We start from the raw sequence: 63257 nt of genomic DNA on the forward strand, positions 1-63257 counted from the left end.
ACCCTAACCCTAACCCTACCCTACCTGTCAATGTCAATGCCACTCCCCCTCTCTCCTCTCATTTTGCCAATCCTCTTGCAATATCGCCACTCCTCCTCTCTCCTCTCATTTCGCCAATCCCCCCCTCGGCTTCTCCACACCCCCCACTACTTCCCCATAGCCAGCAGCTGTAGCAATGCTCTCTACGCTCGCCACGCACGCTCTAGGAGCATAGCTGATGCCCCCCCAGTCCCCTCTTGTTGTTGTAGTTCTCTGATCTGCTGGGTTGCCTATCTATAAATAGCCGGCCTCTCTTTGTCCGTTCCCTTCCTCCCCAGCAGATCAACACCAGTTCTTCTCATCTCCTGTTCTAGTCCTTGTTTCTTGTTTTGCCAATAAAATCTCTTGTCGCCTATCACTCTCGCCCTGTCTTCTCTACTTCGCTTCCGCCTCCGTCCCCGAGATCATAGCAAAAATGAGTCATTCGCCGCCAACTGGAGAACACCCCCATATTGCCTGGAAACAAAAAGTGCCAGGAGTTGATGAATACTAGAGTAGATGAAGGTTCCTAGATGTTTTTGGGGATGTTTTCTGAGACATATCTCACTTTAAGCGAAATCCATCCACTCAGAGTTTCAGAAAATGCATTTTGGCAATATTTTCATAGTAAAAAATCGGAAAAACAGATTTTCCCGGGGCATTGAGTGGAAAACATGCCCCAAGATTTGAAGCACATTACAGTAAGATGCCCCTGAACATTGCTAGCAACTTTATTTGACACTTTTTGGATGGCCAAAAATAACCCATAACCGGGAACAGTCCTGTAACCCTAACCCTAACCCTAACCCTAACCCTAACCCTAACCCTTAGTGAAAAAAAAAAAAGTCAAAAAAAAAAAACTTTAGTGAAAAAAAAAAGTCGAAAAAAAAAGGATTAGTGGAAAAAAAAGTCAGGAAGAAAACAAAGATTAGTGAAAAAAAAAAAGTCAAAAAAAAAAAACTTTAGTGAAAAAAAAAAGTCGAAAAAAAATGGATTAGTGGAAAAAAAAAAGTCAGGAAAAAAACAAGGATTAGTGAAAAAAAAAAGTCGAGAAAAAAAAGGATTAGTGAAAAAAAAAAGGAAGAAAAAAAAAGTTAGGAAAAAAAAAGGGGAGGGTTGCAGAAAAAAACTGAAGAACAGCTCCAGGTTGCCTTTGGCCAGACTTTTATAAAAGGAGAGGGCTGTTCAGATTCCCTCCCTCCAAAAGCACGCACCACCACCACGTTTCAGCACCTACGCCAATACCAACACCAATACCATCACCAACACCAGGGCCAACACCATGCCTTTCACCGCATTCACCAACAACACCCTTTCGCCGTCAAGCCTTACCTCATCCATGTCGAACACCAGCCTTCAGGTCGAAATCTCCCAGACCTCATCCAGCATCGGCAGTTTGGATGTGGAGTTGTCCATTTCTGGTTCAAACGGCTCCAACTTTCATCATCATAGTGATGAGGGGCGTGAGGACATCGAGTTGCCAACTTCTCGCTCAAGCTCTTCAGATGAGGAACACCATCACTCTCCTGCCCCTCAGGATGAGCAGTTTGGGGTCTTTCGCAGTACTGGCTACTTTGATGTGGACTGGATGGCCTTTACGCTCCCTACCACAAAGCTGACCACCCTCTTTGGTGCCTTCACCTTGGTTGAACTGTCTGGAGTGATGCAGCATATCAAGGACAGTGAAGCTTTCGCCGGTTGGATGCGGATCGCTAGCAGACCTTGTGTCATTAGCATTCCATTCAATCCAGAGTCAAAGGCAAGGATTCTTGAGTTACTTCACAATGAACATTCGATCATCGTGAGGGAAAGCACGGATCACTCACGATTGATTGCTGGGCGGCAAAATCTGTTGATGTCTGGGTTCCAGGACATCATTGGTGCTGTGTCACCCTCTGTACGCATTGTGCAGTATGGAATGAAGCAACGCATTCCGACTTTGCCAGCTTATTCCTTTGATCAGGAAGTGAGCAACCATCCCGATGCTGCACTGAACACATGGGACATTGGTCAGACGTTGAACACTCATGGGGTCATTCCTTTGGTTCGCTACAATGGACGTGGAGTTGGCGCCACCTTTCCCATGCTCACCATCCTTGGTGAGGGATTTGGGTCCACCCGCTTTGACATTGCGGGTCACGCCAATGTTTGGGTTACTTGCTACCCAAAGCTTGTTCATGCGCTCAAAGCCTACTCTTCGACTTTGTCTTCGCGAATGCCCCAAACCAAGTCCAGCCTTGGGGATCGCAGTGAGACACTGAGAGGTTTACGTCAATGGCTCAACAGTCACCCGCTCCACATTACTGGCATGCGAGTTGAAGTGCGAGTTCAGTGCGCCAGGTTGGAATCAGCGGAACAGATGGTTTTGAATCTCCATTTGGACCAGATCGAGACCATTTTCCAGCACATGGGCGCAAACTCCTTGAAGCTTGTGCCGGTGGAAGAGTACTACAGTCTCATCAATGGCATCATGGACGCTGCCACCAGAGTTCTATTCAGAGGAGATCGCAATAGACAGACTACTGTGACAGACTGTCAGCGCTTCCGAGATGTTCTCAACTCTTTTGGTTTCAATCCCGGATGGTTCAAAGGCATTGCACCCGTCATTGATCCTGCTCGTGCTTGGTGGGGTCATGGGGATGGGGAAGTGCCTGATGCTGCTCCCATTGGCAATATCCGTGAACTCTTCCATCAGCATCGTGATCAGCTTCAATGTCCCAACTGTGGAGGCTCAGCTTTTCATAGCATTGGCGGTCAGCATCGTTTCCGTCTCCGCTGCGCCAGGTACCCTGAGTGCTGTACGGCTTTTGGACAGAACCAAGTCCGTGACATGCTTGCGGAAGTCCTTTAGTACTGTTGAATGTCGTTGAGAACTTTACACCAAAACCCTTTTCTGAATGTGCGCTTTTCCAATGTACTCTAAATCAATAAATGCAATACTACTTTCCACCATTTTAAATGTTCCATGACAGAGACAGTTTGGCTGAATTTAATAAGTGATCTGGGAAATCTCTAACCCCAACCCTCTCACTCTGCGTACCCTGCAAGCAAGCCCAGGTCACGTGCTCTAACCTGCATGGACAAACTGTAGAACACTGCTTTAACCGGAAAATGTTCAACAGTTTTGGTAAATAACAGACCGCAAGGGTCCTACAAACAGTCTACGATGCACAGCGGAATTCACAAAATGTTTACTGGAGAACACGGCCAAACCCCTTTGCCTGCACATGCGTACTCGTGTCTTTTGTTAGGAGGTCTTGGGGATCACGACTTGAGAATTGAAAAGGGGCCCTGTTCTTCAGCCAAAAGCAAGGTTACACAAGATTTGCTACCACATCAGCTATGCAAACCATAGGCTACAATCAACTTTCATTAAGTGCCCTACACTGGATAGTCAGCCAGATGTTGAGATATCACCACATTTTCCAACTTTTTACCCCCCGTCGCGTGAAAATTTCGTTTTTCTAAGTTTCTGAAGCCGTTTCCGCACGGATTGCCAATCCGAGAGTACTTCAATTAGAGAATATGATATGGGGCCAACTTTTCAATTAGGACGCCAACTCCGGATCGGCACTAGAAAAATCCCAATTTGCACAAGTCCTATAACGTATATATAACATATATGTCCCCTTTATATCAACCCCCCCCCCCCGTACCCGCACCACCGCCCATATGACCCATCACTTGCCCTTGCACACCTAGTCCTCCCCGACTTGCCTAGGTGCGCAATACCCCCCGCCACTACCTCCCTCAGAGTCAAAAATTCGAACTGTAGAACACACCCAAAAGCCAGAAAACTCGAAAATTTCTAAGTCCCTAGGGTTCCAGGCAACCCAATAATAAAACCCAACCCAGGGGGTCTTGTAACCCTAACCCTAACCCTAACCCTAACCCTAACCCTAACCCTAACCCTACCCTGTCAATGTCAATGCCACTCCCCCTCTCTCCTCTCATTTTGCCAATCCTCTTGCAATATCGCCACTCCTCCTCTCTCCTCTCATTTCGCCAATCCCCCCCTCGGCTTCTCCACACCCCCCACTACTTCCCCATAGCCAGCAGCTGTAGCAATGCTCTCTACGCTCGCCACGCACGCTCTAGGAGCATAGCTGATGCCCCCCCAGTCCCCTCTTGTTGTTGTAGTTCTCTGATCTGCTGGGTTGCCTATCTATAAATAGCCGGCCTCTCTTTGTCCGTTCCCTTCCTCCCCAGCAGATCAACACCAGTTCTTCTCATCTCCTGTTCTAGTCCTTGTTTCTTGTTTTGCCAATAAAATCTCTTGTCGCCTATCACTCTCACCCTGTCTTCTCTACTTCGCTTCCGCCTCCGTCCCCGAGATCATAGCAAAAATGAGTCATTCGCCGCCAACTGGAGAACACCCCCATATTGCCTGGAAACAAAAAGTGCCAGGAGTTGATGAATACTAGAGTAGATGAAGGTTCCTAGATGTTTTTGGGGATGTTTTCTGAGACATATCTCACTTTAAGCGAAATCCATCCACTCAGAGTTTCAGAAAATGCATTTTGGCAATATTTTCATAGTAAAAAATCGGAAAAACAGATTTTCCCGGGGCATTGAGTGGAAAACATGCCCCAAGATTTGAAGCACATTACAGTAAGATGCCCCTGAACATTGCTAGCAACTTTATTTGACACTTTTTGGATGGCCAAAAATAACCCATAACCGGGAACAGTCCTGTAACCCTAACCCTAACCCTAACCCTAACCCTAACCCTAACCCTAACCCTAACCCTAACCCTAACCCGAACCCTAACCCTAACCCTAACCCTAACCCTAACCCTAACCCTAACCCTAAGTCCCTAGGGTTCCAGGCAACCCAATAATAAAACCCAACCCAGGGGGTCTTGTAACCCTAACCTAACCCTAACCCTAACCCTAACCCTAACCCTAACCCTAAGGTCTTCAAGCATCGAAAGAAGCTTGGTCTCAAATTCGATGGGTCAATCAGCACAAACGGGTATTCCGCTACCATCCACTTCAAGAAGCCAGGGCTCAAGTACAGCCATCGCGCCCGGAAGCGCAGCAAAGCCCAAATGCAGGAAGAAGTCAAGCAGCTGTATTTTGAGCACCACATCGCCGAACTACGGGAGGCTCCAAACATCGTCAGCATTGATCCGGGCAAGCGTGACCTCTTGTTCTGTCGAGACATCAAGAAGGAGCGGCCATTTTGGTATGTTTCAGTTGATTACTACTGCCCTGCTGTCTCCGCCTGCCAGCCCCCCGTCTCCGCCCCCCAGCCCCCCGTCTCTGCCCCCCAGCCCCCCGTCTCCGCCCCCCAGCCCCCCGTCTCCGCCCACCATCCCCATTGCGGCGACATTCCGTTGCAGCGTTCTCACAATGCACCACCCCATACCAGATACACATCCAATCAACGGGCGGTCGAGACAAAGTCTCGGTACTTTCGAAGAGACATGAGAGAGCGAAAGATCAATGCTGGCATCGCTGAGATGGAATCACATATTCCATCGCACAAGACCATGAACATCAAGGCGGTCTCAGCGTTCATTGTGGATCACATAGATGCGGGTATGATGTATTTTGCGCTGTCTTCAAATTTAGTAATACATGGGCTGACATCCATCCATATCCCAGATCCCGCCCTGGATGAGTTTTACCAGGATGAGATTCACGTCGCTCGCAGGTTCAAGGCGTTCTCACTGCGGCAAATGTCTGAGAGCAAGCTCATTAAGAACATGCGACGCCGGTATTGAAAGAATTTTTTGGTCATCTTGGGTGATTGGAGCGATGCTGGGAAAACGATGCGCTTTCAGGAGTCATCGAAGACCAAGGGGTGAGTGACCATGATTGGTGGTATCTACTATGTATTCTATTATGCTAACTCATCATGGAACAGATTCCGCACACTCTTTGCGAGAAACGGCATTCCATGCTACTTGCTGGATGAGTATCAAACGTCGTCCGTGTGCCCCGACTGCCACGGCCGTGTGAAGAAAAACATCCGACAGCGGCTGTCATCTCGGCCGTGGCAAGTTCAAAGGGGAAGAATGGAATACGTCCATGGATTGGTGGGTTGCCCCAACCCTGAATGTATCAACCAAGACTGGACACCATTTGAGATTCCTGGAAGACGACCACTACGACTACGGATGAGAATGCACAATCGGGACGTCCTGAGCACCAAGAATTTCCTCTCGATTGTGCGTTCGGTGGTGTTTGGCAATGGCCGCAGACCAGACGCATTCTCCCATAACCGGTAGTCTAGATTTCACCCCATCGCATTTTCCGTGGTGGTTATCTGCCATCCACATCATTGTACCTCTGCCTGAGGCGTCGCCGATGAAGGCAACTTGTATGCAAGAATGTCTTCCATGTTTCCTATATAAGAGTGCAAGCTGACAAACGTCGGGAACCAAAGAAAGAAGCATGGCAATGTCTGATGTACATCGGCACCTTGCCGAGCGCAGAGCCAGCTCAGGCAGCATCTACACGATTGAAAAAGTCCTGACAACCCGGCCCCGGTTCATCGCAGATTGTAACCATATTCCCATCCAGACGAAGTAGTATCCCTGACGGCAGTTGAGTTAGCGCCGACTTTGGCAGTGAACATAAACGGAGGGAGACATTTGCTAATAAAGTGCGGTTGAGTGAAGCGGTCTCGATAATAAAGACTTCCAGGTCGTTTTGGGTTTACAGCAGCCATTTGAAGCTCATCGGCGGGGGTCCACGGAATCCTATGCGCCCCAAATGGGTGGTTGACCGTGGGCTGGAGCGCATATAACTTTCCTACTTCGGCGGCTGTTGAAGATCGCTTCTTCGAATAGAGAACATGCTTTGCTACGTTGACCCTTGGCGCAGGATCCCATTCATTTGGTCACACAGGTGGTTTCGCACCGCCGGTAGATTTTGTTGAATTCACAATGAGAATTGCAATCTGTGAAGATATCATGTCAAATCCATGCTGCAATCATGCATTCATCGACACACATACCTCCGACTTCGGATGAAAAATGTTGATACCGTTCCACCTGGCCTTGTCCTCCCCCCAAGACCACCATATACAAGGTCGGGTCCCCATGTAAGCATTTCTCCGTTACCAGCGTAGCCGCCGTCGCCGGTTCTGCTGCGGTTGGAGTATTTGACAACCACACGAAGGATGCCCTGGTGAGGAGATAAACCGCCGTGATGTTGACTTCCATCACATGTCCAGGCTCCGGTGCTGCGAAAGACCGGTGGTGCTGCGAGGACTGATTCCGCGCATCTGGGACTTCATGGCTTCTTCTCGGGTTTTTGAGGATATGTGGGAAACCCAACAATGCGTGAGTTCGAGGAAACGTCTTATCAACAGGCCGAATGTGCTGGAAAGGGCGAGCAGCATCAGCAACTTGCGGTCGTGCAAATGATGTGTCCGCCCTCCATGAAACTGAGTTCTCGAACCCGTTCACAAGCTTCTTGGCGAAAGGGTTGGAGGACTCAGTTCCATGGAAGCAACCGCGACACTGAACTCTCACACATTGCAGAGCAGCCCCGCTGACATTGCCAGTTTCCAAGAGAACCGAACATGACGCCCTCTGGGTTCAGCCGCATGAAACCGTCGTCATACGCCACCCAAAAATCTGGTGGTTCCGTTCATTTGCGGGCTCGGTACATGACCTGCATGATGGGCAACGTCGTTGCGATTGCTAGGCCGGCGTGTCAACGACAAACGTGAATTGGAGACCTCGGGCGCAAAGGCGATTGGCGGTCATGCCCAACACGTTCTTCCAACACAAGCAATAGCACATTGCGGCTCCTACTTCGGAACTGAGCGAATCTGTACTTGTTGCGGGCGTTGGGTGGCTTGTTGCTGGATTCTTACTCTCCTTTCGCGACTACCCTTCTGGCGACCTCTGACAATATATCCCTGTGTTCTTGTGCCGATTCTGGCAACCCCCGCTTTCGTCGCGGTTCATCTGACAAAGCGCTTCCTGGCGACAAAATGTCTTGGGCCCGTCAACCGTCCGTCGTAGTCCACTGCAATCCAGCTTTTGGGATAGCTTTCCCGGCAGTTCGCATTTCCATTCCCTTTCCTGATTCTGAAATCTTCATGAATTTCCCGAGAAAGGTCGGGTCCGACAGTGTCGCGATGCCCGTAAATGCAGGGCGTCTTTCAGCGTCCATCAGCTGTCCTTAACATATCCGATGCAGAAGCCGAGACAGAAGGAAGGAACGAAGGCAGATGTTGAGCGAATTGCGAGTCGTTTGCTATATTGGTATGTCGTCCCTCCATACAACTGCCCTTCTTCCAGACGAGCCCGCTGCTGTTGTTCAATCACCCCAAGCTACCCGACTGTCAATTTTTTGGCATGATTCCTTCCAATCAACGATGGGTTGACCATGAGCTTATGTTTCGACGTCCCCGAAAGCATGCCGAAACCTTGCTTGGTTGGAATCCTACGCCAACTACCTCACCCACTCGGGGTTTGCAATCTTGGCCAGATGGCAGAAGGACAAGCGTCGGAAAGTTGCTGAAAGTTGCGGAAAAATTCGAATATGTGCAGGGCGTTGGAGAGAGCAAAGTAACGATGGGAGGTCGAGGAGAGCGGTGCGCACAAAAAGGCAGAGAAAATCGAGGTATAATGCCTGGAAAGACTGTTGTTGTGAAGCTTCTATTTCACGTCGTTGAACTCCGCCCCGGTATAGTAATGCAGATAGGAGAGCCTCCAAGCGCCCATAAGATGGAAGAATGTGATGCCAAGATATCCTTCGCTCCCTGCTACCGCACTTCTCTTCTCAAACTTCCGTATATTAAACATCTATAGTCCCTCTAAGAAGTTGTTCGTCCCACGGCTGGTTTTCTCTGTCGCTTCCGGAGATCAGTTATCGGCCGGCGCGGCGGCCTGTTTCGCCTTGTACTCCTCGATGGAAGTGGTAAGTTTGTTACGCTTTCCAAGGGTGAAGTTCAGCTTTTCCAAATGGTGCTCCTTCGCAGCGAGCAGTATCTCCAGATTGAAATCCTGCTCAACGAGAGCCGCTGTCCAGGGCAGCACCGCGGCAATTGGCGGCGATATCGGGGATGCCCAGGCGGTATCCTGGCATACACGCACAGGGGACCTAGTTCTTCTCGTTTACGTTGACGGCGTAGTCGAAAAGCTCTCTCAGCATCATGTAGATTTGAATTTGAAAGACCGATTCTGTCCTTGGCGTCACCACCATCCATGGAACACCCATCAGCGCAAGAGATATGTAGAACGCCGCCTTCTCCTATTTGGTAAATGATACTACGTCCAACAGCGTTCCGCATGTATGGGCTTCTGGGAGGAAGAAGGGCGCAAGAAGGGTTTGCGTTGCGCCTCCAGCTCCACGAGTTCGTAGGTGACGAGGAAGTCGTGGAGGGTGCTGCGGAGCGGACGGAGCCGCGTCGTTGCTGGCTTCAGTGGCTTCGTTTCCGTTTTCGCTTTGTTCAGCAATCGGTGCGACAGGTTCGACAACCTGGCCTTCTGCCATGCGGGCCTGCTCGAAGTGGTCCAAGTCTACCAAGCTCATGAACGCGTTCAAAAGCACTTCCCAAAAGGCAAAGGCCTCGCCTAACTCGGAAGACGGGCGCTTTTAAAAAAGGATTCGGAAAAACGTATTAGGGGGTTGGACGCCGTCGGAATGAATGATGACTCTGGATATGAACCATTTCTGGTATTCTCCTGTGCCTTCAGCCGAAAACAGATTGCACGTACCCAACGTCGTCTGCAACTCGATGACATTACCAACGTAGTGTAAAGTGTAAAGCCCATGGAAAGGCCACCGTCTCACCGGGGCCTCGGATCTTGTTGGACTCAATGTCCAGGCGGTGCATGGAATGCACGAGTCGCGGGAGTTGCTGTCGTGCCGGGAGTCGCGCCGGGGACGTCGGCGGGGCTTGTTGACGTCCATCCTGTCGTCGTCGGTGGTGCCCCTCGGATCCGCGGATTGGGGACTGCGGTGGTAGCGCAGTCGACGCGGACGCTGTTGGCAACGTCCTCCGCAGGGCCGCGCGGATTCCTACGTATCTCCACTTTTTCGGCCACTTGTCGAGTGCACCCGGATATCCCCTCGCAGGGTACTTCGCAGATCCCTCGCCGTCGGCATTGACCAGGACCTCCTGCCTCAGGGAGCTGAACTTGTTCCCAAGAGCGCGGAGATCCTCGCCCCCTCTTAACACCAAACCGAGGCACCGACATGCCCGTTCTAGGTTCAAGTTGGCCTGGGCCAAGAGGCGCTGCAATGCCGGGGCAAGAAAGGCCCACTCGACGACGCCCAGCATCTTGGCCGATAAGGCAGCCTCGTCACCGCATCCACCGCCGTGCCGTAGTTGCTCGGCACGGAAGCGCGCTGCCGGGAGGTGATGGCCGCGCAGGAGGCAAACGTTGCCAAGTCTCTTTGGATCTTGTCCATCGCCAGATCGATCCGCGGGGCTGAGGTGCCCAGCGCCGGTCGTGATGGTGGCGGTCGTCACCGTCGTTCCAACGTGCCTCGCCAGTTCTTCCACCACAACGCAATGGAGGGCGGCGCGCGAGAAAAGGCCAAAGTCAGAACCGCAGGGAATGGTCTCAACAAAATTTGCAACATGCGCATGGCTGTTTCGTAGATGAGGGCCGAGTTTGAGAAGGTACGCCAGCTCCGGCGACACTCGTCGGGCCGGGCGGTAGGTGCGGATTTGGTGGTCGATGTGTAACAAAGCACGCGTCGTCCGATTTCTGGAGTCCCCTCCGAATTTGCCTCTTGTGCTTTCGCGGGCATTGGTTTCTATGTCCTGTATATGTTGTTCGAGAAGCATCCAGCCGCAATCTCCATGGTCTAGCTGTGCGTCTCCATCTGAGTGGGACTGCCTCCATGGTTATGAAATTCGACACTCTGAAAGTCCGTCCATCCCGTCCGTCCATAAGAACATCACTCTTCATGGCACTCATAATTCGAGATACCTTGTATGGAGGACATCAACCCCGTCTCAGTGCGATGCTCGCTTTGGTCAAAATACCAACCCGCAGGCGAAAAAGAACAACGATATCGCCAATCAGCGATAGAAACCATCTCGAAATCTCCCCGCCGGCAGCCACCGGAGCGAGAGCAGTCAGGGCCGGAGGCTCGTCGTCCTGCTCACATCCCGGGAGGTTGACCTGCAGGCTTTTCCCTAAAGTAAGTGGACCCCGCATCTCAGTGCATGTGAGATGAGCTCCGTCATTCGGGGATTAGATTTCGATGCAGGCGTTTTCGGTTTGGGCCTTTGGACACGGGATGCACGAGGCATAAGTCCCAGTGAGTGCATCCAATCATTAGAGGCTTGCTCCAGAAGCAAAATCTTATGCTTTCGGTGCATGGCGCAACTCCGTAGTATCATGGGATTTATGGATCTATCGATCTACTGTACATCTAAGGGAGGTTGCTAACGACTGTATCCCCTCGTGTTGGCTAACGGCTAAGTCTATGGCGGATAGCGATTCTATTCGATCTTGTGATACACCTCCACACGATCCAACTTCGCTTCAGTGCTCACATTTTCTTCGACCGTCTTAGAGGGCGGGGCAGGAGAGGAGGAAGAAAATCGGATCACCACCACAGCCTCGATGTCGTTCACGTTGCGCAAAGTCGTTTCTACAGGACGATAACATCCGCCTCATCCAACCAATACATCTCCTGCTCAACCCTCTCGACCAACTCCCGAATCTTCGCAAAGGCCTCCTTGCTACCATCCGTCTGAAACCTCTTCTCGAAGGCCTCAAGCGACGCCCATTCGCTGCGGTTGAGGACTTTGGTGCCGTCCACCGACTACAAAAACATCAGTAATTCTCCCCCCCATATGATTGCATGGGCTGATATGCTTACCGCGTGAAGTTGGATGGAAAGGCAGCCGGCGGGCGGGTTCGCCTTGCCAGTTTGTTTCAACAGCGCCATGAATTCGGGTTGCGTGCCGGGCTTGACTGTGAAGATGTTGATTGCGATGAGACGGCGGGCGGCGGCCGGGAAGGATGTCATGGCTTGCACGTTTTGAGTGGGTGTGAAGGTTCGAGGGGTTTGAGGGTGGTGGCTGCTGAATGATGGATGTGCGAGAGGGGAAGTGTGGCATGACCCTCGTTTTATACAGTACAGGACGTCGCGGGCTGAACATCGGAACGCGTAGGAACATCGGGAACGCGTAGGACGAACGGGAAGCCGCCGCGTGGGAAGGAAGAGTGACAGAACAGCGTGACAGCGACGCGTTCAGCCCCTCGCGCGTGGATCAACAGACAGAAAGACCCCCCAGCCGCAAAACTTTGGAGTCTCAGCAATGAATAGAAAAAAACGGAGAAATGTAAAGTCTCATTTCGCAAGTCCGACCTATGATATGATACATAATGCTACCTACAATGGAAAACGTCGCCCAGTGATTCCACCCCATTACCGCCCAGCAACATGCTTCCTCCACTTCTTGCCCCTCCACCCACTCTTCCCCTCTCCCGATCCCCCCGCATCCTCCTCTCTCGCCTTCTTCACATGCATTCCCAAAACCCCCGCCTGCTCCATCAACAACTTGTCCATCGCCCCCTGTTTCCCCGCCTCGCCTCCGTCGCCACCCTCCAACCTCACACTCTGCAACGTGGTCCCCAACGCCAACTCCTTCAAATACGCGAACGAGAACCCCGCAGTTAGGGCGCCGGCTACCTCCTTCATGGCCTCGTCACTGGGCGGTGTGTCGAATTCACGAGCCGAGAACCACTTCTTGAGGTAGGAGAGTCGTTCAACTTCACCCGGCAATTCAAACGCCCACCGTCTATCGAACCGACTAGGTCGGTCCCGGATCGCGCTATCCAACTCCTCCGGGTGGTTCGTGCTCGCGACCACTACGACGCCGTTATTAGCCGACAACCCGTCTAATTCGTTAAGGAAAGCGGACCGCACATCCGGTTTGACCAAGGCATCCAGGTCCTCAAAGATGACGATACACGGGCGTGCGCGCGCGCGTTTGAACACGGTGCGGATGGCGTAGTCGTCGGGTGCGCAGCTTGCGGTGAAGGTTTTGATGTAGAGGATTGCGATGGTGGGGTGTTGTTGTTTGAAGTGGTTGACCAAAGCTTTGATCAAATGTGTTTTGCCGTTGCCGGGGGGGCCGGTCAATAGCACCCCGCGTTTCCAGGGGATGTTCAAACGCTTGTAGAGTTGTGAGGAGGCGAAAAAGAGTTCGAGGTCGGATTTGATTTCTGCGGCCATGTTGTTGGCGAGGATCAGGTTGTCAAAGGTGGAGGTTTGGATGTCGGTGTACAGACGGCGGTCGGCGGTGAAGCGGCCGTCCTGGAACGACCAGATGCGGTCAGTCATGTTGCGGGAGAAGTCAGTGACGGCGAGGAGGAAGCGTTCGGCGACGCCGTTCTTGGCTGCGATGAAAACGTGTTTTGTGTCGTTGCTGAAGGAGTCGGTGAGGTTGAGAACTACGAGGGTTAGGTGTTCGTCGTTCCAGTCGACGGTGTTCCATCCGATCACTTGGGTGGTGACTGCGTTGCCGGCTGCCGCGGCGCGGTACTTGTGGCTGTCGTCGTCTGCATTGTCATTGCGGCGCCACGGCTCGTCTTCGCTCCACTCCGGCTGTGGGTACGAGCACCTTTCGTAACTGTAGACATCTACAAGTCGGTGAGGTTGAGCACTGGTCGCGAAGCAATGGATGATACTGGATGGTTGAGGGGAGGCATTGCGCTTCGCTCGCAAAAGATCTGACGCTTGCTGAGGCTCGCCAATGACCGTGGTTAGGGGAAGCATTGCGCCTTTGGCGCAATGGGGGCTCGCTCCGCCCGCACTCCCATCGCTCACGTAAGGCGGTCTCCCAGACCGTGCCGCTCGCTTCGCTCGTTGCAGACAGGCACCCACTCTCCCGTCGCTCGCATGCTATAAATTACCTTGCGCGGGTTCAATTATACACTTCCCAGCCGCGGCAAATGCTTCGTAGTCAAAGAGCTCGTCGGGGTTGGGTTCGATGACACGGGTTTTGAGGAGGGTTGAGATGCGCTTGGAGGTTGCGTAAGCGATCTGTGGGAAGGGAAAGGCCAGGACTGTGTCGAAGAAGTCTGAGGGGGGTGGGAAAGCTTTAGCGCACATCGCTTGGGATTTGGAGGCGGGCCGGTTGGGTGGTGGTGGAAAGAAGAGAGGCCTTGAGGTGGCACTCTTCGGCCTTTTAAGCTCCTCAGAACCTAAATCTAGAGTAACTGCAATGCACCGCGGGGAAGCCCAACCCTACGTGCGCAGCGATAGTTCCTTCCACAAACCATGTGTACTTGGCGGGGCAGTGACCCACCGCATTTTCTCTTTCATTTGGTTCACTTCAGCTGGTCCGCATACTGAACAGTACATATGCCAAGGTAGATAGGTGGACATGTCATGGATCGGCGGTCAGCGTTTGTGCTCAAGCCTCACTGCTGCCCCAGGCTCACCAGGGACGCATTGGATCTGGAGGGAGGGCAGGAGGGGTAGGTGGGGAAGACCGAAGAGGCTTCGAAGGATCCACGCGTTTGTGGCCGCTGACGGAGGAGGGGGAGTATCGCAAATGGCTCTCCAAAGCACCTTCAAGGCGTTGAAGGCTCACTCGTTCCACAGCGCTTCACATGAACGACAAACAGAATCGGGAGGGAGAGAGAGAGAGTGGTGGAAGCTCTTTAAAACTCACCTTCTCATCACTAGTCCGACCCTCCGGAAGAACCATCCACCCTATGCCTACTACCGTCAATAGCGAAAAGTTGGCCCCGGCGACCGATGGCTATCAATGCCTACAATGCGTACTAGTACAGGATGCCACATTTGCCACTGGTCGATTCTTTCGAGACGCCGTCTGGATTGACTGGACTGAATGGGAAAAGGACAGACGTGGCTTTTCCTCCCTCCTCCCGAACTCACGGTAAGTTCGGTTTCCCGGACATCGCAAACTCCGCCCATTGTCTCGTTTGTCGATTATCTCCAATCCATCTTCCCTTCGGTGCGAGCGTCTCATTCAAACGTCACCAACAATCCGATTTTTTTCCCACAAGCACCTCCGAGAACGGCTTTACCAAACCACAGAGGTGTGGAAACCGCCGGTTTGCCACGGACACTCAGAGCAATCCCGTCAAATTTGGCCCCAGCCTTGAAATTATTCATGTCGTAACGGCGGTCTAGACTTGCACAAAAAACCAACAGCAAGCCGCAGATATGGAGAACATGGAGTGAACATCGATTATCGATTATGTGATTGCCATCTGCAATCACATCTCAGGCTTTCAACCTTTCTTTCGTTTCTCGAGAATGGATGATATGGGGCCTTCGAAGAGAAGCGGGGCTTGGACATGAGGGAGGCCCTCCCCATAAGAGGGAGCGGGCCTTCCACCGGCAGGTGTACAGCAACCCCCATCCCGCACACTGCTATAATCCTTCGGAGTCAATTCCGCAAAGATGCCCTCCCTTCTTCTCCTGACGCTGATGGTAGCGATCGCGCACGCCGCGGCACAAGTCTCCGTCCTCCCTGGCTACACGTTCGACGGCGGCCGCTTGCACAATGTCCAGATCGAGGTGCTGACCACGGGTGTCGGGTCGAATGTCTGGCTTATTTACAGTGATGGGCAGGTACGGATCATCATAGCATCACATCTCATGTACACATCACAACCCCTCTGACTTGATGCGTTGCAGGGAACATGGCGCCAGCCTCCCCTCCGCATCCCCGCCACCTACTCTCGCCCGGCAACCGACGTCCCCAACCGAGAGATATGGACAATCGACGACGCGCCGTTGGTTGACCCCGCCGCGGGCATCCAGCGATTCTATATCCAGTATAGCGCCGCGAATGGGAAGACTTACTATGGTGAGCTGCGGGGGTGTGGGGGGGTCGGAGCGTTCTGACGTGTGACGACTCTAGGCTGATGTGGGGCTTTCGTTTCATGGGGCGGCGTAGGCAACAACAACGGCGCGAATTACCCCGTCGTTGCCGTGACTGGTCCCCAACCCACCACCACAACCATCCCGCCCTCCCCGCCGACCACCACCACCACCACCGCGACCGCCGCAACCACGACCACCCCCGTCGCCCCACCGACATCAACGGGCGTCTGCGAGCCAGTGACCCCCGCGTGGTCGCCGAATGTCGACTTGATTGATACGAGCGATTTCTACACACAGGATAAGCCGCAGGGCGGATGGTTTGTCACCCCGATCCATGCGACGTTGTTACAGGATGGACAGGTGGGTGTCCCCGCATCCCACTAACAACATATCACCGTTCGCAAAGTGCTAATCGACATTATGCAATGGTGTGTGTGTCTTTTTTTTTAAGATCTATATAGTAGGCTGGAATCGCCGCGACTACATCAACTGCGTCAAACCCCTCGGCACCCGCAAGCACGGCGTCTCCTTCGTCATCCCCGCGTCCGCCATCCTCGCCGCCGCGCGCAATCCTCCCCCACCGAACCGCAACCCCACCCTCACCATCCCGCGGCCGATCCCCGACCAACGGCGCGGCGCGGAAGATACGTTGTACTGCTCGGGGCAGGTGACGATGAAGGATGGACGGGTTTTTGTGGTTGGGGGCGCGAGTTATCGGAATTTGGGAATGAGTGATGAGATGGAGGTTGGGGTTAGTTATGCGAGGGTGTATGATCCGAAGACGGGGGGGTATAGTACGACGCCCGATGCGCCGATTGGGACTATGTGGTGAGTATCGCGGGTGCGGGGGTATCACCGTTCCGAGCTCTGCGAACACGTATTGACCGACATTGCTAATGTGTGTAGGTATCCTACGGCAGCCGCTCTTCCGTCCGGGGATATTCTTGTGACGGGAGGGTTCGCCCGCTGCTGCAACGGCGACTCGGATGCCAACGACAACGCCGCGCTGTACCACCCCACCACCAACGCCTGGTCTAACCTGGGCTACATCCCAAACCACCTCATCACCCCCGGAATCCGCGACTACACCCACATCTTCGTCCTCCCGCGGCCAATCACACTCAACAACCGGCCCCGCCATGTCGCGATGATGGGCGAGCAGGGCACCATCGTGTATTACAACACCGATGTGGACACCCCCAATGATCAGCGGGTCGCGATCCCAACCAACGCCGGGCGACCGAGCGGGGGCGGGTACGACGCGACCGCCTTCCAAAGCCCCACCGGCGCGCTCATCACCCTCGGCGGGGGGTCGCAGCCCTGGACGCTCGACGCGTTCACACCGTCCACGTCCACCTGGACGTCCACGGACGGCACCTTCAGCCGCGACAACCCCACCTCCGTTCTCCTCCCCGACGGCACCGTGCTGTTCGTGAACGGGAAGAACCGCTTCGACGCCTCCCAATCCCCGCCCCCACAGCTCTACAACCCCTTCACCGGCACACTCACCACCCTGCCTGGGTGGTCCAACGACCCACATGTCCGCGCATACCACTCCTGGGCCATCCTATTGCAAGACGGCCGCGTCGCTGTCGGCGGCGGGATCGATCATGGCGGACATGATATTGCGTGCGAACGCGTCGACGTGCGGATCTTCACCCCGCCGTACCTCCAATCCCCGTCGGGGTGCGTCACCCGGCCGGTCATCACCTCCCCGGGCGTCATCGCATTCACGATGCGCCGGGATGCCGACGGGGCGAACCCTGCAACAGCAGTAACATACACCGGCCCACGTCCGCGCACGATCCGTGGGGCGGCCCTGATGGCGTTGGGGAGCTCGACGCACTCGTTTGATCAGAATCAACGATACGTCGCGTTGGATGTGGTCGAGTACGGGAATGGGGCGCTGGGGGTGAGTGTGAGGGCTGGGGAGGCCGCGATCGAGGGGGTGTATAATCTGTTTTTGGTGAGTGAGGCCGGGGTGCCGAGTGTGGGTGTTGGGGCGAGGATTGTTGTTGTTTAGTGGGGCGGCAAGCGGCGTACAGTACAGTACAGTACTTATGGGGATGGGTAGGCAGAGATGGGGGATTGCGTAGCGGGCACCCGTGTGAATGTCCTTTAGAAGTTTAGATACCCGAGCAGCGAGTCAATGCTGGATGCAATGGCTCTCAGCTTGAAGGACGAAGCTTTACATGTGCCCGAGAAACAAGCAGCAGCCAAGCGAATGGCCGGGTGCAGCATCCCAATTCAGAACATCAACCCGCAACCCGTGGCCTCTTCCGCCTTCCAACCGTCCACCATCCCCACGCGAACATCATCAAACCCCAAAACGCCCCTGAACTCCCAAACGACGCCCACTCCATTACTCCATTTCCAAAGGAAGCATCAGCCACAAAAAGAAACCAGGGGGTATATATATATTTTCCTCAAACACCACAAGCGTCCCTCACTACACACCTCCGCGAGGGTGGTGAAACCCCATCATTCCGGCGGGGTCCCCCGGCGGGTAGTGCACGTAGGGCTGCTGGTGCGGGTACGGATACGGGCGGTGATATTCCAGGGTGTGATAGCCGTGGGGCGGGATCGTCACGGGGGCGGTGTATTCATCTCGTCGGTGGTCCTGCCCATCATGTGTCGGGCGGTCCTGTTTCCGGTTGCTGTCCGGGGGCGGGTCCGGGGGCGGGTGCGTGTCGACTCTCGGATCGTGGTATCCCGGTGGCGGGGACGGGCCCGTCCAGGTTCCGGCGCTGGTCAGTGTGCCGTCCGATTGCAGGTGGGTTTGCGGGGGGACTGAGGGGTACGCGGTTGTGTCATGGGACGGGTAGGAGGGGTGCGGGCGGCGGGGGTGTTGATTGGGTGGGTAGTGTTGGAAGTGTGGATGTGTGTATGTAGCGGGCGGGTACATATCCGGTGCAGGCCGATGGGGGTGTACATGCGGTGGCGGCGGATGTGCATGTGGGTGGGTGTGTGTGGGTGGGTGTGTCGAGAGTGTCTGTGGATGTGCGGGATACCCGTAGCTCTCTCGGGGGTATCGCGTGTACCCATCCGCATACATCATCGGCGGGGGGTAAAACGCATGCTGGGTATACCGCGGGTCCTGCTCATACGTCGTCGGGGGAGGGTACGTTGTATAGAACGCCGCCGCAGCGGGTGAGGAGGACGAGGGTGTCGCGGAGGGGTATGCTTGTCGCGACTGTTGTTGCGTCTGATGTTGGTGGTGGGGATACGTCGCTCCGGGCGGTGGTGACCACGACAAACTATGTTGGGGAGGCGGCGGATCGTGGTAGCCATTCTTCCAGTCCGAGTATGGGTATACATGCTCATGATTCGGACGCGCGGCATACTCCATCGGACCTTGGACCGACACCGATCGCGACCCGGAGGAGGAGGAGCGTAGGTCGCCGAGGGGGTGGAGCGGGGCCGGCGCGGTTGTTATCGTGGCCGTTTTGGCATCATCCCGCCCCTGTGCAGTCGTCGCGCTCGCCCCCCGGGGGTTCCCATTCGCATGTGTTGGCCCCGACACCGGCCTTGCCGACACCGTGGACGAGACCGACGACGCAGAGTTCCCACCCCTGTGCGCCGGGCGCGGCGGCATCCTCAACCTCGGCGGCGGGGGCGGGGCCCTCCCCCCGTTCCGTGCGTGCGCCGAGCGTTGGCAGATCAGGTAGGTGATCAGGACGTTCGGGGCTTGGGATTTGAGGTGCGTGTCGGATTTCTGTACGGGTATGTCGCGCAGGGTTAGGCTCGGTTATGATGTGGGCCCCTTTGCATCGAGCTTAGAGAAGCGGATGCATGACCGGTGTGATGTGCAGGGGGGGAGGGGTAAGGATCCACGGCGGGGGGATGCTAACACGTACCACTTGACCATAAAGCGACTCATACCGCCACACAAACGCATCAAACGCCTTCAGGCGCGCCCGGAGTTCGGGGCGGAGACGGGGGAGGCTGCTCACTCCCGTCGACTACATCAAAATGTGAGCCAAGAGGTGGTTATGGCGGGGTGTAAGAGGCAAGATTGGGGGGGGGGGGGGGGGTCAGTTCAGTTACTCACCACACGGCGCGGCCCTTTGACCCCTCTCGAGTCGGGTTCACCACGACCGGGGGTATATGCGACCGAGTCCCGCGATTCGTCTACATGCGGGACAGCCGACGACTGCGATGGGGACGGTGACGCCGCCCGCCGCGCCCGCTGCGCCGGTCGTGGATCTTTCAGGGAGGTGCGGCGTTTCGGGTGCGGGTGCGGGTGCGGGGGTGGGGTTGTTGTCGGGGGTGGGTATGCGGATGTCTGTGGTGAGCAACAGAAAAAGAGAGTTATCATCATAGGTGGGTGTGCGCGTCCACGCATGAGGAGAGAGAGTCTTTTACCTCCGCACGGCTATTCCCCGGTGGTGGTGATGGCGGTCGTTGTGATGGTAGTGAGCGTGCTGTCGAGGCCGCCGATCGCAAGACCTGGCCCGCATCCTTCCTCGCCTGTCGTGGATCCCCTAGCCGTTGTCGCTGCTGTTGTTGCTTGGTGGTGCTAGGGTGTGGAACGGCAGCGGCGGTGACATCCTCAAAAACCCTCCTCAACACCTCCCCACACTCCGAATCCGTCGCGGCGCGGGGGGTCGGTTTCAAAAGTGGTGGGTAGGTCGGTTGTGTGCGCGTGGATGATGTTGATGTCGAGTGGTGTCGGGGTGACCGTCGGGGGGGCGATATGGGTGGGATTTGGGGCAGAGATGTGATGATGGTGTGTGAGGTTCGTGAGGTTTGTGAGGAACTGGATGCGGTTTGGGCCTGCGGGGAAAGGTGAGGACGGCAGGGTATATGAGTGCCGGATGTGTACAGCGGATTCTCCCGAGCGTTTGACACTTACATCTCTTCCCACCTTCTCAACCCGGCGACCGTCTACCTCCACCCCTTCCGCAGCCTTCGCGACCACGCGCTTCCTCCCGGCCTTCTCCACATCGGTCGATGGCTGCCGGCGCGGCTGCGGTTGCACAACCACCACCGGCGGCTTCGCTTTGACCGCTTCAGACACCACACCGGCGGTGCTGGGACGGCCGCGCGTCTCCGCATGCCGTAACTCCAAGAGGGAGGTCGCGACCGCGGCGAGGGTTTCTAATGTTGCGTGGGTGTACGCTGCGGGGGTTGATGTCGTTGGGTACGTGGTCGAATGCGTGTAGAGTGTCGGCTGCTCGGTCGCGGCAGAGGTCGAGACCTCCCCATTCGATGTGCGCCGCCCGGCTACTACTGCGTGTTCGTCCCGTGGGCGTTTTGTCGGTTTGTCGGGAGGCGTGGGGTGGCTGAATTCATTGGGCCGGTTTGAGTCCATGGGATGATGGCGAGGGGAACGGTACATGTCTCTCGCTTTCGCTGTCGGTGGTCAATGAATTCGGGGATGCTCTAGTTGAGACGAAAGGAGGGATGTCCCCCGACGGCTCTCGCGCTGTCAAATTGTGTGGTGTGCAAGGGGAGTGAGTGGTGTTGTAGCTTTCCCGTCTCTACCACATGTGCCGAATGCAGGTTTGCGGAGTCGTACCTGCCGTTCGAATGCAGACCGGTGGCGAGGGATTGAGGGATGTCGTTGGATGTTGTGGAAGCGCCTGGACAGGGTTTTGGGTCCAGCTAGGTAGGGAGGGTGCCGGAGTGCTGTATCTACTGCGAAATCCAATCCACAAGGTGCAGAGGGAAGGAGGAAGCGGGGATGAGTGGCGAACGTCAGCGGAGATGACATGCCATTTGCAGCCGCATTCAAAAGACGCACACATCCACGCAACACAACACATCAACACCGCCCATCCCTTTTTTCCTGGACCCTCTTTCACACATTGGATTTCTGAAAGGAAACCCGCACACATCCAGATCGCACGGGCGGCTTAACCGGCACGAACCGTTAAGCGTACGCCTGTTTCCGCCTGGGTAGGGTACCGTCGAGCCAAGTCCTCCCGCAACCATGAATAGGTAGGTGGCTACGCACCCTTGTTGAGCCGGGGTCGTCAGCTACAATGGGAGGGCGGACAATGGGCCTGACAGGGTTGCGGGTTGACGGAATCCGGCGGTGGTAGGCCCAGGGCGGGGGGTGTGTGGACGGGTGGGTTTAGCCGTAACTTACTTTTTTTTAACTGGGCGGCTCGGCTTCTCTTCACGCCGGCGCGAGAGCGAGCGAGAGAGCCAGAGCGAGGGAGAGAGTGAGCCAGAGCGGGTGGGTATGCGCAGTGTGGGGGGGGAATGAATGGGAAAAGAAGAGCTATGATATGGTAACAGAGTAACAGAGCGAGAACAGAGATAGCGAGTTGAGAGAGCGAGAGTGGGTGAGATGGGAGGGTGAGTTGACGGCGCGGCTCTGTTTCTGCCGTCACGCTTACCAGAGTGAGCAGTAGGAGCACTAGTAGTACCAGTCGCTGTTCCCCAGGCCCCAGCCGGTGCGCCCCGCGGGAGACACTCTCTCTCTCTCTCTCGCGCGCGCAAGAGACGGGGCCCTGGGAACAGGATCGCCCTCTTTCAACCCCTTGCGTTCGTGCACTCTTTCGTGACGGGGGTGAGCCGCGCGGTATACCGGGTGCCAGGCGCCCTGGGCGCGTCGGTGCGGCGGATGGGCGGGCGGATGGGATGCAAATCAGGCAATGTTATGAGTGCCGCTATGTCCCCCGTTTTCTCAATCTTTCGATGAGCCAACCGATAGATCGATGGCGCCCCCGATGGATGATGGCGCGGGGGAAATGAGACAATGACAAACGCTCCCCCCAGACTGGGCTCTGGGCCGAATAGAATTAAGAGAGAGCAACCAAGATTGCGCCGCGGCCCATTTCTTCCTTTCGGGCACCACTCCCGCGGTCTCGGGCAGTCTGGCTCCGACCCACTCCCATGTCCCCGATCCACACCGGGATTGCGGGATGGCCCATGGAAACGGCACATCCCCAACGCCAGTCCGTACACTGCTACATCTTTTGGTGTCCCGACGCCCCCCTTCGTTCCCTGGTGGTGTGTGGAGAGGGAGGATTCTCATGGATGCATCATCCTCACATAAGTGTGGTGTGCATGCACACGCCATCTATTATCTGCTCAGTTCTGCAGTCGGCGGCCACCGGTAATCCGCCCCGAAACGTCCGCCCGGGACTGCATTTCTTTGATCTATCCTCCTGATCAGCATTGTCGTCGCGCTACTCTCTTCTCTCCTCCTCCTCCTCCTTCTGCAACCGTCTCTTCAGCTCGACTCATGCTCGCCTGTGATCCTCTACCCAGCCAGCCAGTCTCTCTCCATCTAACCTGCATCCCAACCCTTCATCTAGGGCAACTCCCTAACCTCCGCAGTCCCCAACGGCGGCAACGTCCGATGATCCCACGCACTGATCCCCTCAAACGCCGTCTGCAAGATCTTGAACAATGGGGCAAACCGTCAGCTCAATCAACCCCATCTGCATCCTCAGCACATCTCACACCACCCTGTATTTCATCCCCCCCCCCCCCCCCCACAACTCACAACTCACCTGCAATGTATCCCCATGCCCGACAAAAACACACACCTCCCCCTCCCCCGCATCCTCATCCGCCTGCATCACAAACGCCACCGCTCTCCGCCGCACGTCCTCAGGCGACTCGACACCCGTCTGGGCATCACACACACGCGCGGCGTCGTGCGCCCACACATCATTGTAGTGGGCCACCGAGGTGTGGTTATAATCGCCAAAGGCTCGTTCGCGGAGGGCCGGGGTGGACGTGACTGTTACGGGGAAGGGAACGAGTTCGGACGCGAGGTGGTGGGCCGTTTGGAGGGTGCGGAGGAAGTCGGAGGTGTGGATTGTGAGAGCCGTGACCGGGGTGGCCGATTGGGTCAGCAGCGTCTTGAGGGCGCGGCCTGCCTGGGGACGTTCACAATAGTGTCAAGACACTTATTTCTTCGTGAGAGTTGGACCTTGCTGGCTGCACAGTTAACCCACTTCAAGGGCCTGCTCAACCCCGACCTCGCTTAATCCAAAGTCATGGCATCCGACAGCTGGGTCCGATACGATCAGTCCCTGAACGTTCGCGATGCTCTGGCCGTGCCGGACGATGAAGCATCTTAGCTTTCGCATGGGAATGGCGGGGGGGGGGGGGGGGGTTTGGTCAGTGAGTTAGGAAACCATCGATGCGTTGTGGTGTAAGGGCGGAGGGGGATGACGATGCTTACCTGTGCTTCAGCCGTGGCGGCTGCTGTCGCTGGCCGTCTGCGCCCGTGGGCTGTTGGGACATTGTTGCCTTGCTGTCCGTCTCGTACATACTTTTCCAAAGTTGACAATTTACAGTATGTATGTGAGAAGTGTGGAGAGACGCGCGCGCAATCGCAGAGGCTTCCCTTGTTTGCAGTCAAGACAGCGCTCCGTTGGGAAGGGGCGAAGGTTGGTTGGTTGGGATGTTGTTGACTGCTGGATGTGGCGGGCAAGGAATACGGCAACAGACACCTCGGCGATACGTCAACCACCAGCCTTTGGGGCCATACAGCCAGGCTCCGATTCCTCCTCCACACGTGCCATTGGACAACAACCTATGGGCTCAGAACAACTTACCCGTGCCAAAGGTCTCGTATCATACTCAACCCGGTACTTCCCGCGCTGCGTGAAGCCGGGTCCTCACAGGTGAAAGAGAGTGCCGCCGGAGCGCCCTCGGCGCGACTGCGGGCGAGTATGATACGAGACCTTGGCACGAGTATGGGCTCAGCACCAGCAGCGACGCCGCTTCATCAGTTTTCGCAAGCAGCCAGCGCTGCTTTGGGAACCGAGCGCCCAGCAGCAACAATGGCCCAACCCTTATACCTCTTTCCCCGCGCTCAACTACGTGCAGCAGCCGGCTCCGCCAGGAACGCAGCAAGGGATTATGGGCATGAGTGGTCCTCCAGGGGCTCACCAATACGCTGGCCTCTCGGGGGCTCCACAGAACATGTTCCAGCAGGCCAGTGCCTTGCATTCGCCCCCTCGCACGCCCCGCAACGCCTCCGACAACTATACCCCTCGCCCGGGATGACTGGGCATACCCCACGTGCACGTACATCAACTACAGGACCCGAGGTCAATGCCACAGATGCGAACGACCTAGATGGCGTACGGCGGGTGCCAAGCTCGAGCACTGAAGCTCCGCCGCCAAGTCATCGAAAAGCGGCGGGAAAATTGAAGAAATGTCTATCGAACTACAGAGTTTCGCTGCATTGAAGAACCTCGAGGAAGTCGGCGCGCCATGTAGGGTTGAGCGCGAGAAGAAGGTGGTGGCGACGCTGGATGCGCCGCTCGATTCGCGTCGGCTTATTTATGGCACCGATGATGTATAAGAATTTGTGGAGGACGAGCCCTGGTGGGGGGGCCGAGCTCCCGACGACTCGCGGCGATTGACGGCTGTCGCGGAGCCAGCCTGTCCTCCTGCAGCGGCAGCTTGAGGCGCAAGTTCATTTCCTGAAGCCGTGGATCCGTGAACGGCGCCGTTCGTGGGGACGCTCGATTGGTGGGCGCGGTTGTGCGCTTGAACTGGCTGCTGTTGCACCACGAAGAAGGACTTCCGCGGCATTGTGACCGGTTGGCCACGGATGAAGGTTGTGACGGGCTTGCGGGCGATGGCTGGGGCGATGCCGGATGAAGATACCATCTTGACATTCACAGGGCATCTGCGATGAGTACATACCACCAGAGCTGGCAGGCTTCGAGCTTTGAGCGGCGGCAGTGTTGGCAGCAGGGTTGTAAGTGTCCGCAGCCTTGACCTTGTCGGCGTCAATGTTGCGGGACGTCGTATCAGCAGCCGAGTTGTAAGCGTCCCCAGCCTTCACCTGGGCATGGGTCGCACCGTTGGAAGCGGTGTTGGCAGCCGAGTCGATCGTGCTACGGGAGCATCCGCGGCGTTGTGGTAAGACTGTTGCGCCTGAACCCGCATCACCCGCCTCGTCAGCTCTCACAATTGGTGGAACACTTGACATCACGTTCCTCAAATCCGCCACCATCGCCGATCCCAGCAAGAAGAAGACGTACACCATCCCCTTCTTCGGAGAGCACCACTCGTCATTGGGCGCACTACTCTTCTCTCTCTTCTTGTTGCGAGGTCTATTCGTGCAGCCCACGCTGGAACGTATCCTCGCCACTGGAGATCTCAGCCTGCGGCAAGAGGTGTTGGACTGGCCAGTGGTGTGTCAGCTGGATCGAGCGAAGGGCGATTGGGTGAACGAGCAGCCCTTCTACACTGGAACCATGGCTCGGACAATCACGCGGGCGGCAATGCTGTCGGGCCTCGACTCGCGAAACTTCACACCTAAAAGCTTTCGGATGGGGTTCATACAGGAGGCAAACATGAGGATGAATCGGGGGGATGTCCAGCGATTAGTGAACCATGAAAGGGACTCCCGCGTGACTGATCTCATGGATGATTCTGCGGATGACGACCTTGACACTGATCTCATGGATGTTGACGAGCATATGCCGCTAGATGTGGAGACGGTTCTCAAGCTTGCGAGGTGTGTGTCTCCCATGTTCACCCTCGCATTGACCACCCGCTAATCAACGGTGATCACTATCCTCCATCTTCTCTCTTGTATCCAGTCGCAATCACCGTTACCATTACAGATCGATTCGGGAACATATCAAACGGCTCAAGACAGTCATTGCTAAGAACATCATTTGCTACAAGAACAACAACAGTGAGGCTGAGCAGCTAATGGACGTGGGATTCCAGTACATTCGAGAACTGAGATCTGGTAAGCTTTCAATAGTAGGACACGCGCGGTCTCTCTCCCTCCCTCGGTTTCCCTCAAACGCAAAGGGCGGTGGACTTTGCCCTCTTGCCGACCTTGCGACCGACGCTTTCAGGCTGAGGCCGACCGAGCCGACCGACTGAGGGTCAGCCTTCTCGTCCCTAACCATATTTCCATATCACCATATTTCAGGAAGCAAGAATTTCTCAGCGCGGGTCACAGAAAGCAAGCCATGCTTTCTCATCCGCAACATCGTACTGCAATGCCGCCCCTCTTCCGCCGTTTGAACCCCCCAACCAGGGAGCGCGGGTTGGGCGCCACCGCCGACTGGTTTCTGGAGAGGTGCACGGCGCGGATCCGGTACTACAGCAAATCAATGCAGAACTTCAGATGGCAGAGGGAGACGGAAAGCGCCAGCTTCAAAATGAAGAGGGATAACAGGATGAGGCAGAACCGCAACCGGGCCAAGAAGCTCCATGGCCAAAACCCGGTTTACCCCGCCGCCTCATCCTCCTCCTCCGCTAGCGCCGCAAGTCCCGCCAACTCCCCAGTCGCCGCCGCCCCGTCTGCACCTGGTACCCTAGAGAACTACCTCAAACGGTGCTCCCAACCTCCTCGACCGCCTCCTCGACCGCCAGAAGCGAGCCAAACTCGGCCACCAACCTGACAGGCGGTTCCCTTGGGGTCCCCTACGACATTGGGCCACTGTCGCGCCGCTGCCTGACATGGAGCATATGTGCTGGGATGGACGATCGAGTAAGCCTGTGCTTTCCCAAACGGACCGATTTTCCCACGATCATATTTTCCCACGACTGACTCCACTAACAAACCGAATCGTCTGCCACCCCACAGCCGACATGGTACTTCCGCTGGGCGTCGAGAACCACCAGAACCCACGGAAGGATGCGTCCAAGAGTGACAGCAATGGGCAGCATGTTAGCGAACGAGTCTTGAGCACCGTGATTGCAGCAAGGCCGATGAAGCGCCCGAATCCATTCCTGAAGCACAACGAGCTAAAGGCCCTGCATAGGTACTTCACATACTCCCTCTGTGTCCGAATCAATGGCTTACCCATTGGTTTTCTCTCATCCCTTGCAGGAGCCGACGAGCACTCGTACAAGGAGCTGACGTCGCGCCCGGAACCACCCGAGCTTACATGGACACCATCAATCTGTGGATTATGTACATCACAACCACACGAGACGTTTCGGCCACACGGATACTACGAACCCCATCCGGCCTCATCAGACTCGTTCACTTTGGACGCTGAAATCGGCGAAACTTGGGTAGAAATGCGCAGGGACGGTGCATTTCCTCGGGCATCCCGAGCGAGCTAGTTTGCGTCGTATATACTGTGCAAACTCTCGATGTATTGTTAGTACCGGTCAGTTCCGCCTGTTGGTCCCGATTCCCAGTATGAGGTCGAAAGTCCACATCATATGAAGAACAGGATGGCTGATTGGCTCTGTTTGGGCGAGTCTGTTTTCGGTCTCATGTCAGGTGTCATAGAGTAATAGATAGCGCTCCCAGATCGAAAGGACAATAATAACAGACGAGATGCGTTGGACACGCCTCGACGGGGCAAACTGATGTAGAAAAACGCGAAAAACGCAAAAATGAAACGACAACAGCAGGATTTGAACCTGCGCTCCCAGAGGGAAATGCCTTTCAACTTATAGCAGGGCACCGCGTTAACCACTCCGCCATGTTGTCTTTCTTGGGTGAAGAATTCTAAATTACGTTGTGTCCATTTCATTGTCTGATTCTTCACATAGGGTTCATCCCTGATTTCTTGAACCATTTCGCCTCTGATCATTGATAATCATGATCAAATATCCGGCATGGCTGTCGTTAGCGATGGCTGGCTGCGGTTGACAAAAAGAGCGCATCACCAGTAGCCCTCCAACGTAGTGTCACAGTGACAGCCTGTCAGAGAAGCCGGAGGTGGACAGGTGAACGCATACTTAGGAAACGCAATGCAGATTGACAATGACTAGGCAATCTGATGATTACTATGCTGAACTGTTCTCCAGCCCCGTGCCCTTCCGGCGGAGCGGTGTCCTTCCTTCCCTTTCCCCTCTCCCCTTGGCGGAGTGGTTGAGGCAGCTTTCTTGCCAGGAAGCGTAAAACAATCATCCCTTATCCCATGTGAACGCAGGGCTTACTTTCATACATGGATTGACCAACTCATTCTTTACCATGCTACACTGTTCTCTGGCTCCCCTTCCTTTATGGCGGGTGTCCGACTGATCTGCTCCGTCAAGTACAGAGGAACGCACGGACACCGGGTTAACTGAGCTGCACGATGATGCCGTGGGACTAGTATTTGGGGTACCGTTGGATTTTTCCCTTTGTGATTAAAAGTAGTGTCGGCGGGGCTTTGAACGTAAATAGAATATGACGAAGAAAAATTTGTCGACAAGTTGACGATTCGCGAGCACGGACTCGTTGCATTTGGGACGGCGGAGCATGCTGGAGGTCTGCGCTCATCCCCAGCGACCTCGCTCCCTGCTCTGCTGCATGTTGCTCACTCGGCGGAACAGCGAAAGAAGTAGGAGAAGGGAAGATCTCAATTCACATATATGAAATACACCGAGGGAATGGCGCGCTAGGTTGGGAAACGGGGCCAGCCAGAAAGCCGAGTCTGACTAGTCTTCTTCATGAACGCATCCGGCCTGGACGTCCTTATTGGTGCCCACGGTCGCGGCTAACGCTAGCGAGGGAGCACGCGGCCGTTGGCACGAGTGATCTCCGTAGTGAAAAGACCTTCTGTTATTTCCCGTTGCCTGCTTCGTCTGCGCCTCGCTGAAACTGCCTGCCAGCAACGCGCGAGGCGAAGAAAACGGCTACGAATTCAGAGCAGGAAGTGCGCAGTAATTGCAGGCGACGTAGAAGAGCTCGAATGAGATACTTACTAGCCACGGAGGAAACCGCACACAAAATAAGGTCCGCCGCGTCTTCCATGTTTGGATGCACGGTTGGTTGAAAAGTTGGAGGTTAGATAGTTGGATAAGTTTGAGAAAGTTTGTGGGAAGTACGGAAAACGAAGCGCCCCCATTTCGCATATGCAAAAAAATGACCGCCCGTCAGAGAAGGCGAGCGTCGGAGGTCGCGACCACGGTTCGCGTCAGCGGTCGTACCGCACGACGCATAGACCGTGGTGAGACGCGCAGTGTTCAGTGTTCACCGTCACCCTGCTAGCCCTGCTGTATGATACAGTATTTTATTGGCTGGACAGTTCCGAATGATGGCAAGTCATATCGATATAGATCTTGCGATATCTATGACGATGTGGAAAGCCGCATCATGACTTCACCCGGTCTGCGAAAAAAAACCCGTTGAACCCAACTATGAAGTCCATCGTCTAAACTTAAAGTATGGAATATGGGATTCCCGCTCTCACTCTGCACCAGTGTGACTCCGGCACTTGACCCGCGTACGAACAGTGCAGTACTTTGCCCCACGTATCCTCGAGATTCCCCCATGAATAAAGAAAGACACAAGGAGTGGGGACGATGGGGGAAGTGGGGCATATAAAGGCATCATACGGAGCCTGCCCCCCGACATCCCCAGAAAAACATCCACCAACCCACTTTTTGTCTTCTCAGCCGTATAAAAATCTAAAGATGGCCACCACCGATAAAATCACCGTTCTCCTCAATTGGGCCGCCAACGCGTACCACATCCCTCTCTACCTCGCCCAGAAGAAGGGATACTTTGCCGACGAGGGCATCAAGGTGGCTCTGCTGGAGCCTAGTGATCCCAGCGATGTTACCGGTATGGACTTCTGATGGTTTTCTTGGATCAGTGTGTTTTGGATGCATAGCCGGTGTTCATTGCTCATCGTCCTTGATGCATAGAAATCATCGGCAGCGGAAAGATCGATATGGGGTGCAAGGCGATGATCCATACCATTGCGGCTAAGGCTCGCGGGTTTAACGTTACTTCCATCGGCACGCTTTTGGATGTACGTCGAATCTTCGATGAATATATAGTGGGTCGGCTCCGCAACCCATGCGAGTAGATGTCTAATCCATGCATCCCTTCCCTTTTATAGGAACCTTTCACAGGCGTCATCTACCTCAAGTCTCGCGGAGGAGTGACCGAGGATTTCAAGTCCCTGAAGGGCAAACGTATCGGCTACGTTGGGTAGGATCTCCCCCTTTCATTTCGATGTCCTTCCCTGTCTCATATATCTCCAAAAAAAAGCGAATTTGGCAAGATCATCATCGACGAATTGACCTCCCACCACGGCATGGCCCCCGCGGATTACACCGCTGTGAGAGTCGGCATGAACGTAGCGGACGCCATCAAGCGCGGGGTGATTGACGCGGGGGTCGGGTTGGAAAACATTCAGATGGTCGAATTGGAGGAATGGAGCGTTGCGCAGGGCAGGTCCAAGGACGATGTCGCCATGTTGAGGATCGATGAGCTGGCCGAGCTTGGCTGTTGCTGCTTCTGGTATGTTGCGCTGGAAGGTGGAAACTCACGCGAGGGGCATTCCCGATTGACTTCCTTACGATACGATCAGCTCGGTGCTGTACATCGCCAACGACACCTTCCTGCAAAACAACGGCCCCCAAGTCAGCGCCTTCATGCGCGCCGTGAAGCGTGCCACCGACGACGTCCGTCTGCGCCCGGAAGAGTCGTGGGCTGAGTACATCACCATGAAGCCCAATTTGGGCGACGAGGTCAACAAGAAGATGTTTGACCGCTCGCTCGTGTACTTTTCCGCCAGCTTGAAGGTGAGTTAAAAAACATGTCCAAGTGTTCGTGATCCCCCAACGGTGCTTTACACTTTTGCACATGACCCTTCTCACACACACATTTTCTCACCCACACATCAGAACGTCCAACGCGACTGGAACAAAGTAACCAACTACAGCAAACGTCTCGGCGTCGTCGACGCATCCTTCAAGCAGAACATGACCAACGAGTACATTCCGGCCTCCGCCGAGCTTCTACAGGCTACCAAGGAGGAGGCTCGCATCGATGCTGCTAATGCGGCTGCGGAGGCGTGCATGAGCTGTGAGGGTGCTAAGCAGCCGCGTGTGGAGGTTGTGTCGCGTTAGAGTGGGACTGGAAGTAGGAGGGGAAAATACGGCGTAGCGAGAATGATGAGCGTTTGAGAGAGAAGAAATGAGGAAGGCACCGAAGGCCGTTGCCATGTATACCCCATTTTTTCCCATACCCCTCGCAATTGGCAGTTTACCCTAAATGAAAGCATTACATCGAAGTAGGTATACAGTGTGCCATTGCACACGAAGGCTTTCATCCGTACAGATATGTGAATATGGAGTTAGGTAAAATCCAGAAGTCCTTCAGGACCAAGTCGCGGGAGCCTGTTCGTGAAGATTCACCGTCCCTCACAATCTTGCACGTCACCCACAAGATGCTGGGGCATCGCACTCCGCCCACACGACCCCTCCCGTCCGTTCCGACTCTCCATCACAGGAAGGAAACCGTAACGCAGGTCGTTGCCGCCAACGGTCCATCAACATCACATCGGCCGGTGCCGTCGCACAATCACACCGTCCAACGCGTCAGTCGCTCCACCACCCCATCGACGCTGCGTATCCTCCCCTATGAGACACTTGGACGGCTGTATTTGCGTTATTTGGAGCAGGTGGGGGAGGATGAGGATGAGGAGGATGCTTCTGCCGGGATACGGAAAAGCGTTGCACAACGCCCATTGGTGGATCAGGGCGATGACAGCGCGTGGGAGGATGAAGTGGACACCAGCGGTGGGACTGTATGGGAAAGTAGCGCAACGGGTAGTGATGGCCCCACCTTGAGCTTCGGGCTTCCTCGGATTCTAGATACGAAGGGACGGTTTTTGGTCTTTGATGGGGTGGAGTTGACTGTGGGTGGGAGGGGTTCGGTGCGGAGGACGCCGAGGAAGAGGAGAAGACGACGGGTGATGGACAGATCTAGAGGGATTGGGGATCTGGAGGCATCGTTAGGAAAGGTTCCCATCGGCACCTTGGCAGAACTAGACGTCGGACGGACAAGGACAAATGATTCCCAGCAGCACTTACGGGAGGTAGTCAACAGGCCGACGGGGTCGGAAGCAAATGGCACGGTTCGATCCATCAAAGACCCGGTCAGATTCACCATCCCGGCCGCCAAAGCCCTCCAATGCCGCATGCGGCACCGCAATGGTACACTCACCCGCCCACCCGTACCGCACCGTAGTATCTCCCACGGCATCTACAGCTCCGCCCGAACCATCCACCGCTCCTTCTCGAGAAAACCCCGGCCAACTCTCCCCCAACTGCATATCTGCACAATCCCCCACTCCATCCCCTTCCCCGCCCGTGTCCTCCACCTCATCTTCGCCTACCTTCCCTCCCCGCATGCCTTCGCCTCAACCTGCCGGGCCTCGCACCAAGCCTCGCGCGCGCCTCAGGCCCGGGGTATGTTCTTCCTGTATCGGTACGGCGCGATCGACGCGATTGCTCATGCCTTACTCGGACCGTACCATCGCGGCACGTACATGGCGGTGTTGGAGTGGTTATTGCGCGCCGGGGCCGTGCTCCCGCGGTGGATTGTGCAGATGGCGGCGATTGATCGGGATGTGAGGAGAGTGGAGAATCAAAAGAAGATTACGCCGGCTGCTGGGACGGCGGGTGATTCTGTCCGTACCCCTCGCAGAGAAGGACGACGACGGGAACGGATTAAGCGGCGCATTACGGCCGCGAGACGCCCGACCGCTGCTCCGTCCCTCGACCCAGCGACCGCGCATAGACCGCGCTGGACGACGGCGTGGACGGCAGGAACGTTGAACCGGATTTTGAAAACGGGGCGGAGGATGTATGGCCCGGATGCGATACATAGCCGTGATTGGGACGCGGTGGCGGACATTGTGTCTGCCATCAAAGCTAGTCAGAGCGGGGCTGGCCATGCGCTCGATGATGCGGGGGTGCGGATGCTTGTGGATGTGCTGAGGAGGTATTTCGATGAGTATCATTACTCCCCGTTCAAGGTTTATGATATCGAGGTGGAACCTTCCCCGCCGCCGCCACCAATACCTTTCCCTCGCCATCGCAATCGCAAACAATACACCTCCAACCCACCCCCACCCCCACCTCCAAACGACCATCTCCTCACCGACATCTTCGAACCCCGCGACACCCCCACCTCCAAACGCCGCCGCAAGGCCAACCGCAATAACCAGCACCACCACTACCACCCCGCCTCCCTCCGCTCTCTCACTTCCCTTGCCTCCTCCCCACCAACCCTCCCCCACTCCTCACCACCCACTCTCCCCCACCCGCCAACCCTCTCCTCCACCACCTCCTCCCAGTCAACCTCAACATCATCATCAACCCTCCCGCCCATCCCGCTGCATAACCTCCATCCTGCCGCGGATAGGGCGTTGATGAGCCGGTTTATGGATGAGGTGAATGTTTGGGTTGGGAGGTGGGATGTGGAGGCGTGGCTTGGGCATTGCAACGCTGTAGCGTAAAGTAGTTCAGATGCGTACGGAGCACTTCCATACCACGGCGTAAGCGAGCGCAGGCGCTCAGGAAGGATATTACGGCGTGAACTGGTCCGTTCTGTTCTACTTTTGGTGTTAATCATACGTGTGTGTTAATTGTACGTCAAGGAGTCGTGCGTGCTGTAATCCGAAGAACACGGGCGCGAGTGGGCATGAAGTTATGAAAACACGGTAACTCCACTGACACAAAGGACCGCATAGAAAACTGAAAAATATTGTTTCAGTGTACAATTTGTGGTGTGTGTTGGGGGAGGGGAGGATGACAGCCAAAAACGAGGAAAAAGAGTTGTGTGTGAAAGGAGGGGGGAATTGGAGATTGATTTAACGGCCACCGGGATGCCACAGTAGGGGAATAAAGAGCACCGCAACACGATGCCGCTGTTTCAAAGGCCATTTCACCATAAGACGTGGCAGTGAAGAACGTTGCAGGTCATGTGAGGTTTTGGTGTCGTGATAGGGAGTGGTGATGGTTGTGATGCGGCTATTAATGGTGGGCCAAAAAAGATGTAAGGAAACCACATTCGACGCCCCTCAAGGGTCAGCGAAAGGTGGGACATAAAGTAATCGCGTGCTGAAAGATGCCGGCGAGATCCGGGACGGGATGTGTTTGATCGGTGTGTTTTCGGATGGGGTCTGTGTGATGATGCGAGGCGAGCAGCATATGTCGGACGGGTGCTCACTTTGGTAGGTCGGAATTTGTTGAGACCTGGTTGGATAGTGCGAGGAGATGGAGGGAGGATGCTGGGAGCTTTGATGGTTTCATTCTGTGGAGTGCACGGAAAAGTGAGGGATTTGTGAGTACGAGGATTGAAGCGTGAGCTGTCGCTGCAGTTATGCGTTTTTGCGCCACTAGCCGTTGCAGTTCCGGAACATAGTTTTTCGATATCATCCAAACTTACTTGGTCAACAACAACCCCACCATTTCCTGATCCTGCATCACCGACGCCGTATCAAGCGGCAATATCTCCTGCACCTCGACCCCGCTCGTCATCTGCCCCGGTAACGAGAAAACCGAAGTCTGCGAGTCCGAGCTGCCCTGGGTCGGCAGCAGCGTCGGACTCGGATTCGTCTCTACCCCCCGGCCAGAAGCGTTGGAATTGCGTCGTTTCATCCGAGGTAAGCTGCCTCCTGGAGTACCTGGAGTGCCGTAGAATCCCCCTCCTGCAGTGCCCAATGGGATGGCGTTCAGGGCGCTTCCGCTTCCGCTGTTGAGCGTCCCGCTGTTGCCAGCGGCTAGAAGCCGGCCGGAAACTCCGCGGTTTTTGATGACGATGTGTTTGAGTTTGCGGAGAAGGAGGTAGTCCTGGACGGCTAGGCCGAGCGAGGGGTTGGCGCCGTTGTCGAGAAGGATATTGACGACGGAAATTGATCCCTTGCCGACGGCTAGGTGGAGTGGTGTGATTCCGTACCAGTCACTGTTGACTTTCACGCGATGGTTCTGTAAGCGTGTGAGAAGGGGTGGGAAGCCATGAGCATGAAAACGCTTCTCAACTGGTGCGAAATTTCCCGATGCAAAGCAACCGCACCTGGCACATGTGAAACACCACCGTATGCATTCTCAGCGCCACAGCCAGCATGAAATACGATGGGGCCCTGAAATTAGCCCCACTCGACTGATACATCGGCGCATTGACGTCTGGCGGAAATCCTTTATCCAGCATCATCATGCACACCGGTTCCAGACCGTTGACCATAGCTTTCACGAAAATGCGATTGACCAGCGCTGGATGCGTTTTCTGTATCGACGCCGCGGCGATGTTATTGATGATCATACAGGAAGCGGATACTCGAAGGTCGTGGACCGCCATTTGTAAAAGATGGAGATCCTCTTTTTTAACCGCAAATGAGGAATGTCAGAAAGAGTGACAGGTCCATCTACGCAAAGGACGAATCCACGGACCCACCTATCTTCGACCGCTTGCTCTTGCCGCCTTTTAGTAGGGAACTGAATTTCAATCCGCTTTTTGTTTCCTTTTCCTTCTCCTTGTCTCTGCCATCATCTTTATTCCCCCTCACCACTACATGCCGGAATGAGTCAATGATTTCAGATTCGCCCGGGCAACTCCTTTCGGAACATAAAAGCATCATCTCTCTGGAAGTACGTACCCCCTAATAGCTTTTCCTTCATGCCCCCACTCCTTGCCGCCGTTTTTGCCTTTGCCTTTTCCATTATCTCAGCCTTCCGCCTCCTCTCCAACGCAATCAGCGTAACTCGCTGCCGCCGTGCTTTCGCGTCGGTCATCAGAAACTCGTCGTACGGAAACGACGGTGCACTGGGTTGCACAGGTCTATTCCTGCCCCAACCAGGCGGGCCGCTCGTACTTCTCCTCGTACTGGCTGCTGTACTTCCAGAGCGCCCACGTCTCCTGGAGGCAATGGTGGGGCTCCCTAGGGGACTCGAAGTGACGGGACTACTGGGAACTGAGGACTTGTTGTCCGCAATCGTATCCCCAGAAGCAGGGCTGGCGCTTGCGGGATGGGTTTGACCTGAGGATTGTGCCAAAAGAGCGGCAGCTACATCAACTTTAAGTGGCGACGGTGGAGAGGAAAGAGACCGCAGCCTTCCCGTGAGAAATCCTTTGCCGAACTTTCTCCCCACTGAGGCATTCTTGTTCAAGCTGCTATCGTCCGCCATCGTGGGAAGATTGCACGGCTAGCCCCGCGTCTGTCCCCTGCGAAGCCAAGGAATGGGGATAGGTGTCCCCAAGGTGCTGGGTACAGGTGGCGGTTTGAAGTCTTCCAGGGTGCGGGGAGACGGCGTTCGTGATGGGTAATGAAATCCTGTTGGTTAACGCTGTTCGTGGGAAAGAGTTGGAATTCGCGCAAATTCAAGCGGAACAGTCTAATGAAGTGCGCCGACCGTTTGTGAGCTGAGCAGCTGCATATGATGCTTCGAAGGACGTCCTCGTCGAAAGCCGACGTCGTTCGCACGGCGTTGTGCTGTTGCAATTTGGAGCAATTAGTGTGTGGCCACCGAGTTGGAGTGAGGTGCGGGTTTATGTCACGGCAATCGTTCCAGTCGCGTTTGCCCCCCTTTTTCCTTCGCCGTCCTTCTCCCGCTGGGGTGTCGATGCTTTGACAGACAGTTAAGCTGCTTTTTCTCAACTGCTGTGCAGCTATACAATCGATGGCCTCGATGGCCTTGAGTTTATAAATGTGAAGTAGCTGACTCTTCGCAAAGAAGTGCTTCTATACTATGCGAATCACCGCCCCCACATTATCAAGGATTTCAAAAAGGTGCAAGGTGGGATCTTTGGATTGGTAAGTCTTCCTAGCGGTCAAAGGCGGTTCGCTCGCGATGTAAACAAGCCTTGCAGGCGCATTCATATGCAACACAGTGTCATCAGAACGTGGCACTGCTCGCTCACAATGGCCTTAAATGCTTCGGGTGGGGAATCTCCCGTCCTTGGAGGTCGTATTCTTATGCTGGATAAGAACAAGACTGGAGCGCAATCATTAGAACTGGTGTGGGCACGAGCTCTCGGTTCACGTCAGCAATGGGAAGGTACGCATCCCTCCCGTTCGATTTCCGCAGATGGCGGCGAAGGTGTTCACACAATAAATTCCCAGTTCACTACATGACATTCTTCCAACAATTCACCCATCTAAATTTCAATTCACGCAATCATGCATAGGGCGAGTGTCTAAAATTGTCTTCGAACAGAAATCATGTTCCAACGCTATACTTGAACCCAAGGATGCATGTTATAAAGCAACTACGCTGAAGTTGCAGCGCTGTCATCTTCGCATTGCTGTAAGTACACTATCGCATTCCAGAGTGCGAAATACGAAATCAAAGGAAGCGCTTGTTTCCCAAACTGCCATGGTTGGGTGCCGTATGCGCTGCTGTTTGTAAGTTTTGCCGAGTGAAAGGAACTTAATGGTCACTTACATTTATGCTAAGGGTGCGTAAATAAAGAGCGGAGTTTTTGCTATTCGCATTACGTAAGCACGGGCGCGTTGATTTTGACGGGAGCGAGCTTTGAAAGGGGACAAAACGAGGACAACGAGACTCCCTTCTTGTTCCCCACCGTAAAACTAGCGGATGGTGATTCCACCTACCCGCAAAAACACACACAGCTACATCTCAGGCAATCAATCTACCTGCCTGCCTGCCTGCCTCGCAGCAGTAGCATTGCACCCGCAGGTTCGGCGTGCATACTACTCCCGACGCAACGGCCACCACTCTCGCTGTCATCGCATCTCGGCCGATTCAGCCTAGCATCTGCGCACATCCACAGCCCACGAGTTACTATCGGCCACCACTATTTAATCCGCCCTAAGCGGCGTTGAGCGACTCATTCGATTGCTCCCACCACTAGCATCGCAGCCATGACGGCCGAAATCAGCGGCACTCGTGGCTCCCTTGCCAACCTATACCGGTCAAGCGAGCGCCTATTCGCCCAACAACATGACACGACCACCCTCGATCCCAAAAAACGTGCAGCGGCACAAAACGCAATCGAGAAGAAACGCGCGTCCCTCGACGCCCGCCACCGCTATCTACTGGAGAAATTCGCCGCTATCATCGACGAAAAACCCGCTACTCTTGAAAACAGTCTGCTTTTGGGCACTAAAGTCGACCTGCTTAACGACTTTTTTGCCGAAGGCGGAAGTAAACGCGTGCTGTTCTTCTGGCAGAATGGCTCCGGCACGGAAACCACCCCGGCTCGGGCACCACCGGGTGTCACTGGCGCTGCACTCAACCCCGCATCCCGCACACCCCAACTTATCGTCACCAGCGGGAACCGTGAGGTTCTCACCGGCACCGGGTGTTTCTTCCTCCGCACATCCACTAAGGCGATCACACCCGCCAACATGTTCACCGACATTTCGTTCGGGATCTTGACGCCGGCGCTCTTGCCATCCCTCACAACGACCGTCCGGCACGTGCTCCTCCCTGCACTAAAGGCGCAAGAAAATTGGGGTGTGCTCACTCCGCAAAATATGTCGGCGCCTGCGGCTGATAAGGATGAGAGCATCAAGGCTTTCATGGAAGTACTTGAGAAATTTGTGAATGATCTTGACGTTGCGATGCTGAATCTGGGAGACAGTGTGCACCTGCATGAATGTACGGTCGATCTGGATGCGTACAAGAAGCCCAATGATTACGCTAATGCCGCACATAACCCGGAGGTCATCTCGTCTTTGGAGGGTGAGTTTACAATAATCCCAAAGTTCATGGCCAATGGCTATATTTACTCATCTCTCTTCCTCTACAGCCCTCGTGACAGAATGGCTCAAACAAATCGACGCAGTCCTCGCCGAATCCGAGCAAATGCGCAAGGAGGCCGATGATATTGGGCCTAACGCCGAGCTGGCGCATTGGAAAGCTCGAATGGTGAAATTCAACAGCATCACTGACCAGCTCCGCAGTCCCGTCTGCAAGAAGGTCGTTGGTATTTTGCATGCGTGCAAAATGAGCAAAGGGTTGTTGAAGAGCTGGAAGGAGGTTGGGGATCGCGTTACGGATGCTGCTAATGAGAGCAAGGTAGGTTTTCTTGTTGGCCAATCTTTCTACCTCCATTTGCTGTTGTTGCCTTCTTCATCACACTCACCCTCTAACTCCCTTATCTGACATTCAGGACAACGTCAAATACCTTTACACCCTGGACCGCTTCTGCGAGCCACTCTACCGCTCGGACCCGATCTCCATGATCCCCGCCATCCCGGGTCTGATCAACGCCATCAAGATGATCTACTCCATTTCGCGCTACTACAACACCTCCGAGCGCATGACCAGCCTGTTCGTCAAGATCACCAACCAGATGATCACGAGCTGCAAGGAGTACATCTACCGTGATGGCACGAAGCTGTGGGACCAGGACCGCAAGGTGCTGGTACAGAAGCTGGGCGATTGTTGTCGGTTGAATGAGGCTTATCAGAGGGTTTTCCATGAGATTAAGGTATAGTTTCTGTCTTCTTTGTACAAACCTTGCCAGAATTCATATTGACTTTCATTCACCGCAATCAGCGCAAACTATCCGAAACACCCTCCGAGAAACAATTCGACTTCTCGGAAATGTACATTTTCGGCAAATTCGACGCCTTCTGCAAACGCATCCAGAAGGTCACCGACATGTTCTCCATCATCGAAAAGTTCTCGCTGCTGGAACATCTTGGTGTCGAGGGCATGGACGGGATCATTAAGCGCTTTTCCAATGTGCTGATTCAGTTGCAGAGGAAGGGATATGATATTTTGGATCATAGGAAGATGGTACGTCGTCTACCGGTTTTGATGTCGATGTTGTAGAATTGGGCGCTGATGACATATCTTTCGTATTGTGATGTATAGGAGTACGACACCGACTACAACACCTTCAAGAAGCAAATATCGGACCTCGAGTCCACGCTCCAACAATTCATCGACGCCTCCTTCGAGCGGATCAACAACACCGAAGCCGCGCTCTCCCTCCTCTCCAAGTTCTCCCAGATCAAAGACATGGCGCTCAACCTCGAGTCCAAATACAACCAAGTCTTTGCCCACTACACGCGCCGGGACCTCGAAGGCGTGCGCAAGCTGTACACTAAGCAAAAAGAGAACCCACCGATCCCGCGGAACACTCCACCGGTCAGCGGGGCCATCGAGTGGGCGCGGCAGCTCTACCGTCGCATCGAATCGCCCATGCGGCAGTTTAAGGAAAATACCTCCGTGCTTGAATCCGCGGACGCCAAGAAGCATATCCGTAATTACAACAAGCTCGCGCGCGCGCTGATCGAGTTCGAGTTGTTGTGGTACCGGTCGTGGTACAATGTCGTCGATGAGGCCAAGACCGGGTTGCAGGCGACGTTGCTGGTTGCGGACGCCGATGGGAACCTGTATGTCAATTTCGACCCGCAGATCTTGCAGCTGATCAAGGAGACGAAGCATATGCAGCGGTTGGGGCTCGAGGTGCCGGAGTCTATCCGTAATGTGTGTCTGAAGGAGATGTACTACAAGGGCCTGTACAGCGGGCTCGTGTCGATCCTGCAGACGAAGAAGAGGGTGCTGGACAAGGTCTCGAATGTCTTGCGCAGGGCATTGGTCCCGCATATTGAGGAGCTGGATAGATGTCTGCAGCCCGGGTTAACAGCGTACACGTGGACGTCACTGAACCTGGACGAGTATCTCGGCAAAAACAACGCCCAGCTGGGCAAGCTGGAAGAATTAGTCGATAAAGTGTTGGACATCATCGAAGTGCGCATCGACCATGGCGTCAAGCGCATCGCGGAACTCTCCATCTGCGAAGTACCCTCGGAGAACGAGCAATGGACGGTCGACACCTTCCTCGAGAAGACGGAGGAGCGTTGCGGTGTCGTTGTTGGTTTGATCAACAACCGCTCAAATCTGATCGAGAGCGCTACCCGCGACATCATCGACGAGCTGACCAAAGGCGTCACTACACCCATCGGCCCCGAGTTGAAACTTGCACATGAGGCGGTGTATTTCTACTTCAATTACCAGAACATCGAGGCCCTCGTGCAGTGCACCAAGGGCTCGCTTGATTTGCTTCGATCACGGTTAGGGACATACACCGGAATTCAGTTCAACCGGAGCGTGCATCAGAAGCCGTTCTTTCGCGCCGAGTTGGTTCTCAACATCCCTAATGTCGTCTTGCAACCCAAGCTCGAGGACATCCAAACGGCGATCAACAAAGCCGGCGGCATGATTGTGGAAATTGCCAAGAAGCTGACGTTGAACTGGAAGACGTTCCTTTCGCCGACAGACGGGTATGAGCACACCACGCCTCGCTCGCCGGAGGACACGGCCCAGGTCGCCAACAACAAGGATGTGTTCAAGGCGCTGACGACGCTAAGCTCGACTGTCAACTCGATGCGGAAGGAAATCGAGACGCACCGCGAGGCATCGGGCAAGTACGATTTCCTATGGAAAGACGACAAAACCGAGACGATCCAGAACTTCCTCAACTCTAACCCAACCATCTCCGATTTCGAATCCGAGATCAACCGGTACGAAGGGATCGAGAAGGAGATCAACGAGATCCCCAATTCCACGCAAATCGGTTTGCTCCTCGTCTCGTCCGAACCACTGAAACTGGCGCTGCTAGCTGAGACCAAGGAGTGGAAACAGCAGTATGGTCTGAACCTGAACCGGAAGGTCAAGACGGACATGGAGCAGCTCATGGAGTACATGGAAAACAAGACCATGCGGCTTAGTCGGAAGATCTCCGACATCGACGATCTGCGCATGGCCGTGCAGACCCTCAGCGAGATCCGGGAGACGGAGGTCGACATCGACATGCGGGTCGCGCCGATCGAGGAAGCCTACCTGCTGCTCACGAAGCACAACGTGACTGTGTCGAAGGAGGAGACGGAGATGGTTGATTCGCTGCGATACAGCTGGAAGAAGCTGAAGCAGCTCGTAATTGATGTGCAAGCCCATCTGTCCAAGATCCAGCCGGTGTTCAGGGCCGATCTGATCAGCGCGGTGCAGAAGTTCACGCAGGACGTTAACGACTTTACCAACGAATACACGCTGAATGGGCCAATGGTCAACTCCATCGCGCCCAAGACGGCAACAGAGCGGCTGAACGTGTTCCAACGCTCGTTCGACGAGCTCAATCGGAAGTGGGAGACGTACTCCGCGGGCGAGGAGCTGTTTTCTCTGCCCGTGACACCGTTCCCGACCCTGGTGCGCATCAAGAAGGAGCTGCGCCTGCTGCAGAACCTGTACGGACTGTACAACGATGTGTTGGAGAAGCGGCAGCACTACAACGAGACGCTGTGGAGCGAGCTGAAACTGGAAGTCATCAACGACGACATGAACGAGTTCCAGAACAAGATCAAGAAGCTGCCGAAGGCGCTGAAGGATTGGGACGCGTTCTTGGAGTTGAAGAAGACGGTGGATAACTTGACCGCTATTGTGCCGCTGCTGGAGATGATGAGCAATAAGGCCATGCAAAGGCGGCACTGGGATCGCATCCAGGGAGTGACGAGCACGACATTCGAGTTGGATCCTGAGCAGTTTTACCTCAAAAACTTGCTCGACGCGCCGCTGAACGAGAACCGGGAAGACATTGAGGATATCTGCACGGCCGCGGTCAAAGAGGCGGACATCGAGGTCAAGCTGAAGCAGGTAGTCACGGAATGGGAGGACAAGGCCTTCATTCTGGCGCAGTTCAAGAACCGTGGAAATTTGATTCTGAAGCCGGCTGCGACGTCGGAGATCATCTCGCAGATGGAAGACGGGCTGATGACGCTTGCTTCGCTGATGAGTAACCGGTACAACGCCCCGTTCAAGCCGGTCATCCAAACCTGGGTGCACAACCTATCCACGGCGTCCGAAGTTATCGAGAACTGGCTCGCGGTGCAAAATCTGTGGATCTACCTCGAAGCCGTATTCGTCGGGGGAGACATCGCCAAGCAGATGCCCAAGGAAGCGAAGCGGTTCAGCAACATCGACAAGAGCTGGGTGAAGATCATGGGATTGGCAAACGAGCATCCCAACGTGATCCAATGCTGCGTGTTGGACGAGACAATCGCCAACTTGCTGCCGCACCTGACTGAGCAGCTCGAGCTGTGTCAGAAGTCGCTTTCTGGATATCTTGAATCCAAACGCGCCATCTTCCCGCGTTTCTTCTTCGTTTCTGACCCTGCGCTCCTGGAAATCCTCGGTCAGGCGAGTGACTCGCATACCATCCAAGCGCACCTCAAAAGCGTCTTCGAGAACATTGACAAGGTCCAGTTCCACGAGAAGGATTACGACAAGATCTTGGCGTTGGAGAGTTCCGAGGGAGAGCGCGTGCCGCTCAGCCGGCCGATGCTGGCGGCTGGAAACGTTGAGATGTGGCTCGGAACGCTACTGAAGAGCATGCAGACTACAATCAACGATATTATTCGGGAGGCTGCTACACGTGTCAACGATGTGCCACTACAAAAGTTTATGGATGAGTACCCCGCGCAAATCGGGTTGCTGTGTTGTCAGATCCAATGGACACAGATGTGCGAGGAGGCTCTGCAAGCGTCGAAGACCGATAAGAAGAAGATGGCAGCCACCAACCAGAAGATCACCGAGATTCTCAACACGTTGATCGAAGTGACCACTCGTGATCTCTCAAAGATGGACCGTACAAAGTACGAAACACTCATCACCATCCAAGTCCACCATCGAGATGTGTTCGAGAAGCTCTTCAAGTCGCACGTCAAGTCTGCCGAAGACTTCGAGTGGCTCAAGCAGGCGCGGTTCTACTGGCAAGAAACCAAAGATTGCTGTGTAGCATCCATTACCAATTTCGACTTCAAGTACCAGTGCGAGTACCTCGGATGTACCGATCGTCTTGTCATCACACCATTGACGGATCGTTGTTATATCACGCTAGCGCAAGCTATCGGAATGTCTCTTGGAGGTTCGCCCGCTGGACCCGCCGGAACGGGCAAGACCGAGTCCGTCAAGGATTTGGGCAAAAACTTGGGCAAGTGGGTCGTCGTCTTCAACTGCTCCGACCAAATGGACTACCGTGGTCTCGGGAGGATCTTCAAAGGTCTCGCGCAAAGTGGATGTTGGGGATGTTTCGACGAGTTCAATCGTATTGAGCTGCCCGTGTTGTCCGTCGCCGCTCAGCAAATCGGATGCGTGTTCTCCGCGCGTAAAGAGCGCAAAACATCGTTCATTTTCACGGACGGTGACACGGTCGAACTGAACCCCGAAGTCGGAATGTTCATCACCATGAACCCTGGTTACGCCGGGCGTGTCGAGCTGCCCGAGAACCTGAAGGTGCATTTCCGATACGTCGCTATGATGGTGCCTGATCGACAGATCATCATGCGTGTCAAGCTCGCCGGATGCGGTTTCCTCAACAACATCGTGCTGGCCAAAAAGTTCTTCGTGCTGTACCGGCTTTGCGAGGAGCAGCTATCGAAACAAGTTCACTACGATTTCGGTTTGCGGAACATTCTGTCCGTCTTGCGTACGTGCGGTGCCGCCAAGCGTGGCAACCCCGAGGATTCCGAGAACTTGATTATCATGCGAGTATTGCGTGATATGAACTTGTCCAAGCTCGTTGACGAAGATGAGGCCTTGTTCTTGAGTTTGGTCAACGACTTGTTCCCTGGATTGACCGCCAAGAAGGCGACTTACCCGAGCATGGAGAACGCTATTGATCAACAGCTTCAGGATGCGCACCTCATCAACCACCCGCCATGGACGTTGAAGGTCATTCAGCTATATGAGACGGCTCGTGTGCGTCACGGCATCATGGTCTTGGGTCCGACGGGCACGGGCAAGACCAAGTGTATCAACGCTCTACTCAAAGCCATGACGGCCTGCGGAGATCCCCACAAGGAGTTGCGTATGAACCCCAAGGCCATCACAGATTACCAAATGTTTGGTCGGTTAGACGTCGCCACCAACGACTGGACGGACGGTATTTTCTCATCGCTATGGCGTAAGACGCTGAAAAAGAAAGGCGAGACGATCTGGATCGTGCTCGATGGACCTGTCGATGCCGTGTGGATTGAGAATTTGAACTCTGTATTGGACGATAACAAATGTCTGACTCTCGCCAACGGAGACCGTATTCCCATGTCGGCAGCGTGTAAGCTGACCTTCGAGGTGCACAGTTTGCGAAACGCTTCCCCCGCTACTGTTTCGCGCTGTGGTATGATCTACATCGGTGTTACGGCACTCACCTGGGATATTGTGCTGCAATCGTGGTTCAAGTCTCGGCCAGCATCGGAAGTTTCTGTTCTTGAGCCGCTCTTTACATCTACGTTCGGACCGTGTAGTCAGTATCTGAACGTGGAACTACACCCCAAGATGCTGATCGCGAAAGTGTCGTTCGTTGCGAACTGCACCACCCTTTTGCAAGGGCTAATTCCAAAGGTGGAGGCCAACAAATCCCAGATCGCCGCCGACCATCTCGAGCGCTTGTATGTCTTCTGCATGTTCTGGTCATTGGGAGCTCTACTGGAACTCGATGAGCGGAAGAAGCTGCAAAGCTTTATGCTGACCAACTGCCCCGAGCTGAAGTACCCTCCACTCGACCCGAACACACTGGATACCTTCTACGAGTACTTCGTGGACGAGGCTGGTCAGTGGTGTCACTGGAAGGAGCGGGTGCCGGGATGGTTGTACCCACAGGACCATACCCCGGAGTTCTCGTCGATCATCATCCCCACGGTCGACAACGTGCGTACGGAGTTCCTCATCGACACAGTATCCAAGCAGGGCAAGTCCGTACTGCTTATCGGAGAGCCCGGTACCGCCAAGACGGTCACCATCCGCAAATACCTGCAGAAGCTCAACCCGGACACGCACATGTCGAAGAACCTCTCGTTTTCATCTGCCACGACACCCATGATCTTCCAACGCACGATCGAAAGTTACCTCGACAAGCGCATGGGTTCGACGTACGGTCCCCCAGCCGGAAAGAAGATGCTGCTGTTTATCGACGACGTTAACATGCCTGAGATCAACGAATGGGGAGACCAAGTCACGGGCGAGATTGTGCGGCAGTTGATGGAGTACCAGGGTTTCTACTCGCTTGATCGCCCAGGGGACTGGACCGCGATCGTGGATCTGCAGTTCTTGGGCGCGATGATGCATCCGGGAGGAGGAAGAAACGATATCCCCAGTCGGTTGAAGCGCCAGTTCTTGGTGATTAACTGCACGATTCCGTCCGACACGTCCGTGGACAAGATTTTCGGCACGATGCTGGAGGGTCACTTCAGCGCCGCGCGGCAGTTTTCTGAGGAGGTCATCGCCATGATCCCGCGCATCCCTGCACTTACCCGCCGATTGTGGCAGCTCACGAAAGCTAAAATGCTGCCCACGCCTGCCAAATTCCACTACATCTTCAACTTGCGTGATCTGTCGCGCATCGTGGAGGGCATGCTCAACTCGAAAGCCGAAGTGGTCAACACCCAAAAGTTGTTGCTTCATCTGTGGGAACACGAGTGTTCGCGCGTGTTGCCCGATCGTTTCGTCACGGGCGAGGATATTGATTGGTTCAGTAAGACCCTTACCAACCTTGTCACCAAGGAGATGGGCGACGAGTTCGGAACCGCACTAGCAACCAAATCGTACTGGGTTGATTTCCTCCGCGAGCCGCCAGAAAGCGACGACCCGGACGTCGAGATCGATCTGGACGCCTGCAAGCTGTACGAGAAGATCCCATCGTTCGAAGTCTTGCGCGAGCGGATCCAGGAGTACATGAAGCAGTACAACGAGACCATCCGTGGATCCAAGATGGATCTCGTACTGTTCGAGGACGCGATGAAGCACATCGTGCGTATCTCGCGTATCATCCGCACGCCGCGCGGAAACGCGCTGTTGGTCGGTGTAGGAGGATCCGGCAAGCAGTCCCTCACGAAACTGGCGGCGTTCATTGCAAAGTCTCAAGTTTTCCAAATCGCCATTTCGAAGAACTACGGTATCCAGAACTTAATGGAAGACTTCAAGTTCATGTACAAGCTCGCTGGCGCGCAGGGCAAATCTGTGACGTTCATCTTTACGGATAACGAGGTCAAGGAAGAAGCCTTCCTGGGATACATCAACAACATCCTGACGTCCGGAGAAATCACCAACTTGTTCCCCAAGGACGAGATCATTGGAATCACGGGCGATTTGCGTGTGCCGATGAAGAAGGCCCGGCCAGCCGTCCCGGACACTTTGGAAAATCTATGGCAGTTCTTCATCGACCGCGTGAAAGCCAACCTGCACGTCGTGTTATGTTTCTCACCCGTGGGCGACAAGTTCCGTAACCGATCGCTCAAATTCCCCGGTCTGGTTTCCGGGTGCACGATGGACTGGTTCACGCGATGGCCTGCAGAGGCATTGCGAGCCGTGGCCGACAAGTTCCTGGGCGAGGTGGACATCGTCAGCACGGAGCAGGTCAAGAAGGACGTGGTGTATCACATGGCGTTTGTGCACGATCTCGTCGCGGAGGCTTGCAACAATTACTTTACGCAGTTCCGCCGCAGGACACATGTCACGCCCAAATCGTACCTGTCCTTCCTCGACTCGTACAAAAAACTGTACACGGCAAAGAGGACGGAAGTCGGTGGATTAGCAGACCGTATGAACCTCGGTCTCGCCAAGCTTCTCGAAGCGTCCAAGTCCGTCGCACAGCTGCAAGAGGAGCTGGTGGTAAAGGAGAAAGACCTCGCGGTAGCGTCGAAAGCCGCCGACACCGTGCTCGCGGAAGTGACCAGCAGTACAGTCGCCGCCGAGAAAGTCAAGGACGCGGTGCTGAAAGTCAAGACCAAATCCGAGGGCATCGCCAACGCCATCCGGGCCGATAAAGAGTACGCCGAGTCCCAGCTAGAGGCCGCCAAGCCCGCGCTGGAGGAAGCCAACAACGCCTTGAACTCCATCCAGCCGGCGCATATCTCGACCGTGCGTAAACTGGCAAAACCACCGCATTTGGTCATGCGGATCATGGACGGTGTGCTGCTCCTCCAGAAGCGGCGCGTCGACCCCGTGCAGCAGGACCCGGACCGTCCGTGCGCGAAGCCGTCGTGGAGTGAAGCCTTGAAACTGATGTCGCAGTCCGACTTTTTGTCCTCGCTCGTGAACTTTGGGAAAGATGAGATCAACGAGGAGACCACGGAGCTGCTCGAGCCGCTGCTGGACATGCCGGATTTCAACTTGGAGGGAGCCAAGAAGGTGTCCGCCGATGTCGCCGGTCTCACATCGTGGGTGAAAGCGATGGCGTTCTACTTTGGCGTCAACAAGAAAGTCATCCCCTTGAAGGCCAACCTGATCGTGCAAGAGTTCAAGCTCAACCTCGCCATGGCGGACTTGAACCAAGCGCAAGCGCAGTTGGACGAGAAACAGGCGGAGTTGGACGTGTTCAAGGAGAAATACAACCAGGCCGTGGGCACGAAACAGGCATTGCAGGCCGACGCCGACAACTGCAAGCGGAAGATGAACGCCGCTACTGCGTTGATCAGCGGACTGAAAGGCGAGAAAAACCGATGGACCATCCAGAGTAAAGAGTTTGGCGAACGCATCGGACGACTCGTCGGCGATATCATCCTCGCCACCGCATTCCTGTCCTACTGTGGTCCCTTCAACCAAACCTTCCGCGCGCAACTGCTCAACGACTGGACAAAGGAACTTACCAAACGCAAGATCCCGCACAGTGAGGATCTGGACATCATCAGCTTGCTGGTCGAGCCGACGATGATTGGCGAATGGAACATCCAGGGCTTGCCCACGGACGAGCTGTCAACGCAGAACGGTATCGTGGTCGTCAAGGGGTCGCGATACCCGCTCCTCATCGACCCGCAGAACCAGGCCAAAGTGTGGATCAAGAACAAGGAAGAAAAGAACAAACTCCTCGTCACATCCCTCACCAACAAATACTTCCGATCGCACATCGAGGACGCGGTGTCTCAGGGCCGGCCGCTGTTGATCGAGGATGTCGAAGAGGCGCTGGACCCTACGCTTGACAACATCCTTGAGAAGAACTTGATGAAAGCCGGTCGGTCCTTCAAGGTGGCGTTCGGAGACAAGGAGCTGGATTGGAGCGACGGGTTCTACCTGTACATCACAACCAAGCTGCCGAACCCGAACTGGTCGCCTGAGCTGTACGCGAAATGTTCCGTGATTGATTTCACGGTCACGCATAAGGGGTTGGAGGAACAGCTGCTGGGTCGTGTGATTATGCGCGAGAAGCAGGAGCTGGAGACGGAACGGGCGAAGCTGATGGAGGACGTCAACTCCAACAAGCGGAAGATGAAGCAGCTCGAAGACAACTTGCTCGAGCGGCTTACGTCCACGCAAGGGTCGCTGGTCGACGACGAGTCGCTGATCGAGGTGCTGGCGGTGACAAAGACGACAGCGGAGGAGGTGAACGAGAAGCTGGTCGTCGCGGCCGAGACGCAAAAGAAGATCGGAACCGCGCGTGAGGAGTACCGCCCCGTCGCCTCCCGGGGGTCCATCATCTACTTCCTGATCGCCGAGATGAGCATGGTGAACGTCATGTACCAAACCTCGCTCAAGCAATTCCTGCAGCTCTTCGACGAGAGTATGGAAAAGTCCGCACCGTCGCCGATCCCGTCCAAACGCATCCAGAACATCATCGAGTACTGCACCTTCCGCGCGTTCAGCTACATCGCGCGCGGCCTATACGAGATCCACAAAGTCTTGTTCGTGCTGCTGCTAGCCATCAAGATCGACATCAGCATGAACAAGCTGTCGCACGACGAGTTCCGGTGCTTGATCAAAGGAGGCGCCGCGCTAGATATCAACGCGGTGGTCAAGAAGCCGTTCAACTGGATCCCGGACATGACCTGGCTGAACCTGGTCGCGCTGTCCAAGATGCCCGGGTTCAACGATCTACTGAACCAGATCGGGAAGAACGAGAAGGCATGGCGGTCGTGGTATGAGAAGGACTCGCCGGAGAACGAGTTGCTGCCGAGTGGGTACCACAACACGCTGGATGCGTTCCGTCGTCTGCTGCTCGTCCGATCGTGGTGTCTCGACAGGACCATCATGATCGCCAAACAGTACATTGCGGAATCGATGTCGCAGCGCTTCGCCGAGTCGCAGATTCTCGACCTCGACGCCCTGCTGAACGAGTCCGATAACCGCACGCCCATGATCTGTCTCCTCTCCACGGGATCCGACCCGTCCGCGGATATCGAGAACCTGTCCAAGAAGTACAAAATCGACATCAAAGCGATCTCGATGGGACAAGGGCAAGAAGTGCACGCGCGCAAACTGCTCTCGGCGTTCATGACCAACGGCGGGTGGGCGTTGCTGCAGAACTGTCACCTGGGTATCCCGTTCATGGACGAGCTGCTAAGCCTGATCCTCGAGACGGAGAACGTGCACGACAAGTTCCGATTATGGATCACGACGGACGTCAGCGCCAAGTTCCCAATCACGTTCCTGCAGATGTCGATCAAGTTCACCAACGAGCCGCCGCAGGGTGTCAAGGCCGGGTTGAAGCGCACGTACGCGTGGTATACGCAGGATATGCTGGACATGTCGCCACGGCCGCAGTACAAGCCGCTGCTGTATGGCTTGGCGTTCTTGCATTCGATTGTGCAGGAGCGGAGGAAGTTTGGACCGCTCGGGTGGAACATCCCGTATGAGTTCAATCAGAGTGATTTGGCGGCTAGTGTGCAATTTGTGCAGAATCATGTGGATGAGTTGGCTCCGAAGGCGCCGATATCGTGGACGACGGCACGATACATGTTCTGTGAAGTGCACTATGGTGGGCGAGTCACGGATGATTTCGATCGGTGAGTACCCTGTGTGCGTTTGCATGACTTTATCTTCTTTCATAGACCGGTTTACTGATTCATCTACTCCAATCAGCCGCCTCCTAACAACCTACGGAAAAGTCTGGTTCGGCGACCACATGTTCGCCGACACCTTCGCGTTCTTCAAAGGCTACACCATCCCGCACCTCAAATCCGTCGAAGAGTACCGCTCCTCAATCGAAAACCTGCCGCTCCTCGACACGCCCGACGTCTTCGGCCTGCACCCGAACGCGGACATCTCCTCACAGACCAAAGAATCGCAACAAATGCTCGACACCATCATGTCGATCCAGCCCAAGGACAGCGGCGGCGGGTCGGGCGAGACGCGTGAGGAGGTCGTGAAGAGGATCGCGAACGATCTGCTGAGCAAATTAGCGGAAGATTTCGATAAGAACAAGACGAAAGCGTGTATCGCGAAGCAAGGCGGGCCTAAACCGCTGAATATCTTCCTCGGACAGGAGGTTGACCGGATGCAGAACGTGATTTCCGCGGTGCGGTCGACGTTGAGTGATTTGAAGCTCGCGATTGACGGAACGATTATCGTTTCGGCACAACTGCAGGAGGCGCTGGACGCGCTGTACGATGCAAGGGTCCCGACGGCGTGGATCAAGATCTCGTGGCAGGGGTCGACGCTAGGATTGTGGTACTCCGAACTGCTGACACGGATCGCGCAGTTCCAGACGTGGTTGTACGATGGGCGGCCGCTGGTGTTTTGGCTGTCGGGGTTCTTTAACCCGCAGGGGTTCCTGACGGCGATCCGGCAGGAGATTACGCGGTTGCATAATGGGTGGGCGCTGGATAATGTCAAGCTGGCGCCCGAGGTGATGAAGCAGATGAAGGAGGATATTGCGGCGCCGCCGGCCGAAGGCGTGTATATCCACGGATTGTTCATTGAGGGTGCCGCGTGGGACCGCAAGAATATCCGGTTGACTGAGTCGCAGCCAAAGGTTATTTACCAAGCGATGCCGGTTGTCCACGTCTCGGCGACCAACTCGACGGATGAAGGCGACCCGAGGATGTACCGATGCCCGGTGTACAGGAGACCAAGAAGGACGGACCAGAACTACGTCTTTGATATCGAGCTGAAGACGACGCAGAACCCAGACTATTGGATCATGCGGGGAGTGGCTTTGTTGTGTGCCACTAGTTAGTGGGGCGCGGAGAAACGAGCGGAATGGACCTCGATTCTAAAACATCTTTATACGAATTTTTTTTGGGAATCATGTAAAACGCACGCTTGGGAACATTGCTGAGGTTGTGATTTAATAGGAGAGTTGTGTGATATCATGTTGTAAATATACGATCTTTCGAATGAGAAAATACTTCTCACAATACCTCGCCTGCAGCACGTATATAACATCTCAGGGATATGCCTGGCGAGGCTCGCTAGGCTCTGCCGATACTTTCAAGGGCTCGTCCTGACTACTCTAATCATGTGGCATTGAACAAATGCCGTTGTCCCTAAATGCGTTGAAACGCTCGGTCGCCGCGCATCAGGAGGGCACGCACGACGCCATGCTTCGCGAAAGTGATGTCCAAGTAGATGAGAATGTTGAAGGACAACATCGCGCAGCATTCATCCCCGCCCACATCTGGAAGCAATCGTCTCCGACTCCCGTTCCAGCTTCTGCAACAGACTCTGTGACGATTCCACGATCTGCGAGTTGTTTCCACAGAAAAGGGTCAGAAGCCCAAGAGAGGTCTAGTATCCCATGATGCGATGCATACCTTCGAATACGCCACTTCGGTCTCCTATAGGGCATGGAAAAAGAGACTCCGCGTCAGGTTTCCGTCTCCATCTGCCTCTGCAAGCGATTTCCCTTCTTCATACATGTATAAGCCGATCATACTCCTCACTCAACGCATATTTCTGCAAAAGAGATGTCCATCGATGAGCCCACGCAAAACGCCAGCGGTGCATGACTCCTGCCGTCGTCGTTTCCCTCACCCTCGTCAACGACTGCATCGTCCTTTCAAGCTGCGCGCCCAATTCATGTATTTGCTGATCCAGGTCATCTTTCCGACTTTCCTCCTTGACTATCTCGCTACCTGCATTATTGTATTCGTCAGTACATGGTTTGGAACACGCATTGCCTCAGGCAGACTCTGTCTGGAGCGGGTTTTCACGAACCTATCTGTTCCCGCGCTTCCCTTAACCTCTCCAGCTCTGTCAATGGTGTCAGGAATAGGGACAAGGAAACCCGTTGTGGTCAATTGGTGCGCAAATGGAGATCTGCGACATAGAAGAGGACCCTCAAAACCAGAGAGCGTTCCTCTGCAAGCAAAGTCACAAAGCGCCCTCACTGACGCAGAAAGCCGCAAAGCACCTCTCTCCACACGTCACCCACACACATACTTATGACCAGCTCGTTGTTGAAAGCCTGTAAGTTTGAGGGCGATATCCTGGATGCCATCATGGTTGAGTGTTGTAGCGGGTCAATAGTGTGTGTGGTTCCTATGTCCTGAGAGAGTGTCGGCGGGGAAGACGGGAGACGGGACGGGCGCGTTCTCGTTGTCCGAAGGGCAGGAAGGCCATCCCGTCGCGTCGAAGGCGTTTTGCTGGAAGTTCTCTCCTGAACTTGGCATGACTGCGAGTACACGGGTGGTACTGCGAGCAGCCTACCTTATACTGTACAATCCAAAACACTTCCGTCTTCGCTTCATCTTCCTATGTCCGAGCCAGCACTCCTTCACGGGCTTCTCTAAGCTCTAATGTTTGCCACACTTCCTTGTCTAGATACAACTTCGCATCGGAGACCGACATACCATAACCCTACCAGCCCATCTTCTTCTCAAAAGCGAAGCGGAACCCCCCGCAGCCCCACCATCCCATCTCCTTAAAAACCTCACCAAAGCCTGCCTAAGCCGACCCCAAACTCTCAAGTGCCGCAATCAACCTCTGATAATCAAACCCCTCCGGCTCCCTATGGAACCGCTCCACCAACCCCCTCACCTCCTCCCCCCCCGTCACATAGTACATCTGCATCTGATACACCAAATTCTGCGCCTCGGGGAGTGTCAAAACCGTGCGGTCCGGGTCGCCGAGCTCGCCGACCATGAGCACGACGTCCTTGGTGGGGGACAGGTCGGTGTAGTGGGTGAGGATGAGGTGCGGGCGTGCGTTTTCGCGGTGGGTTTTGTATTCTGGAAGGGGGGGGGGGGGCGGGGGGGTTAGGAGAGAGTGGTGAGTGGGGAGTGGGGGGGAAGTGAGGGAGGCCGCTTACCGAGAAGGGGGGTGAAGAAGACTTGGTGCCCAGAGAATTGGAGCATGAAGAATTCGTAGCCTTGGTTTCGTGGGAGGGGGAGTATGAACTGGGAACCAAACATACACCCCGTCAGTTCCCTCACATCACCGACACTATCCCACCTCAACACCAACATACCAACGGAAACTCCCTTCCCCTCTTCATCAACTTCTCATAAAAGCCCCCAGTCATACTCCCACTCAAACACTTGCGTGCAGCATGGAACTTGTTCCAAATATCGCCAATGACCTTCCCGTCCTCCTGCGCCAGTTTCTCAATGTTGACGATCTGGTCGAGGGTTTTGACGTGCGGTGGGAGGTCGCCTTTTCGTTTTGCTGGTGCTGCTGTTGTAGGTTTAGATTTTTTGGTGGGCGGTTGTGATGGGGATGGGGGCGGGGTTGGGGGAGATTTGCGCTTTTGGAGGAGTTCGTCGACGGTGGCGGCTCCTTCGCTGTAAGAATAACCGTCAGTAACGTTGTTGTGATATGAAAGCTGACGGGGGGATCTTCGAAGGACGTACCTCTCGGCAACCCGCTTGAGTTTCTCGGCATACTTCTTCCGGTACACAGTCGCCGGGTCGTCAGGTTGCGCGACCGCCGATAGCAGTCCATTCCAGAGGTTTTGGAAGGTTGACGTTGCTGGGGCCGTGCGTGGTGGCCAGAGTCCGATGTCTGGTTGGGTTCAAGGAGTGAGCCATGGGCGGTTTAGGGGGATAGTTCAGGCAGGAAGTGCATATACCTGGAGCGACGGAAGCGAATGGCCTCGAAGGCACTGCTCGGAAGGCACACCTCCGGTAGAGGCATGTGGTCGCTTTGGCAGGGAGGCTGCGTTGTATGGCCCTCATTCTGTTCTGTGTGCTCGTCATTCAACGTCGAAAAGCGCCTTGTTGGGAGAATCGTCTACGGAGTTGGAGTCTGAGTTGGAGTTCCCAGGCAACTGCGCGCACAGAAGACCTCGCGTCCCTCGCCATCAACAAGGCATTCGCATCCTTCGCCATAGACCACCCTACTGTGCGTCCTACTCTAGAGAAAGACCACCTACGCAAAAACCCATTCGACCTACGAGGCTAGAGCCAAACCGCCTACACGCCACTACACCAAGTAATCCCGCTAAGCGAAAATCTATACAACCTAAAACAAAACAAGACGCTTACCCTAAAAATAAGAATAAAAAATCCAACCATATGTCTAGTATGTACATGGTACATGATACAGGCCACTCACAGAAACGCTACGTACTGCTACATGCGCCTGGTCTTATAGCCTCAGTGATTCCTTATGCGTTAGAACACTCTGACTCCGCGGCCCTAGCTCATGATACTGCCTTATTTCCATCCCTACCCTTACTTGAAATACCCGCTTGTAACCTCTGTAACCTCCTCCACATTTCCCCCTCCTCCTGATCCTTCTCCAACCCCACCACCGCCACCACTACCCCTACCACCACCACCCCTCGCCTTAAGCGGCCCAAAAAAATCACTAATCCGCATATTACTCCGATAATCAAATCCCAAAAAGTCCGGCGGCCCCGCATCCACCTCATTCACGTCATGCGGCTCCACAATCACCGTCAGCGTCTGCTCGTGCAGGCGGTAGGATGTATATTGCGTCGATGCTGCGTCCTAATCAATCAAGAACACCCCCAAATCAACCCTCCTTCCCTTCACCCCACCATTGCCCATATTTCTTCATACTAACCTTACTCAGGACCGAATATCGCACCTCCCCCGCCCTTAAGCAATAAGCCATCTGGAACACCCCAGGGGATCGATACACGTCCGCCAGGCCTTGCTCGCGTTCTTTCCTGGCCAGGGCTTCGACGGCCAGTTTTTTGGGGAGGACGCGCGTGAGTGCTGCGAGGAGTTCGTGGAAGATGGCGTCGTCGAACCAGGGGAGGTGGCGGGCGCGGATGTAGAGGTGCAGAGGGAGCAGGGTGTGCGGTGGGAGGAGGATGTAGCTGCGGGAGAGGTGAGTTTTGTTAGGAAGATGGACTGAGATGACTGGGTGCATTACCGGACGTTGCGCGTTGAGAAGGGGTGGGTTTTCTTCACTGCCGGCGCCTCTGGAATATGCTCCTCCTCCTGGGGTAATGTTGTTGTCTCTGCGTGCTGGTTGGGAGAGTGAGAGTCGGTATGTGCCTGGTCGAACACAACAGCAGCGGGTGCGACGGCAGTCTCCTTCGGCTCCCCGATGTTGTTCCTCCCGTCCTCTTCGTCCTCCTCGCCGCCGGAGTCGTAGAAGTAGGCTTGCTTCTTCGGCGGCATCGAGTGGGGAGGTTGTTCTGGGGACAGGGGGGGGGGGGGTTAGTACAGTATATATGGAGTGGTTGAAGCCGCAAGGGAAAGCCTCGCTCTCGCAGTTGAGCCCCCACGCGCAAGGCAGCGACAGAGCAGCAGAACTCAATCAGCCCGTCCGTCCGTCCCATCGTCCGCAGGCGGCGTCCGTGGTCCCTCTCCCAGGTCTGCCGTCGTAGCCGCCTCTCCCATCCCCGCTGCGCGCCCCATGCCCCTCCCCCACAGCCAGCAAGACTCCCGCCGCCGCTCACCCTCCCGCCGCAGCATGACCTCCACAAGCTCATCACCATCCTCTTCATCAATGCCACAACCCCGCCTGCTCCTCCTCCTCCTCCTCGCCATAACAACTTACCTCCTCCTCACAACAGTCGGCCCCCCCGCGCTAACGCTATTCATCACCCTCCCGCCCTACTTCCGCTTCCTCCTGCTGATCGACCTCGGGCTATGGTGCTGGGCGACAAATGTCCACGGACTCATCCTCAGCGGAATACACGTTGGGAAACTGCTCGACGACGGGAGTCATCACGATCACGAGCATCGGGATGTGAATCCAAGGGCGATGTATGGCCTCGCCGGCGTGTTTACGGGTGTGACGTTGGCGAGTTTGTGGTGTTTTAGGGTGCTGGAAAGTGGGAGGGGTGAGGAGGCGGCTGAGATCGTGCCCGCGTGCACGTATGTGATGCTGGTGGGGATGGTGGTTATGCCGGGGGGCTGGGGGTGGGGGGAGGAGAGGGAAAGGTTTTTGCGGTACGTTGGCGAGCGATACAGAGGAGAAGGCGAGCGACAGCGAGTCCACTGGAATACGGGGCGCTCGCGAGGACGAACGCAGGACGTGCGAGCGAAGCGAGTTCGGCGCCTCAGGCGCATCTAGGCGAGCGAAGCGAGCCCCTGTCTTCAACCGTGAGCGACACAGCGAACAATCGTCCTTTCTGAGCGAGCAAAAAGAAGCGCCCGAGGAATTGTTTTGATTGAACCATAAATCTCAACAGATCATTGAAACGCACAGTCTTGGGAACGCTTTCAACCCCCGTCCCCTTCTGCGACGTCATCCTCGCGGATATCCTGACCTCGTTCTCGCGCTCGATGGGGGATCTGAAGATCGTGTTTACGGATCTCGTCACTGATGAATCTGCTGCTGTTGCCGTCGTACATCGTACCACGGTCGGGGTGGGAGATTTCGTGCAGCCGTTTCTGATCTGGTATGTTTGTGTCGTTTCTATCCATGCTCTCGGACATACCCTTTTTGCGCCTGTGCATATTTCGGTTTACTGAAATATTCTACTTCTCCCCTCCACCCGCAGCATCCCACACCTCCTCCGCCTCCGCCAATGTCTCGCCGAATACACCCAGACGCCGCTTCACCACTCGTCCCACTTGTCCCACACATCCACTCAAACCTCCTCTCCATCAAGCATCCGTGCCCGCCACCTCGCCAACGCAGCCAAATACGTCTCCGCGATACCGGTCATTGTCGCGGGGTTTACGATCAATTGGATTGAGGGTCAGGTTCATGGCGGTGGTGGGGATAGTGCGGATGGAGGGGCGGCGGAGGGGAGGGGGAGGAAGGAGAAGTTGGATTGGGCTGTGGGTGTTTGGTAAGTTCCATCGTTTTGGTTGTCGGGGCGGCTATCATCCTTGAAATGTGGGTTGTTCCTTCATCCCAGACATGGAACCCCCCTCCCCATGAAAAACTTATAGGTTCATTACACCTAACATTGTCTTGCAATAGGATCCTCTTCGCAACCCTCAACTCCCTCTTCACACTCTACTGGGACATCATCATGGACTGGCACCTTGGGAACCTTGGGAACCTCTCCACCCCTGTTTCCTCTTCCCCCTCCTCCCGCCGCAAATCCACCCACCGCCTCCTCCGGCCAACGCTCCACTTCCCCTCCCCGTACCTCTACTACGCCGCGATCGCCATCGACGCCGTCCTGCGGTTCTCGTGGATCGTGCGGATCGCGCTCCTCCGCAAAGTCGTCGACGCGAGCGTCCTCGACCCGAGCGCGGGGGGTGGTGGTGATGTAAGCAGCGGGGGGGATACGGACCGAACGGCCAAAGAAACACTGGTAGCGATCGACATATGTCTGAAAGTGTTGGAGATCTTGCGGCGGTGGGTGTGGGTGTTTTTCAGGGTGGAGAGGGAGTGGGTTGTTCGCGGCGGGGATCGCAAGGCTGGGAAGGCGGTGGCCGGTGGGGTCAGTGGGGTAAGTCTGTGTTGTGGTTTACTGGTGATGGATGATGGTGATTGACCGGGGCTGTTTTATTAGGACGCTTTGTCGCCGCTTATGGGCACGCCGACCCCCACCTCCGCCATCGGTACGCAGGGACAGTGGGGGGAGTTTGAGTTGCATGAACGGGGTGGCGACGGCGATGCGGGGGATTAGATTTATCTTATATCGCAGGGCGATGTATAAGGCATCATTTCACCCGACTTTGATGTACTGGGAAACCATAGCTGAGCGTTCTTTTTTGGAGATGGATATGTTTTGTAATTTATCGGGGAATGCGTTTCTTTACCACGGGTAGATATGGAATGGTGGGGCGGGATGCGCACGGTGGGCTATGACGGGAAACGGGGGCAGAAAAAGGGAGGGCGGGGGCCACGTATACTGTATGGAGAGAGACCCACAACATCAACCAATACGCCGCAGAATAACGCCGCGACCAGTGTAAAACGCGTGTTCCTTTTAAACCTTCCCTCTCCAAAAAGCGAGGCCCATCCATTTCATTGTGGTTGGAAAGCCTCCACCACCAAGCACGTGGTGACGGTCCCCCACCTCTACATCAAACTCTTATTCAGCCCCTCCTCACCCATCCTCAACACCCCGCCCTCGCCCGTGATCGCCGTCCACGCCTCCTCCACAGCCGCCTGCACTTTCACCAGGTGCGCTCTGAGGATCCGGCTGAGCGGGAGTTGTGTGCGTGTCACCGCTACCGCGGCGTTTGATCCTGTTGGGGGGGTGGGTTGTTGGTAGGGGTGATAAATCCGTTTGCGCGCATGCCGTTTAGGGCGCCGTGACGGTGCGGGGGTGGTGGGGGGACCCGGGAAATGCAAATGCAATCCAAGTCGCTCCCCGACATCCCCGTTCAGCCGCACACTCTCCAACACCCCGCCCACGTCGCCTACGAGCGTCGGGAACCCGCGGGCGATGTTGACTAGGACGGGGATGGCTGATGTTGCGCGCGGGTCGATGGGTGGAAGCGGGATGTCGGTGGGGGTGGGGTCGGTTTTGATGCGGGTTATGAAGGTGGCGAGGGGGTGCAGGATGTGGGTTAGGGTCGGGAGGATGAGGGTTTTTGTGAGCGTTAGGCTAGTATACGGGCAAGTCAAGTGAATTAGGGAATATGTGGATATGGGAATATGAGTCAATCAGGAACGCCTTTACCGGGCCCTACCAAACTCACCTTGTCTCAATCGGATACTTCTCCCCCAACCACCCCGCAAGCTGTATCGCAAACAGCTGCCGCGCCAAATCTGGTTGTCGTGCGGTGGTCACGCTGGTGGCCGTCTCAGCGGAGGCGGCGCGGATGAAGTCCGGTATAAAGTCGAAACAGACATCTGTTTCCAAAAACAAGGAACAGACATTAGGGGACCCACGTCGAACGTGTGCAAAACAACGAAAGGGTTCACAGCACCCCAAGCAGGGATACATACGCATACTCTCAACCCCCCGCACCAAATCCCTCACCCACGCCTGGTCATACATCTGCCAATGCACCAGCCGGACATACGTCACGTCGTGGATGAACAGTTGGTGGATGAAGGCCATGACCGGTCGTTGCAGCGTCTCTATCCGCGCTTCCACGTCCGTGTCCGCTGCATCCCCGCTATCGGAATTCGTCAGGTGCCCACGGATCCCGCCACACACCTCCACCAGCATCTGCACGACAGCGCTCTCCTGCAACTTGACCAGCGTATCCAGATGCGCGGGGGTAAACACGGTTCCCGGGTTCGTTCTCCCGTTGGTGCTCGTTGGGGAATTCGAAGCGTCGGCGAACGATTTCAGACCCCGCGTCCGCGCCGCCCCGACGACCCACTCGACGGTCCTCGCCAACACCGCACCCGTCGTCTCGCCCCACCACGCGCGGCGGTCCACCTTGAAAAGCAGCAGCGGGTCGGTGGTGAGGTCGTGTTCTGTGTACTGCCGTGGGCGGATGTTGTGTGGTTTCAAATCGTTGGTTGAGTTTGGGATGGCTTTTGAGGGCAGGAGCGCGTTAACGGTCGCGACACACGCGGGCCCGGGCTCGGCGGCGAAGAAGGCGTTCCAGACGCGCTGGAGGGATGCTACGACTCTCGGGTCCTTAACCCATGTTTCTGGGTGATTCGCCACGTCGGTGGCGGCTAACAGCCGCGGCAAAAGAGTGTGAATGAGGACCTTACCCCACGCCACGACGTCGGGGGTCTGTAACGCGTCCACGATATCCATGAGTTCACACAGCGCGTCGGTGTTTTCCGCTCGTATGAGGGCGTCCACAAGGTCGGTGTTGATCACGACGGGTGTTGGGACGGCGCCCGCGACACTGCGACCCAGTTCCGCCATCCGTACGCCCACCGGCGGCACCGCGTCATGGACATCCTCAGCGTGGATGAGACCCGTGACGGTGAGCAGTTCGGGGCGTTGGGCGGCGAGTAGGCCCGCGAGCTGGGAGTGCAAGACTGGAGATTTCAGCTGTTCTGAGTGTTGCAGGATGCGGAGGTGCGGGAGGTTGGGGAGGTTGTATTCTGTGGGGAAGAACGGGGATGTCAGTTGCGTAGTACATGCCACGACAGACAGGTTGTGGGCCATAGATAGTCCGACTTACCGATGAGGGGGTCCGGATTCCCTCCAAACCCGGCAGCAGCACGCGCCCGCGCCTCCCTGCGCATCTTCTCGTACAGCAACACATACAGCAACGCAACGACATGGCGTAACTGGACCTTGACATCCACGCCAGCGAACAGCTTCCGTAACTCCATCTCGGGTATGGGGGTTATGATCCCCGGATGGCTCGCTATGCTGTTCACACGACCCAAAAAAAGGATGACATATCTCAGCCGGGTACGGGCATCCGTGAAAAATATATGAGCCACCGACACCCACCTCTCAACATAGATCTCCACAATCCCCGGCACAAGCGGATGCACGCCACCGTCTCCCTCCTCACACGCCTGAACCCTGCCTAGAACCCACGCCGCGACATCCACGCCTGTTCTCACAAACACCCCCGCCTTCAGGAGATGGTACACCACCGTCACGCTCAACTCATCCAACCCATCCCCCGGTCCTCTGTTCGGTTCCCTCCTCGGCACAACCAACGCGCGTCGCGCAAGCCGCTCCTCCGGAACCATATGCTGCGCGCGCAACTGCGTGAACGCCTCCCGCGGCATCGTCACGGGGATCCCGAGCGAGGTGAGCAGCAGGCGCGAGATTTCGGGTAGTTGGCCCGTGTGCAGGAAGACGACGACCATGAGGGAAAGCGAGGAGGTCGGTAGGGAGATGAGGTGGTAGAGGGTTTTGGTGAAGATTGTCTACGAGAGAAACCCAAACAAAAAAACCCCATGTTGGATTCACCAAGAGAGATGAGGGGTTGAAGAGAGAGAGTAGAAAAACTTACATGTGAGATCCGCATAAACTGATCAGCAGCAACCAACAGAAACCCCAAACACAGCTTTGCGCACGACTCCTCATCCGTCGCGTGCACGACCGCCACGATCAGCTCGACGTCTTCCGGGGTGATTTTGGTCCCGCACATGCCCACGAGGCCGCACAGGGCGCGGAGACGGATGCAGATGTCTTTTGATGGGAGGGTTGCGTGACTAGCCTGTTTTGTGAATGTGTTTGTGAGGAGACGACGAGGAAACGAGAAGATGCGGGGGGGAAAGGGTGGAACATACGAGGGATGAGAAGATGGACCGCGATAGCCTAGCGAGCTGCGTCACGAGGGCGGGATTGTCGCGCTGTGCTATGGGGAGGAACGGAGGGTGGGTTGGGTGGTGGGAGAACGTTGCGTTCAGGTACGCGAGCTACGGGGCATCAAATCAATACCAAAAAAAAAGTAAGAAGCGACTCCGGTATACGTAATACCCGAGGGTATCCCCACCTCATCCCGACAATAATCCAGCGTCAACTGCAGACACACCGCTGGCAGCACACGTCGGGTCGTCAGCAGCGCGCGGATCGAGCTGGCGTGGTGGGGTGCGAGACGCGCCAGGGCGAGGAGGCTGTCGCTGTGTGCATCCAACACACGTTAGATCGATCAGCATCCCGCATTCAACTGCCCGTACGAAAGGGGTACGATTTCTCACCTAGCGGGCGACGAGAGTCTCGCGACTTTGGCGCCGTTCAATACGTCGAGTATCGAATGCACGATCTGCGATACACGGGCCCCTTCGTCAACAATACTTCCTATCGGTACACCTGACGGATGCGCTCCTCCCGTACCTTCATGTATAACCCCGGCGCATTCCCCACAAGCCACCCAACATGCTTCGCCGGCGACGGGAAATGGAGCAACGCGC

General features: G+C 55.4%; 18 protein-coding genes and 1 non-coding gene across 19 annotated transcripts in view; 6 read left to right on the top strand and 13 right to left on the bottom strand.

Annotated features, from left to right (window-relative positions):
- Positions 1-5787: 5787 nt before the first annotated feature.
- Positions 5788-6238, top strand: EV422DRAFT_612416 (uncharacterized protein; the record flags this gene model as incomplete). Its single annotated transcript, XM_053073896.1, has 2 exons — positions 5788-5826; positions 5890-6238. Coding segments are annotated over exons 1-2 (381 nt in total), but the record flags the coding sequence as incomplete, so codon positions are not given.
- A 2610-nt stretch (positions 6239-8848) lies between these two features.
- On the bottom strand, positions 8849-9518 carry EV422DRAFT_510462 (uncharacterized protein; the record flags this gene model as incomplete). The annotated part of the gene is made up of 3 exons (XM_053068930.1): positions 8849-9064; positions 9105-9236; positions 9258-9518. 3 exons carry the CDS (start codon positions 9516-9518, stop codon positions 8849-8851), a joined length of 609 nt encoding a protein of 202 aa, XP_052920534.1.
- Positions 9519-9594: 76 nt separating this feature from the next.
- EV422DRAFT_548895 (uncharacterized protein) lies at positions 9595-10787 on the bottom strand. Its single transcript, XM_053071690.1, has one exon. The coding sequence runs from the start codon at positions 10780-10782 to the stop codon at positions 9730-9732; it is 1053 nt and encodes a 350-aa protein (XP_052920535.1). The 5' UTR covers positions 10783-10787; the 3' UTR covers positions 9595-9729.
- Positions 10788-11597: 810 nt separating this feature from the next.
- EV422DRAFT_572638 (uncharacterized protein) lies at positions 11598-11978 on the bottom strand (the record flags this gene model as incomplete). The annotated part of the gene is made up of 2 exons (XM_053073152.1): positions 11598-11771; positions 11829-11978. The coding sequence occupies 2 exons, from the start codon at positions 11976-11978 to the stop codon at positions 11598-11600; spliced, it is 324 nt and encodes a 107-aa protein (XP_052920536.1).
- Positions 11979-12380: 402 nt separating this feature from the next.
- Positions 12381-14069, bottom strand: EV422DRAFT_572639 (P-loop containing nucleoside triphosphate hydrolase protein; the record flags this gene model as incomplete). Its single annotated transcript, XM_053073153.1, has 2 exons — positions 12381-13597; positions 13871-14069. 2 exons carry the CDS (start codon positions 14067-14069, stop codon positions 12381-12383), a joined length of 1416 nt encoding a protein of 471 aa, XP_052920537.1.
- A 1323-nt stretch (positions 14070-15392) lies between these two features.
- On the top strand, positions 15393-17841 carry EV422DRAFT_572640 (uncharacterized protein; the record flags this gene model as incomplete). The annotated part of the gene is made up of 5 exons (XM_053073154.1): positions 15393-15563; positions 15630-15801; positions 15892-16178; positions 16270-16646; positions 16725-17841. The coding sequence occupies 5 exons, from the start codon at positions 15393-15395 to the stop codon at positions 17839-17841; spliced, it is 2124 nt and encodes a 707-aa protein (XP_052920538.1).
- On the bottom strand, positions 17813-21355 carry EV422DRAFT_370234 (uncharacterized protein). Its single transcript, XM_053066722.1, has 5 exons — positions 20674-21355; positions 20184-20594; positions 19870-20103; positions 19676-19780; positions 17813-19533 (listed from the first exon to the last, which is right to left on the bottom strand). Exons 1-5 carry the CDS (start codon positions 21157-21159, stop codon positions 18268-18270), a joined length of 2502 nt encoding a protein of 833 aa, XP_052920539.1. The 5' UTR covers positions 21160-21355; the 3' UTR covers positions 17813-18267.
- Positions 21356-22968: 1613 nt separating this feature from the next.
- On the bottom strand, positions 22969-24258 carry EV422DRAFT_370374 (histidine phosphatase superfamily). The gene is made up of 4 exons (XM_053066723.1): positions 23968-24258; positions 23738-23858; positions 23288-23659; positions 22969-23175 (listed from the first exon to the last, which is right to left on the bottom strand). Exons 1-4 carry the CDS (start codon positions 24054-24056, stop codon positions 23086-23088), a joined length of 672 nt encoding a protein of 223 aa, XP_052920540.1. The 5' UTR covers positions 24057-24258; the 3' UTR covers positions 22969-23085.
- Positions 24259-25076: 818 nt separating this feature from the next.
- Positions 25077-25791, bottom strand: EV422DRAFT_572643 (uncharacterized protein; the record flags this gene model as incomplete). The annotated part of the gene is made up of 2 exons (XM_053073155.1): positions 25077-25381; positions 25446-25791. The coding sequence occupies 2 exons, from the start codon at positions 25789-25791 to the stop codon at positions 25077-25079; spliced, it is 651 nt and encodes a 216-aa protein (XP_052920541.1).
- Positions 25792-28124: 2333 nt separating this feature from the next.
- Positions 28125-28215, bottom strand: EV422DRAFT_t169. Its single transcript has one exon. It is a non-coding gene; the product is annotated as a tRNA-Ser (tRNA).
- A 1517-nt stretch (positions 28216-29732) lies between these two features.
- EV422DRAFT_548980 (thiamine biosynthesis protein) lies at positions 29733-31841 on the top strand. Its single transcript, XM_053071691.1, has 6 exons — positions 29733-30279; positions 30363-30469; positions 30560-30651; positions 30712-30963; positions 31034-31247; positions 31350-31841. The coding sequence occupies exons 1-6, from the start codon at positions 30018-30020 to the stop codon at positions 31572-31574; spliced, it is 1152 nt and encodes a 383-aa protein (XP_052920542.1). The 5' UTR covers positions 29733-30017; the 3' UTR covers positions 31575-31841.
- EV422DRAFT_548983 (uncharacterized protein) lies at positions 31819-34079 on the top strand. Its single transcript, XM_053071692.1, has one exon. The coding sequence runs from the start codon at positions 31895-31897 to the stop codon at positions 33968-33970; it is 2076 nt and encodes a 691-aa protein (XP_052920543.1). The 5' UTR covers positions 31819-31894; the 3' UTR covers positions 33971-34079.
- Positions 34080-34898: 819 nt separating this feature from the next.
- Positions 34899-36638, bottom strand: EV422DRAFT_510469 (uncharacterized protein; the record flags this gene model as incomplete). The annotated part of the gene is made up of 4 exons (XM_053068931.1): positions 34899-35441; positions 35530-35831; positions 35908-36021; positions 36110-36638. The coding sequence occupies 4 exons, from the start codon at positions 36636-36638 to the stop codon at positions 34899-34901; spliced, it is 1488 nt and encodes a 495-aa protein (XP_052920544.1).
- A 1393-nt stretch (positions 36639-38031) lies between these two features.
- Positions 38032-52653, top strand: EV422DRAFT_370854 (dynein heavy chain and region D6 of dynein motor-domain-containing protein). The gene is made up of 6 exons (XM_053066728.1): positions 38032-39158; positions 39226-39494; positions 39589-39909; positions 39978-40220; positions 40299-51196; positions 51273-52653. Exons 1-6 carry the CDS (start codon positions 38336-38338, stop codon positions 52366-52368), a joined length of 13650 nt encoding a protein of 4549 aa, XP_052920545.1. The 5' UTR covers positions 38032-38335; the 3' UTR covers positions 52369-52653.
- EV422DRAFT_370651 (sjogren syndrome nuclear autoantigen 1) lies at positions 52409-53705 on the bottom strand. Its single transcript, XM_053066724.1, has 7 exons — positions 53574-53705; positions 53349-53384; positions 53166-53266; positions 53049-53087; positions 52946-52969; positions 52553-52874; positions 52409-52466 (listed from the first exon to the last, which is right to left on the bottom strand). Exons 1-6 carry the CDS (start codon positions 53632-53634, stop codon positions 52794-52796), a joined length of 342 nt encoding a protein of 113 aa, XP_052920546.1. The 5' UTR covers positions 53635-53705; the 3' UTR covers positions 52409-52466; positions 52553-52793.
- Positions 53647-55397, bottom strand: EV422DRAFT_370789 (ATP11 protein-domain-containing protein). Its single transcript, XM_053066726.1, has 5 exons — positions 55201-55397; positions 54983-55133; positions 54601-54913; positions 54442-54529; positions 53647-54361 (listed from the first exon to the last, which is right to left on the bottom strand). The coding sequence occupies exons 1-5, from the start codon at positions 55325-55327 to the stop codon at positions 54078-54080; spliced, it is 963 nt and encodes a 320-aa protein (XP_052920547.1). The 5' UTR covers positions 55328-55397; the 3' UTR covers positions 53647-54077.
- A 24-nt stretch (positions 55398-55421) lies between these two features.
- On the bottom strand, positions 55422-56831 carry EV422DRAFT_549003 (uncharacterized protein). Its single transcript, XM_053071693.1, has 3 exons — positions 56475-56831; positions 56160-56418; positions 55422-56083 (listed from the first exon to the last, which is right to left on the bottom strand). Exons 1-3 carry the CDS (start codon positions 56723-56725, stop codon positions 55805-55807), a joined length of 789 nt encoding a protein of 262 aa, XP_052920548.1. The 5' UTR covers positions 56726-56831; the 3' UTR covers positions 55422-55804.
- EV422DRAFT_370797 (EXS family-domain-containing protein) lies at positions 56718-59147 on the top strand. The gene is made up of 4 exons (XM_053066727.1): positions 56718-57502; positions 57745-57954; positions 58057-58350; positions 58485-59147. The coding sequence occupies exons 1-4, from the start codon at positions 56964-56966 to the stop codon at positions 59005-59007; spliced, it is 1566 nt and encodes a 521-aa protein (XP_052920549.1). The 5' UTR covers positions 56718-56963; the 3' UTR covers positions 59008-59147.
- A 576-nt stretch (positions 59148-59723) lies between these two features.
- The window catches only part of EV422DRAFT_549016 (integrator complex subunit 2), a gene marked incomplete at its 3' end in the record, with an annotated part of 4668 nt that continues 1134 nt past the window's right edge, over positions 59724-63257 (bottom strand). The window contains exons 6-15 of the mRNA XM_053071694.1: positions 63181-63257; positions 63045-63109; positions 62840-62966; positions 62634-62762; positions 62354-62560; positions 61840-62267; positions 61562-61755; positions 60414-61481; positions 60164-60317; positions 59724-60069 (exon numbers count right to left, since the gene is read on the bottom strand). The exon at positions 63181-63257 is cut by the window's right edge and continues 10 nt beyond it. Coding sequence (XP_052920550.1) covers positions 59724-60069; positions 60164-60317; positions 60414-61481; positions 61562-61755; positions 61840-62267; positions 62354-62560; positions 62634-62762; positions 62840-62966; positions 63045-63109; positions 63181-63257 — 2795 coding nt within the window. The remainder of the gene's footprint in view (positions 60070-60163; positions 60318-60413; positions 61482-61561; positions 61756-61839; positions 62268-62353; positions 62561-62633; positions 62763-62839; positions 62967-63044; positions 63110-63180) is intronic.

The sequence above is a fragment of the Fimicolochytrium jonesii genome (genome assembly GCF_025526975.1).
Source record: "Fimicolochytrium jonesii strain JEL569 chromosome Unknown EV422scaffold_50, whole genome shotgun sequence".
In the NCBI taxonomy this organism is placed as follows: domain Eukaryota; kingdom Fungi; phylum Chytridiomycota; class Chytridiomycetes; order Spizellomycetales; family Powellomycetaceae; genus Fimicolochytrium; species Fimicolochytrium jonesii.

What these genes read in the sequence shown, in the direction of transcription:
- EV422DRAFT_370234 (XM_053066722.1), bottom strand. Translation starts at nt 21,159, where the DNA reads ATGTACCGTTCCCCTCGCCATCATCCCATGGACTCAAACCGGCCCAAT. An exon ending in TTGAGAAGGTGGGAAGAGAT is followed by an intron (nt 20,595 to 20,673) that starts GTAAGTGTCAAA and finishes CTTTCCCCGCAG; the next exon opens with GCCCAAACCGCATCCAGTTC. An exon ending in AGTCGCTTTATGGTCAAGTG is followed by an intron (nt 19,534 to 19,675) that starts GTACGTGTTAGC and finishes ATACCCGTACAG; the next exon opens with AAATCCGACACGCACCTCAA.
- EV422DRAFT_370374 (XM_053066723.1), bottom strand. Translation starts at nt 24,056, where the DNA reads ATGTACGAGACGGACAGCAAGGCAACAATGTCCCAACAGCCCACGGGC. An exon ending in CCGCCACGGCTGAAGCACAG is followed by an intron (nt 23,859 to 23,967) that starts GTAAGCATCGTC and finishes GCGAAAGCTAAG; the next exon opens with ATGCTTCATCGTCCGGCACG. An exon ending in GGCATGGGGATACATTGCAG is followed by an intron (nt 23,176 to 23,287) that starts GTGAGTTGTGAG and finishes CCATTGTTCAAG; the next exon opens with ATCTTGCAGACGGCGTTTGA.
- EV422DRAFT_548980 (XM_053071691.1), top strand. Translation starts at nt 30,018, where the DNA reads ATGGGGGAAGTGGGGCATATAAAGGCATCATACGGAGCCTGCCCCCCG. An exon ending in AAACGTATCGGCTACGTTGG is followed by an intron (nt 30,652 to 30,711) that starts GTAGGATCTCCC and finishes TCCAAAAAAAAG; the next exon opens with CGAATTTGGCAAGATCATCA. An exon ending in CTTGGCTGTTGCTGCTTCTG is followed by an intron (nt 30,964 to 31,033) that starts GTATGTTGCGCT and finishes CGATACGATCAG; the next exon opens with CTCGGTGCTGTACATCGCCA.
- EV422DRAFT_548983 (XM_053071692.1), top strand. Translation starts at nt 31,895, where the DNA reads ATGCTGGGGCATCGCACTCCGCCCACACGACCCCTCCCGTCCGTTCCG.
- EV422DRAFT_549003 (XM_053071693.1), bottom strand. Translation starts at nt 56,725, where the DNA reads ATGCCGCCGAAGAAGCAAGCCTACTTCTACGACTCCGGCGGCGAGGAG. An exon ending in TTCTCAACGCGCAACGTCCG is followed by an intron (nt 56,419 to 56,474) that starts GTAATGCACCCA and finishes CCTCTCCCGCAG; the next exon opens with CTACATCCTCCTCCCACCGC. An exon ending in GATATTCGGTCCTGAGTAAG is followed by an intron (nt 56,084 to 56,159) that starts GTTAGTATGAAG and finishes TTGATTGATTAG; the next exon opens with GACGCAGCATCGACGCAATA.
- EV422DRAFT_370854 (XM_053066728.1), top strand. Translation starts at nt 38,336, where the DNA reads ATGACGGCCGAAATCAGCGGCACTCGTGGCTCCCTTGCCAACCTATAC. An exon ending in GGTCATCTCGTCTTTGGAGG is followed by an intron (nt 39,159 to 39,225) that starts GTGAGTTTACAA and finishes CTTCCTCTACAG; the next exon opens with CCCTCGTGACAGAATGGCTC. An exon ending in GTCACGGATGATTTCGATCG is followed by an intron (nt 51,197 to 51,272) that starts GTGAGTACCCTG and finishes TACTCCAATCAG; the next exon opens with CCGCCTCCTAACAACCTACG.
- EV422DRAFT_370789 (XM_053066726.1), bottom strand. Translation starts at nt 55,327, where the DNA reads ATGACGAGCACACAGAACAGAATGAGGGCCATACAACGCAGCCTCCCT. An exon ending in GGGGAAGGGAGTTTCCGTTG is followed by an intron (nt 54,530 to 54,600) that starts GTATGTTGGTGT and finishes TTTGGTTCCCAG; the next exon opens with TTCATACTCCCCCTCCCACG. An exon ending in CTTCTTCACCCCCCTTCTCG is followed by an intron (nt 54,362 to 54,441) that starts GTAAGCGGCCTC and finishes CCCCCCTTCCAG; the next exon opens with AATACAAAACCCACCGCGAA.
- EV422DRAFT_548895 (XM_053071690.1), bottom strand. Translation starts at nt 10,782, where the DNA reads ATGCTTCTCGAACAACATATACAGGACATAGAAACCAATGCCCGCGAA.
- EV422DRAFT_370797 (XM_053066727.1), top strand. Translation starts at nt 56,964, where the DNA reads ATGCCCCTCCCCCACAGCCAGCAAGACTCCCGCCGCCGCTCACCCTCC. An exon ending in GAGAGGGAAAGGTTTTTGCG is followed by an intron (nt 57,503 to 57,744) that starts GTACGTTGGCGA and finishes AAATCTCAACAG; the next exon opens with ATCATTGAAACGCACAGTCT. An exon ending in GTGCAGCCGTTTCTGATCTG is followed by an intron (nt 57,955 to 58,056) that starts GTATGTTTGTGT and finishes CTCCACCCGCAG; the next exon opens with CATCCCACACCTCCTCCGCC.
- EV422DRAFT_370651 (XM_053066724.1), bottom strand. Translation starts at nt 53,634, where the DNA reads ATGATGGCATCCAGGATATCGCCCTCAAACTTACAGGCTTTCAACAAC. An exon ending in GGAAGCGCGGGAACAGATAG is followed by an intron (nt 53,267 to 53,348) that starts GTTCGTGAAAAC and finishes ACAATAATGCAG; the next exon opens with GTAGCGAGATAGTCAAGGAG. An exon ending in CCGAAGTGGCGTATTCGAAG is followed by an intron (nt 52,875 to 52,945) that starts GTATGCATCGCA and finishes AACAACTCGCAG; the next exon opens with ATCGTGGAATCGTCACAGAG.